This window comes from Epinephelus lanceolatus, chromosome 17 (genome assembly GCF_041903045.1).
Source record: "Epinephelus lanceolatus isolate andai-2023 chromosome 17, ASM4190304v1, whole genome shotgun sequence".
Classification (NCBI taxonomy): Eukaryota; Metazoa; Chordata; class Actinopteri; order Perciformes; family Serranidae; genus Epinephelus; species Epinephelus lanceolatus.
Window position 1 is genome coordinate 2,012,093 of NC_135750.1, and position 70,653 is coordinate 2,082,745.

Genomic DNA, 70,653 nt, shown 5'->3' on the forward strand with positions numbered 1-70,653 from the left:
CACATTTTGGACGACATGCTATACTATGACGTTTTTATCACATTTTGGACGACATACTATACTATGACGTTTTTATCACATTTTTGACTGCATACTATACTATGACGTTTTTATCACATTTTTGACGACATACTATACTATGACGTTTTTATCACATTTTGGACGACATGCTATACTATGACGTTTTTATCACATTTTTGACTGCATACTATACTATGACGTTTTATCACATTTTTGACGACATGCTATACTATGACGTTTTTATCACATTTTGGACGACATACTATACTATGACGTTTTATCACATTTTTGACTGCATACTATACTATGATGTTTTCATCACATTTTGGGCGACATGCTATACTATGACGTTTTTATCACATTTTGGATGACATGCTATACTATGACGTTTTTATCACATTTTGGACGACATACTATACTATGACGTTTTCATCACATTTTGGACGACATTCTATACTATGACGTTTTTATCACATTTTTGACGACATACTATACTATGACGTTTTCATCACATTTTGGACGACATGCTATACTATGACGTTTTTATCACATTTTGGACGACATACTATACTATAATGTTTTTATCACATTTTGGACGACATACTATACTATGACGTTTTTATCACATTTTGGATGACATACTATACTATGACGTTTTCATCACATTTTGGACGACATGCTATACTATGATGTTTTTATCACATTTTGGACGACATACTATACGATAATGTTTTTATCACATTTTGGACGACATACTATACTATGACGTTTTCATCACATTTTTGACTGCATACTATACTATGACGTTTTATCACATTTTTGACGACATACTATACTATGACGTTTTATCACATTTTTGACTGCATACTATACTATGACGTTTTTATCACATTTTGGACGACATACTATACTATGACGTTTTTATCACATTTTTGACTGCATACTATACTATGACGTTTTATCACATTTTTGACGACATACTATACTATGACGTTTTTATCACATTTTTGACGACATGCTATACTATGACGTTTTTATCACATTTTTGACTGCATACTATACTATGACGTTTTATCACATTTTTGACGACATACTATACTATGACGTTTTTATCACATTTTGGACGACATACTATACTATGACGTTTTTATCACATTTTTGACTGCATACTATACTATGATGTTTTATCACATTTTGGACGACATACTATACTATGATGTTTTCATCACATTTTGGACGACATACTATACTATGACGTTTTTATCACATTTTTGACTGCATACTATACTATGACGTTTTATCACATTTTTGACGACATACTACACTATGACGTTTTTATCACATTTTGGACGACATACTATACTATGACGTTTTCATCACATTTTGGACGACATGCTATACTATGACGTTTTTATCACATTTTGGACGACATACTATACTATGACGTTTTTATCACATTTTGGACGACATACTATACTATGACGTTTTTATCACATTTTTGACTGCATACTATACTATGACGTTTTATCACATTTTGGACGACATGCTATACTATGACGTTTTTATCACATTTTTGACGGCATACTATACTATGACGTTTTTATCACATTTTGGACGGCATACTATACTATGACGTTTTTATCACATTTTGGACGACATGCTATACTATGACGTTTTTATCACATTTTGGACGACATGCTATACTATGACGTTTTTATCACATTTTTGACGGCATACTATACTATGACGTTTTTATCACATTTTGGACGACATGCTATACCATGACGTTTTATCACATTTTTGACGACATACTATACTATGACGTTTTTATCACATTTTTGACGACATACTATACTATGACGTTTTTATCACATTTTGGACGACATGCTATACTATGACATTTTTACCACATTTTTGACTGCATACTATACTATGACGTTTTATCACATTTTTGACAACATACTATACTATGACGTTTTTATCACATTTTTGACTGCATACTATACTATGACGTTTTATCACATTTTGGACGACATACTATACTATGATGTTTTCATCACATTTTGGACGACATGCTATACTATGACATTTTTACCACATTTTTGACTGCATACTATACTATGACGTTTTATCACATTTTTGACGACATACTATACTATGACGTTTTATCACATTTTGGACGACATACTATACTATGACGTTTTTATCACATTTTGGATGACAATGTGATGACGTTTTCATCACATTTTGGACGACATGCTATACTATGATGTTTTTATCACATTTTGGACGACATACTATACGATAATGTTTTTATCACATTTTGGACGACATACTATACTATGACGTTTTCATCACATTTTTGACTGCATACTATACTATGACGTTTTATCACATTTTTGACGACATACTATACTATGACGTTTTATCACATTTTTGACTGCATACTATACTATGACGTTTTTATCACATTTTTGACGACATACTATACTATGACGTTTTTATCACATTTTTGACTGCATACTATACTATGACGTTTTATCACATTTTTGACGACATACTATACTATGACGTTTTTATCACATTTTTGACGACATGCTATACTATGACGTTTTTATCACATTTTTGACTGCATACTATACTATGACGTTTTATCACATTTTTGACGACATACTATACTATGACGTTTTTATCACATTTTGGACGACATACTATACTATGACGTTTTTATCACATTTTTGACTGCATACTATACTATGATGTTTTATCACATTTTGGACGACATACTATACTATGATGTTTTCATCACATTTTGGACGACATACTATACTATGACGTTTTTATCACATTTTTGACTGCATACTATACTATGACGTTTTATCACATTTTTGACGACATACTACACTATGACGTTTTTATCACATTTTGGACGACATACTATACTATGACGTTTTCATCACATTTTGGACGACATGCTATACTATGACGTTTTTATCACATTTTTGACTGCATACTATACTATGACGTTTTTATCACATTTTGGACGACATACTATACTATGACGTTTTTATCACATTTTTGACGGCATACTATACTATGACGTTTTTATCACATTTTGGACGACATGCTATACTATGACATTTTTACCACATTTTTGACTGCATACTATACTATGACGTTTTATCACATTTTTGACAACATACTATACTATGACGTTTTTATCACATTTTTGACTGCATACTATACTATGACGTTTTATCACATTTTGGACGACATACTATACTATGATGTTTTCATCACATTTTGGACGACATGCTATACTATGACGTTTTTATCACATTTTGGACGACATGCTATACTATGACGTTTTTATCACATTTTGGACGACATGCTATACCATGACGTTTTATCACATTTTTGACGACATACTATACTATGACGTTTTTATCACATTTTTGACGACATACTATACTATGACGTTTTCATCACATTTTGGACGACATGCTATACTATGACATTTTTACCACATTTTTGACTGCATACTATACTATGACGTTTTATCACATTTTTGACAACATACTATACTATGACGTTTTTATCACATTTTTGACTGCATACTATACTATGACGTTTTATCACATTTTGGACGACATACTATACTATGATGTTTTCATCACATTTTGGACGACATGCTATACTATGACGTTTTTATCACATTTTGGACGACATGCTATACTATGACGTTTTTATCACATTTTGGACGACATGCTATACTATGACGTTTTCATCACATTTTTGACGACATGCTATACTATGACGTTTTTTCATGATTTTTGACGGCATACTATACTATGACGTTTCATCACATTTTGGACAACATAACTTATTAGGACGTTTTTATCACATTTTTGACGACATACTATACCCTGACATTTTCACAACGTTACTTATTCATGTTTTCATCAGCAGTTACAAAGTGGCACAGTGATGTAGACTAATGTACTCTTATGACAGCACTGTCATGTGAATGTACGTTCATCACTAACAGACACACACAAATTATTTCAGTGTTTTTTTAATGGTACAACCAAATTACAGCATTATTCAATTCATCCATCCATCAGCTTTGCTGGCTGGCTGGGTGGATGGATGGATACTTTATTAATCCTGAGGGAAATTAAGACATCCAGCACCTTATTACACAACACATACAAAAACACATATACACATATGGATAGAGGATGTACCGTAAAACTTAAAAGCCTACTCCCAATAAAACGTCCAGTCTCTTTTACTAGCCCAGTGTGGCTACACATTTTGACAAAGAAAGGCCTGTCTCAATTAGAGGCCTGGTCTGGTTGCCTGGCTGACCATCTTGTTGGCTACCAGCTTGAGCTCACGTTAGTTAGCTGTTTAGATCACACATAAATATAAGTACTCAAACTTTTGTTCAGCTCAGTTCATTTCATTTTACTAAAACCATGAGCAGCAGAGAAGACTGTAATTTATTCAGATTAACTGGCGCAATGATCTTTGCTGAGCAACAGTTTTGTGTGAAAGGAATTAAAGGCCTGTCCCAAATATAGGCCTGTTCAGTTTAGTAATTTAAGCAAATAATAGCTCGGGCTATTAATTTTTTTAAAAGTTTTACGTTAAGTGTAAGAATAAAAATATAAGAATAAAAACCCACAGCAGTCAAATGATCACCTCGTCCCAGGACAACTACAGAGAGCTTTTACTACAGTAGATACGATGGTAGAGCAGATTTAGGTGGTTGTCAGTGCAGGTGTTGCAGCGTAAGGTGATTAATTAAAGTGTCAGAGCAGTGCAGGAGTAATAAATAAATACTTTGCTATGGATAATATAAACGCAGTCGAAGATAAATGGATCTAGAGAAATCAGTGCAAATACATTTTGTTGTTTTTGTTTTTTTCTTTGAAGAGTGAAGAGTACAAACTGTGTTAAATTAAACTGGGTCAGCCTAAATTTGTGCCACCACAGCAGCTCTGGCTACTCTGGTGTCTTGCCGTAGTTTGAAGGGTGAAAGTTTCACTGTGTCCCTTTGGCAAAGGGCGGCCCTGGTCCTCTGGGGCCCGTCCCTCAGGGTGTAAGGCGTGGCTGCAGAGGGGGCAGAGGTGAGGCAGTGGAAGATTCAGATCTCAAGGTGTTGACACGCTGAAGCTGAACTCTTCCTCTACAGTGGCCTGAAGACTGCCCTCTGATTCACCTGTGGCCAGGAAGGAGTCACTGTAGGATGGGTGCAGCACATGATCGTGATGATGATGGCAAATCAGTCAAGTTGTGGGGAAACTCACTTTTGTTCAATTCGTATGGATCACATTCAACATGGCTTACCTGCTTCATCCAGCTCTGTTGTGTTGCTGCTTTCCTGTATGTCTATTTCACACAGTGTACAGATTCATCACTTCCTGCACTCTGTCTGAATTTTGCCCGTCATAATAGTCACATGATCGCAAACAAGCATTTGTTTCAGACTGAAATTAAAAAGATGCAACATTCAGCAGAAATTACAGATTTTTTTATTTCATTACACCCCCCCTCCCCCAAAAAAAAAACTGCTTTGTGCACATGTTGGGTAAAATTAAACAAAAAAAAAACAAAAGAAAGAAAAGATTTTTAAAGATCTCGTCTCCCCTGAGCAGATTTGTCACTTTTTTTTTCTTAAACTTTTTTGGTCAAAGAGGAGAACAAAAATCCTGACATCAACACAAGGCCTTTAAAACCTAAAGCAACGTTTTCACAAACAAAAAATCTTTTTTTTACTTGCTCTGGTAAGACTGCCTCTGGACTGTGATGATCAAAAAAACTCTTGCACTTATTAATTTTTTGGCACTTTGCGTGTTCGTGATGTTCATGAAAGTCAACAGTGGAACCACCAAACTCAGAGCCACAGTTTCTAAAAATTAAAAAACAAAATGTGACACCACTGTAAAAATCCAGGACTTCACTCCACTGTCAGGCTACAATATGTGATGTGATATCCAAAATACTACGTATCAAGTTCATCAGAAACACCTCTGAATGAAACAGTGAATGACTCAGACCATCAGTGGAACCTGAATTTAGAGCAAACCACTAAGTTTTTATGTTTTTGATGAGAAGCTACAGTTTAAGACTATCCTCTACAGAGTCTCTGCAAAATACTGATTCAAAAAAAAAAAAAATACGATTTCAAACTGAAACAGTGAATCAGTTACACTGACAGAAACAGATATAAAGTGCATCAGCACGCTCAGTTAAAGGCCACAAAATTCACAGCAGCACGAGCAGCGATCGTCTCATCAGTATCCAAATGTAACACTCATGCAGAGTAACTTAATTTTTCCTTTGGGAGGTGAAAGGATCAGCTTCAGTTTGGGAGGCACGATAATATCGGCACGTCATCAGTATCAGCTGATATTGGCTTTAAAACCAACTCTCAGAATCAGCAAACATGGTTTTCTTGTTTTGCACAATGGATGAATATTACATACTGTGATGGCTTTTATATAAGTTCAGAATGAGCCGCCCACAGACGCCATAGCAGGAGATGTGATCAGCTCGCTGTCTTTGGTTTAATACTCACTTTGATCCAGTTGCTTCGGTTGGTTTAAGAGCTGATTGATTTGCAGGATGACGCTATGTCATTTTTAAGAACCAGCTATCATCCATATTGATTCATCACGACACCCTGAGCCTCGTCATATTTGTCTTTTGATAAAAGTTTTATTTGTATGTCCTCAACGTCAACTTTCCGTGTGGTATCCATAACAATATTGAATATCAATATTTTTCGGGATGCACCATAATGGATTTTTTTTTTTGCTGATATCCAATATGCCAACATATAACAACTTATATGGCCAATAACCAATATCAATATATTGGCTTTTTTGGTGATGATCAAGTCTCTTCTGTTGGGGATTTTTTTTTTCTTCATGAGTGTATGACAGGTGCTATAAATACAGTTTGATTTGATTTGCAAACATCGTATCATGCATGCTCTCATCATCACCAGCAGATGGAGACATGAAATACTGTTCACGTATGTAATATTCATTCATTGTGCAAAATAAGAAAAAGCACGTTGGCTGATTGTGACAGTTCACTTTAAAGCTGATGCCAACTACGTGCTGATATTACTGTGTATCACAGTCCAGTATCATGACACACCACCATGCATGTGAACATCCAACAGCATCTACACTGTAAAACCTGTTCAGTGATGAGGTGAGGTCATAAACTGACTCGTCTGTTTGCAGACCTGCAGAGGCCGACTGTAAAATCCAAGCGAATGAGTTGAGAGACTGTGTTGAGGCCGTGATGAGAGGATCACAGCTGACGTGCACAGAGCTCTAAAACCCATCTGTGAATACAGCGACAGCTACATTAAGACATGTTGAACCACATGGAGACAATCTTGAGACATTTAGAAGTCCAAATGTGCTAAAACATTTCTTGTCCATGCAATTCCTGGAACTGTAACAGCAGCAAAGTGAGTAAACATACGTGAGGAGAAGAGACATTATTGTGTAGCTGGTTGTCTGATCTCCGTGCTCTAAGTATATCCAGTGGGTTTAAGAACACATTTGTCCACAGCAGGGTCAGTGGAGCTTCCTGTGCAGCTCTACACTGTGTTTAGTGCACAGAGCAAATTACTTTTAAGGCTCTAGTAATATTGTGGCACAATGGAAACACACTGGACAGAAGGTCCAAATTTACAACTGCAGTCACAGTGGACTGAGCAAGAAATGCAGAAGTGTATTCAGTCAATTATGTCCAATCATCTCCTAAGCGTTGGCTCTGTGTGTGTTGGCACTGAGAGATCTCTGGGAAACTGAAACCTGGCGTAACACGACCTGAAGACGTTTCCAAACTTTCACAGCAGATCATACTTTAAGTATGACGAGCCTTTGCTGTGACCTTCCAGAAATCACAAGGCTGAAGTGCACAAAAGGTCACATGCCTCCCCGTGCAGAGAGGTCTCTTCAGTTTGTGTTTGGGAATCCCAAACCTGTCGATTCCTCTTTTACCCCAGAATCATCGTCTCTTCCGTTCCTGCTTGACGTCAGCCTGGCTGGGTCCGTTACTTTCCATGCCGTTCATCTTGAGGTGGGTTTTGCTGTAGTGTTTGATCAGCGCTCCGGGGAGCAGAGCCACGAGAGCGATGGCCAGGAGCTGAGCCAGCGTCCCCCAGGAGAAGATATCATCCATGGAGGAGATCTCTGAGAGCATGGAGCCCGTACGGACGCAGATGAAGTTGTAGGGGATCAAACCTGGAGGAGAAAGCAGCAGCTGAGTCATCACTGTTTGTGTTGCATGTGTGTGTGTTTCATCTGTGTGTGTGTGTGTGTGTGTGTGCGTGCAGTCTCACCTATGAACACAGAGAAGAAGAAAATGGGCAAAGGGATGTTGAGGAGGGGACAGGTGATGTTAAGGAACCAGTTTGGAGTCATAGGGAAGAAGCGAAGGAAAAGGAGGAAGAAGAACAAACTGCTGCGATTTTCTTCAGCCTGACAGAGGAGGAAGAGGGAGGAAGATGAGACGAGAGGACAAAGATGAGGAGAGAAAAAGTAGATGAAAGCAGTCACAGAGCGTCTCCACGTTCCTGAGAGAGGAACAGACTAAACTGCATACAAGTAGAACAAAAACCCCTCTATTACATATTGTTCATTATCATAAGTCCGTGCTGCAAAACGCAAAAACAAAAATCACCTCCAACTGTCAAACTTACACTAATAACCTTTTTCCGCTTTTGACCGCGGCGAGTCAAACCACGCTGTGCCAATTAGTCTTTCCATTATCAGTTAGGACGCACCGATCTCCTCCAGAGATGGACCATCTCTAGAGTGGAGCCAAAAGCGCTCTAGACCGCCTCCGAGCAGGTAGCAAGGCCGTCTCGCCGATCGCAGCCACCCCCAACGACCTCCCTTCTCCCCCTCGAACAAGCCGGGTGTGTTGCGAGACTCTCCTCGCCTCTGTCTGCAGGGGAGGAGAGTCAGTTTACTGTTTCATGTTCGCTATCAGCCGCACAGCAGTCTGTAAAGTTCCTGCTGATGAAAACTCAACATTTCCTTTATTTTGCTGCTTCACAATAAAAGCTTTGACACAACAAAAGAACAGGAGACTTTTCTTGTAAAGACTCTACAGGAAATGTGTTTAGCGCTGAATTAGCGGGACTGTTAGCGGATTTTCTTCAATAACACAAGTCTCCTAATCTGCAGCAGGGAGGTTTATTGTGTCAGTCTGACTAAAACTGGGCTTTAAAATCCCTGTAAACATGTTAGTGTGACTGAAATGGTCCTAATCAGACCCAATCTGGCCGAGGCGCTCTGAGCATGCTCCACAGTTTCCGCCCCGGGCTTTGACCCGGAAGTCCAATAGCATTAAATGTGTAAGAGAAGAAGAAGCCGGTAACAACATGGAGAAATCTACATCCAGAGCCGTGACTTTTTGGACGGAGCAGGAGACACAGGTCATGATGTGTCAGCTGAGAGAGTTAAATATTTTAACATACATGTTTGGAAGGAAAACACGGGATGGTGACCTGTTCAAAAAAGTAACTGAACAGCTGGACGACACGCGACTGTTTGGTCTGTGATGTTAAAGGTCTGACACTAATGTAACAGACTCTTCTATATTGTATGTCCCTCTTGAGTTGCCGTAGGGCAGAAAAAAGCTTTGGGGTGACATTCTGCTGTTTTAAGGGACTCATGCAAGTGTGAGAGTTTTTGTGTGAAGAAAAATAAATGGGCAGCTGTTGGTGGAGCTGTTACACCGTCTTCTGTCACGTTTATTGTTTAATTAATTATTCAGGTAGTGAGCCCAGGACACTCAGCTGCACGCTGATATGACTTTGTACAAAATTTATAATTAGTAGTTTTTCCAGTTATTTAATTTACTGTATATTACTGATTACTGACTGTATGATCTGTGAACACATCACTGCTTGTTTATAACTGTGTCTTCAGTCCTTCAGTGCTCTGAAAGGCGCCTCAGATAAAATGCATTATTATTTTTATTGTTATTATTATCAACACGGAGTCCGTGGACAGGTGCTGACATAAACTGCTTCCTGGCTACATCGCGACTTGACAGTGTGATTATTGAGAGGGCGAAAAGATGAACCTGCCTCCACATTGGAAACCTGCGTCAACAACACCTTCGTTGCAAACACTGCAGATATGCTGGTGATGTCTGGACACAGATCTGATCAGACAGTCTGTCTTAAAGATCTGATCTGAAAAACACATCTGCAGTGTGAGCGCAGCCTCAGTTGTTCAGCGGGTGGAGACGCCTACCTTGCTCTGCAGCAGCGCCACCTTCTCCGGGAAGAGCTGAACCACGTGCTGCTTTCCAAACGTCGAGGAGAGCAGGAAGCAGAACATGGAGCCAAACGCAGAGAGCATGCAGGCCAACAGCAGACCCTCCCAGGGCCCGAAGATCGCACCAGCTAACATGTTCTGAAGGAGGGAGGGAGGGACGCACTAAAGTTATTTGTGTCAAACTCTTTGTGTGAAACCAGCGTTAGTATCTTCAGGTTCTGTCAGGATCATTTAATCGTGTGAGTCTCACCAGGAAGGAGGAGCCAGGTATGGCGAAGGACTGTTTGTAGAGGTAGGCGCTGCAGTACAGCAGCAGGACGAAGCCGTAATGTTCTCTTTTATAAAACCTGAGCGTGTCTGCGAGGTCCCGCAGCTCGTCCAGGTCCGACGGGAACTTCAGCCTGGATGGAAAAACACAGCATAACAAAACTTGGTAGCTTCTGATCTTTCAGCTGATTCTTTTGCCTTGAGAAGCCGTCACACCTCAGTCTGTGGTGACTAATGCTCATTTGCTGTTTTGTGTTATAATGTACTTTGTGTTCTGTCGTCTTTCAGACGACCTGCTTCACCTGCTTCTCCTTCGGTCATTGATTTCCTACATTTCCCAGAGTGTCCCAGCCTTCTGTTACAGCCCGACCAATACTGGACTTTTGAGTTTTATACTGAAATAAACACTTTGGAGTAACAATATATCAGCCAATAGTCTTTAGAGTACGAACAGACTTCAAACTGTATTTTGCATCTCTGTCTCATTCTGCCTCTGTGTCCCCTCTCCAACCAGAAACCATTAAAGCCATTAACTGCCATCCCCAACCTGTCCACCAGACGCCCTCACACTTTGTCACCTGACTACCTCATTCCCCTGCTCACCTGTTCCCACCAGCCTTTCTACAGTATAACCGGACCCTACCCACTCCCACTCCATCTCGGAGTGTCACTCCATTTGTAGTCACCTTAACAGCTAAATGAGGCTCCCTACATCAGGGTGTAGGCTGTAAACACAGTGGCAAGCTCTGGGACACACTTAGATCTCTGCAGCAGACAAAGGAGCTGCCCTTATATTTGGGAACCATGGAATAAAATGACTCCCATTTTCTGTTTTTATATGTTTTTATATCACTTTCATTGGATTCATGCTGCTGGTTAACACTATTTTGGCAGCATATATTATCCCTCTGCTGCTAACAAACAAATGAAACAAATAAATAAACAAATACATAAAAGGGAATAAAACTTTGTTGATTGGTGACATTTCTTGTCTTTCACTCTTGTAAACATCTTGTTTTTCAGTCTGATGTTTATGAGCTGCTCAGTTTTGCAACAGTTCCTGTTACTTTTTATTGTAAAATAAACAACTATCATTTCACAGAGACTGGAGGGGTGTATGTTTGATCCCAAATACAATGTAGCATTTAAGATGTTAACATCTGTATGACAATATTAAATGTCTATCTTAGTTGGAACAGTTCACACTCTGCAGGATAGTCGCACAGCACTTTATTTGTACAGAGCTTCTTCCATGACGAACACAGTTCGGTCAGTGAGTTGGCATCGACACAGTCTCACTGTTGCAGGGTTTTATAACTCACTTCCACTCCTCACTAGTTGGTTTGGGACAGCACTTAATGTGGTGGAGCCTCCGTGTGAACGCAGAGACAGAGTGGAAGTGGATAGGGAGAGGGTGTAGGAGGCGGTTTGGGAAAGGCTCTCTCATTACAAACACCAGCACAGATTGAACTTGAGAGTAGGTTCATCCTGGTAGCCATGTTCTTTGTACTTTGGTTTTCAAGCCAGCTGAATCTGAACCTGGCTGAGATTCTGCCCCTTTACCTGGATCAGAACCTGCAGGAACGAGTCCTAAAACCCACAAATGAGTCGCCATGTTTGCACTTCCTGTTCCCTCGCCTCAGAGTCAACAGGTTTCTGGTGAGATGTCTGAAATAAGGTCTGTCTGTCAACACAAGCTGAAGAGACTTTCATCTTTTTTCCACAACATAAAATACGTTAGAAAATACCTCACTCATTTATTTAGAAGCTTTTATGTGTCTTTAAATAGACGGTTGCTAACAAGTGGCTAAATGAGACTAAATGATACTACAGAACATCATCACACTGAACACGACTTTGCAGCCTTGTTGTGGTGGAGACGTTAAAGTCATGTGGCCATGGTGTAGTTTGTTATTAGCCTAATGTTAGTTTTTTACTTCTGGTGACCACAGGAGGAGGAGGAGGAGGAGGGTAATAGGATACATTTGATTGAAGACAGAAATAGTGTTGCTGCCTGCAGACATGAGCAGAGGGTATGAAGACACACACTCACACACACACACACACACACACACACACTCACACACACACACACACACACACACACACACACACCAAAATCCCCCAGCTGAAACTCAAGACTTCCTCGACCACCTGCTCCAACGTTCAGCATTCCTCCCTCCTACTGGTCAGTGGGCGAACATTCTGTTCGGTCATTGGTCCGCAGGCTGATGATGCGTCAGCGCTCAGATACATGGAGCTGAGTGAACGTGTGTGCGGTGTTTAAGGAAATGTGTCATCGTGGGCACTTTTAATTTGAGAAACAGTCTGAGTGTGCACACGTGTTCATGTTCAAACTCTCAAGTCTTCATCACAGAGAAGAAGTGCGATGATGCTGACGCTGGATTGTGTCAGGTTTAATGCTGAGACAGTTTTTAAAGCAACTGTGGCTGCAGCTCATGATTGTTTTCACTGTCAGTTCATCTCTAAGTCACTGTTTGCTTCATTAATGAACTGTAAAATAGTGAAACCACAATCTCCCACAGCCCAAGATGACGTCTTGGTGCTTCCACCCAGCGGTCCTAACGATAAAGACATTTAAATTACAGAGATATAAAACAGAGAAACAGCAAATCCTCACATCTGAGAAGCTGCAGCCAACAGATATCTGTTACTGTGAATACGTATTTGTAATTTTAATTTTCTCCTGTTTTTGTTGAAGTATTTTGACCAAGTTCATTTGGTTTCAAACCTGCTTAACCCTTTAAACCTGACAGCAAACTGGCTTGATTGCTTTAAAAAAAATGTGAAGTAGACAGTGAGCAGCACAAGAAGAAATGAGTAGAATGAGGTCATTAAAACAAGAAAATCAGTTTAAAAAAAGGTAAAGTTAAAAACAAACAAACGAGGAAATGACCTGCAAAGAGTGCTTAAAATGTAGAATAATTCTGTAACATAACTTTAAACTAATATAAAATAAAATAAAAAATAAAATAACAATAATTGTAATTAATAAAGTTCCCCCTAGCTTTTTCCTTTTAAAAATAAATCAGTCCAAATCTATTCATTTTTTTTGCAATTTGTGGGACATTTCTTGCCAAGTTGCTCATTGTCTTTTTAAGGAATCGCACCAGTTTGCTCAGGGACTGCACAAAGGTTGAAATACTTGCGAAAGGCGTCTGAAAGCAGCACACGAAAAGTGATGTCACTCCAGGTTTCAAAGGGTTAAAGCGACTACAAGCAGCTTTCATTTAGCGTTGATTTTGGCGGCCCCTGTGGACAAAAGAGGTAGTGTTTCCACGAGCGCCACCGCCTCATGTCGTAAAGACATTAATCTGGCTTGTGTGCATTTATTCTTGGAGCGAGGAAAAGAAAGATGCAACTTACTTTTAATCTGATTTTTCTGTTTTTAAACACAGCTGTCTGCAGGTTGAACAGAAATGAGGTGATAGAATGACGGCGTTTCAGCCACCAAAGTAAATTCATTAATCGATGTAAACCATGTGTCATAATTTGTATCCTAAATAAAATACACATATTATGCACGTCTGGGAGGAAGAAGACTTCAAATCCTGCATACTGTACACTGACGTCCAGTCGCCAGAAGAAAATATTGTAAATGTATGTTTCTGCAAACCACAAATATGTTACATTTGTACATTTCATATGGATCACATCAACGTCTCATGGTGTGTCACCTGGGTGAAACATCTGCCGAGCAGCAGACCACTGCTGGAGACAAACAAGAAGAGCTGCTGTGTCTCCAGCTGCTTTTCAGCCCTCAGACAGGGGTGGTTGTCCTGCCACCACAATGTCCCCGAAAACCAGGTACATTAAGCTGAAATGTCATCTTTTCCAAACCATAACCAAGTGGATTTTGTGCCTGAACTGAACACATTACCCACAGCACTGTTCAAACGTAAAGAAATGTCAAGTTTTAATGTTTCATTACATTACAACGTACAAATGTAACGTATTTGTGGTTTGCAGAAACGTACATTTACAATATTTTCTTCTGGCGACTGGACGTCAGTCCTGCATACAATATGCAGGATCTGAATCCTGAATCAGTCTTCTTCCTCCTAGACATGTCCATAATATGTGTATTTTATTTAGGATACAAATTATGACACATGGTTTACATCGATTAATGAATTTACTTTGGTGGCTGAAACGCAGTCATTATATCACCTCATTTCTGTTCAACCTGCAAAAGAAAAATCAAATTAAAATAAGTTGAGTCTTTCTTTTCCTCGCTCCAAGAATAAATGCACACAAGCCAGATTAACGTCTTTACGACATGAGGCGGTGGCGCTCGTGGAAACACTACCTCTTTTGTCCACAGGGGCCGCTAAAATCAACACTAAATGAAAGCTGCTTGTAGTCGCTTTAAACCTGATTGGTTTGCAGAAACGTATCCTGACGACATTTATTAAGGTTAAAGATGGTTAACTGTGTTTTTGCCCGTGCTCTATCACTGTCTCTTTTAGTTGCTTTTTTTCCTCTATGCTGATCCTGCCGCAGTATCGGTCACAACCACAAAATATAACATCAAAAATAAAATTCTCTAAAGAAAAACCTCCTCCTGCTTCCTTTTGACTGGCTCACATGTTCACTGCCAAACTTTTCCTGGGAAGATGAAGCCTCTTTCTGTCTGTGTGACGTAAATCAGAATCTGACCTGGGACTGTTTCATAACCAGTTAAAAACTCTTTGTAGTTGCTTTAAGAAATAAAAACGGCCACACTGATACCTAGACACACACACACACACACACACACACACACACACTCACAGAAATACACACATATGACTGGGCAGACAGGATGCCAGCAAATGTCATTTCGTTGGTGAACTCATGCCACTACTTGATAAGTAACACTATGATATGAGTAAGTTAAATTTATTGGGCATACACACACACACACACACACACACACACATACACACACACACACACACTCAGGCGGGTCGTGCTCTTGGCTTCAGAGTGTCTTGGTCGGCGTTATTCTATCATCCCAAGACAACCTCACACTTGACTGTCTGGCACATTGCAACATACCAACTACACACACTCACACTTATGGTTAAAAACACACTATGACACACACACACACACACACACACACACACACTCTGAGGAGTAATGCGATCAGTCCGATATGTACTGGGAGGAGAGGAGATGTGCTACACTGACATTATTATTATAATTATTATCTGTGACGATCTGATGATCAACGAGGAGGAAAAGATGGAGTCTGTTTACTTTAGTGTGTAATCAGCTATGAGTGAGAGTCACTGTGTTGTTGTTACCTCAGAATGACACGTTTATATCTCCACAGGTTCTCAAAGTCAAGGACGGGTCCTTACATGTCTGAATGTCAAGGAGGCTACATCACTGAATCCCACCAAAGGACTGCTCCAATGTCAAGGATCTACCGAGGAAAGAGTCCTTCCTTCAGAGGATTTTCAAGGATGCATGCGTGTATCCTCAGCAGGCATTAAGTACCCACAATTCTCTGCCATAATTGAAGGTGAGGCCTCTTCAATATCACACACTTGGGTGCTCGTTATCTTGTTCCTGTGTGTGTTCATCAAAGGAGTCTTGCCTAGCCTCTGTAGGATCCTACCTGGAAGGACTCATCCTACCAAGGAAGCATCCTTGACTTTGAGAAGCACCAGGGTCCAGGAAAAAGTTTCACATTCATGGCTGTGAGCAATTCAGTTTCTGAGACAGCTGATGTTCACTTTACAGTCATGTATGGGGCAACACGTTCTCACTGCGACCTCCTGGTTGTTGACGTTCTGGGACGCCGTGTCAACTTCAGCCTGTTACATGCATTGTCTGTTTTCAAAATACACTTCTGTTTTCACAGGAAATGTACAGTTTGATACAGTCTCTTTCAAAATAAAAGCACTTTCAACAACAAACGCGTGGTTGGATTTCGGAAAAATGAACACGATGAAGGGACGGCTTTTTTTTATCTGTGTCTGATGCCACAAGTCACTGACCAACTGTCAGTAGGCTGTAGGTTTGCATAAAGACAGTAGGGACATGTCCCTAAGAATGTTTTGAGAACAGAATGTCCCAACTAATATTTGATCGAACTTGTTTACATAATCCTCATTCCAACAGTTCTGTGCATGAAAATCTGTGAAAAGTTGATTCAGTTTAGGGACAGTACATTTTATTTCTTAGTACAGGACGATCCTGCATGAAGCCTGATGAGAGGTGTTTACAGTTAGTTTTCCACCTCCGATGAAGAGTGGCACACAGTTGCAAAGAGAGTCCAAAAACTATGATGAAAATCTTTTGTCAACGTTTTTTCCATGACCAAAGCGAGACGATGAGGAGCTAAAAATAGATCTTGATAATAAAAGTTAAGACAAAATCTATGTTTCATTTATGTGGATGAAACGAGATGTGATGAAAATGTTAAAATGTTAAAGCTCAGAACAGCTGTGCTTGTAATTAATCTTTAAATGCTGCATTCAGGCTGGTAAACTCCAGTAAACAACTCGACAACTCACACCAACGGCTGACACTGCTCTGAGCTGTAATTCAGCAGTAAATAATCAGCCGTGTGTGTCTGACTGTGGATGGTGGAGCTGGAGGATAAAAATGACTCAAGACTAAGACTAAATCTCAAATAGCTGCCAAAACTAACACAGCAAAATAAGTTGTGTGTCTGTCAGATGGTCTGAAGGAGATACTGAGATACTGCGATGACATCACGCACAGCATTGGCAGGTAGATGTTTTTCTTTAAACATTACAACCTTATCCCTATTGAATTGTGAGTTTTTTTCTTAATATCGCAACTTTTTCTCAAATATTACTTTATTTTCGACGTCTCAGAGAATGTGGATATGTGGGATATGTTTTAAACATGAACAGAAATTTTGCTGAAACAAATATCAGCTATCAATGTCCATTAAAATGAATGTATCACTGATATGAGCAGGTGCCACGACCACATTTAACAAGGTAATTCCTCAAACAAAAGACACAAATGAGGACTTACACGTTTGCTGACTCAGCATAAATAACATTAAATGAAAGAAGTTGATCTACAGGGAGTACATGTTTTAAAGGAATAGTAAGAATTTATATTCCATTAAAGCCTATTTTTATTGAATGAGATTATTAAATGTTTAAGTTTAATAACTGTCCCTACCTGTGCTCCTGAAGAATATTAAATGTTAAAGTTTAATAACTGCCCCTACCTGTGCTCCTGAAGATTATTAAATGTTAAAGTTTAATAACTGCCCCTACCTGTGCTCCTGAAGATTATTAAATGTTAAAGTTTAATAACTGCCCCTACCTGTGCTCCTTAAGAAGATTATTAAATGTTAAAGTTTAATAAATGTCCCTACCTGTACTCCTGAAGAAGATGATTAAATGTTAAAGTTTAATAAATGTCCCTACCTGTACTCCTGAAGAAGATTATTAAATGTTAAAGTTTAATAAATGTCCCTACCTGTACTCCTGAAGAAGATTATTAAATTTTAAAGTCGAATAACTGTCCCTACCTGTACTCCTGAAGAAGATTATTAAATGTTAAAGTTTAATAAGTGTCCCTACCTGTACTCCTGAAGATTATTAAATGTTAAAGTTTAATAACTGTCCTTACCTGTACTCCTGAAGAAGATTATTAAATATTAAAGTAAGATTACTAAATGTTAAAGTTTAATAACTGCCCCTACCTGTGCTCCTGAAGAAGATTATTAAATGTTAAAGTTTAATAATTGTCCCTACCTGTGCTTCTGAAGATTATTAAATGTTAAAGTTTAATAATTGTCCCTACCTGTGCTCCTGAAGAAGAATATTAAATGTTAAAGTTTAATAACTGCCCCTACCTGTACTCCTGAAGAAGATTATTAAATGTTAAAGATTAATAACTGTGCCTACCTGTGCTCCTGAATAAGATTATTAAATGTTAAAGTTTAATAACTGTCCCTACCTGTACTCCTGAAGAAGAATATTAAATGTTAAAGTTTAATAACTGCCCCTACCTGTACTCCTGAAGAAGATTATTAAATGTTAAAGATTAATAACTGTGCCTACCTGTGCTCCTGAGTAAGATTATTAAATGTTAAAGTTTAATAATTGTCCCTACCTGTGCTTCTGAAGATTATTAAATGTTACAGTTTAATAACTGCCCCTACCTGTACTCCTGAAGAAGATTATTAAATGTTAAAGTTTAATAACTGTCTCTACCTGTGCTCCTGAATAAGATTATTAAATGTTAAAGTTCAATAACTGCCCCTACCTGTACACCTGAAGATTATAAAATGTTAAAGTTTAATAACTGTCCCTACCTGTACTCCTGAATAAGAATGTTAAATGTTAAAGTTTAATACCTGCCCCTACCTGTACTCCTGAAGATTATTAAATGTTAAAGTTTAATAACTGCCCCTACCTGTGCTCCTTACGAAGATTATTAAATGTTAAAGTTTAGTAACTGCCCCTACCTGTACTCCTGAAGAAGATTATAAAATGTTAAAGTTGAATAACTGTCCCTACCTGTACTCCTGAAGAAGATTAGAAAATGTTAAAGTTTAATAACTGCCCCTACCTGTACTCCTGAAGAAGAATATTAAATGTTAAAGTTTAATAACTGTCCCTACCTGTACTCCTGAATAAGAATGTTAAATGTTAAAGTTCAATAACTGCCCCTACCTGTACACCTGAAGATTATAAAATGTTAAAGTTTAATAACTGTCCCTACCTGTACTCCTGAATAAGAATGTTAAATGTTAAAGTTTAATAACTGCACCTACCTGTACTCCTGAAGATTATAAAATGTTAAAGTTCAATAACTGCCCCTATCTGTGCTCCTGAATAAGAATATTAAATGTTACAGTTTAATAACTGTCCCTACCTGTGCTCCTGAAGAAGATTAGAAAATGTTAAAGTTTAATAACTGCCCCTACCTGTACTCCTGAAGAATATTAAATGTTAAAGTTTAATAACTGTCCCTACCTGTACTCCTGAAGAAGAATATTAAATGTTAAAGTTTAATAACTGCCCCTACCTGTACTCCTGAATAAGATTATTAAATGTTAAAGTTCAATAACTGCCCCTACCTGTACACCTGAAGATTATAAAATGTTAAAGTTTAATAAATGTCCCTACCTGTACTCCTGAATAAGAATGTTAAATATTAAAGTTCAATAACTGCCCCTACCTGTGCTCCTGAATAAGAATATTAAATGTTAAAGTTTAATAACTGTCCCTACCTGTACTCCTGAAGAAGAATATTAAATGTTAAAGTTTAATAACTGCCCCTACCTGTACTCCTGAATAAGATTATTAAATGTTAAAGTTCAATAACTGCCCCTACCTGTGCTCCTGAATAAGAATATTAAATGTTACAGTTTAATAACTGTCCCTACCTGTACTCCTGAATAAGAATATTAAATGTTAAAGTTTAATAACTGCCCCTACCTGTACACCTGAAGATTATAAAATGTTAAAGTTTAATAACTGTCCCTACCTGTACTCCTGAATAAGAATATTAAATGTTAAAGTTTAATAACTGCCCCTACCTGTACTCCTGAAGATTATAAAATGTTAAAGTTTAATAACTGCCCCTACCTGTGCTCCTGAATAAGAATATTAAATGTTACAGTTTAATAACTGTCCCTACCTGTACTCCTGAATAAGAATATTAAATGTTAAAGTTTAATAGCTGTCCCTACCTGTACTCCTGAAGATTATAAAATGTTAAAGTTCAATAACTGCCCCTACCTGTGCTCCTGAATAAGAATATTAAATGTTACAGTTTAATAACTGTCCCTACCTGTGCTCCTGAATAAGAATATTAAATGTTAAAGTTTAATAACTGTCCCTACCTGTACTCCTGAATAAGATTATTAAATGTTAAAGTTTAATAACTGTCCCTACCTGTACTCCTGAATAAGAATATTAAATGTTAAAGTTTAATAACTGTCCCTACCTGTACTCCTGAATAAGAATATTAAATGTTAAAGTTTAATAACTGTCCCTACCTGTAGTCGCCGACCGCCTCGTCCTCCCCCTCGGAGCCCGGCTGGACGTGTGTCGGTACCCGGGGAAGGTGTGAGGACAGCAGGTAGAGGTAGACGGTGGCGGCCCCCATGATGGCAGCCAGTCCGGCCAAGGAGCGCATGTTGCTGCCTGCTGACGGCCCGTGTGTTCAGTCTGACCGGAGGAGCGAAGACCCGGCGGAGGAACAATGTCGACGTGTTGTGGTTCAGCTGGACGACACCGAGGGAGGGGGTGTCTGTGACCGGGCAGCAGGCTCCAGATGACGGATGACGGATCACATGGCAGCCGGCGACCAACAACTTGGTTGAGGCCGAGGGGGAAACACACTGATGACATGTGTGTAACCTGAACTCACCAACGCGTCAGACACGTTTCCTGTTTGTGTTTGCTCTGCTTTATCTCCCACAAACTGTCACATCATGTCTTCATTAATTTAATTTACTGAAGACACTGAAGAACAAGTTTCATGTGATTTAAGTCAACTTTGGAGAACAGCTGCAGACTGTGTGGACACCATGAGCCGCCAGGGGGCGACAGGTGTCAATGTGCAGCGGTAATATTTATAGATTTAATCCTCATTATGCAGCACTGCGTTACTGGGAAAATGAAGAAAAAAGAAAACAACTACAAAAAATAAATATAAATATAATAACTATTAAAATATGTACACTTATTATACATACATGCATGCTTTTTATAATACTACTGAATAAATAAAATAAAGGTCTAAAATAAAATAAAATAAAATAAAAATAAAAAAACTACAAAATACAAATAAAAAATATGAATAAAATAATTATTAAAATGTGTACACTTATTATATATATGTTTTTATAATATAACTGAATAAATACATAAAATATTATTAAAAATAAAAGGTCTAAAATAAATGGCAACACATATATTTTTCAAAATTAATCTTGTCTCTTACTTCTAGGCTAAAGACTTTCATTTATATTTCTGGATCTAGATCTTTATTTTGCAGCACTGGGTTACTTGGAAAATTAAAAAAAACAACAACTACGAAATATAAATAAAAAATAAACATAATTATGAAAATATATACATTTATTTTTATATCTATAATGTATAACTAAATAAATAAATAAAACATTGTCAAAGGAATAAATGTCTAAAATAAATGGCAACACATATTTTTGCAAATTAGTAATCTTGTCTTTTACTTCAAGGCTCTAGACTTTCGTTTTATTTTAATGGTTTCTATTTTTTCTTTTTAATTCTTTATTTGATGTATTTACATACAGGCATGTTTTCTGTAGAGGGGCAATAAGGTGATATAAAGTTAAATTAATCTCCAAATACAGTAACATCAGGTAGCAACATGGCGGAGAAGGCTTCAGACATGCCGGCCACTTTATTAGGTACACCTTGCTAGTGCCAGGTTGGACCCCATTACTGCTTATGTTGCTAATTTTCTTTCCAACATCACGGCACATAAATCTACATCAGACTCCATCAGGAGTGACAGTTAGAGAATTCAGTCCATGGTCCAGTTAATCTACTCAGCTGACTACACTTCATCAAAATGAGACCAAGCAGAGGAGCTCGTCTCTGTGTTGTCAGGTCAGCTCTGATCTACAGTACGTTACTGCCTGGTTAAAAGCTCATTAAGCCCCACACACCTGATCCACTGAAACCAAATTATAACTCTGCTGCAAATACATCACTGCAGAGCTGTTAGATTATAAACTGTGTTTGTCTCAGGTGACGTAGCAGCTTGAAGCAGATACACACTGAACATACAGTCAACAAGGTGCTGGAAACATTGCTCAGAGATGTTGGTCCATATTGACATGATGACATCACACAGTTGATCCATGATGAGAATCTCCCGTTCCAGCACATCCCAAAGGTGCTCTATTGGACTGAGATCTGGTGACTGTGGAGGCCATTGGAGTACAGTGAACTCATTGTCATGTTTGAGATGATGTGAGCTTTGTGACATGGTGCGTTATCCTGCTGGAAGTAGCCATCAGAAGATGGGTACACTGTGGTCATAAAGGGATGGACACGCTCAGCAACAATACTCAGGTAGGCTGTGGTGTTTAAACCATGCTCAGTTGGTACTAAGAAAATCTCCCCCACACCATTACACCAGCAGCAGCAGCCTGAAGCGTTGATACAAGGCAGGATGGATCCATGCTTCCATCTGAATGTGGTTTTTCCAATCTTCTATTGTCCAGTTTTGGTGAATTGTAGCCTCAGTTTCCTGTTGTTAGCTGACAGGAGTGGCACCTGGTGTGGTCTTCTGCTGCTGTAGCCCATCTGCTTCAAGGTTGGACAAGGTGTTGTTGCTTCAGAGATGCTCTTCTGCACACCTTGGTTGGAACCAGTGCTTATTTGACTTCCTGTTGCCTTTCTATCATCTTGAACCAGTCTGGCCATTCTCCTCTGACCTCTGGCATCAACAAGGCATTTTGGCTCACTGGATATTTGCTCTTTTTGGGACCATCCTCTGTAAACCCTAGAGATGGTTGTGCCGAAAATCCCAGTAGATCAGCAGTTTCTGAGAAAGGTTGAATCAGCCTGCAAAGAGTCTGCGTCTGATCTCCTGTTGCAAAGTTTATTCAGTCCTCAGGTGTGACGATGTTGCTGTTGAGAGCAGGTTTGACTCACCTGTAGCTGCAGGACTGAACTCCTTCACTCCACATGTTCCTGCTGCTGTCTCTCCTCCTCACAAAGGCACTCCAGGTTTTACTGGACCAAAGATTGAACCATCTGAGCCTGGCACCATCAAACATCTCCACCACTCCTCATTCAAATCTGTCACTCAAATCACTGACGTCAGTGATGACCCTCCAATCTTCTCCGCCATGGCCCCAACCTACCATACAAAAGGTTTTTTTAAGTAGAAGCTATGTGTGCTACTACTAAATAAAATGATACAGATGTAAAATGTATATTCACACTTTTCAATGTGACAGTTATTTTGTTTTGTTTTTTACAGCAAATTTGTTTAAAAAATACACAATAACAAAACAAAATTATATATTTCAAATTAAACACTTTAAAATGAAGGGGTTAAGTATTTAAAATAATACATTAAAATAATCTAATAAAATAATTAAAGGGGACTTCGTGTTAAAATAAATTGATTTTAAAAATGATATATATAATAATGTCTTTTGAATTGAATTAAAGTTAAATGAAGGAAAATTAAATCTCCTTAATTAGTGTATGTTAAATAATCCCTGGCGATTTGTAAGTGAATTAACCAATGATAAACAATTAACATGTGATATATCAGTAAACATAGCTGGCAAATAAATAAATAGAAATACAATAGTATTGAAAAAGGAGAATATTAAAAATATAAAATAAAATACAAAGAGATTAAAATAAAAGGTCTTTATACTTGCAAATATATACACATTAAATAAAATAAAACTATATTATCATATTAATTATTATTTTCATCTTTTATTAATATATAGAGAATTTAAAATAATAGATTAAAAACAAATAAAATGTTTTATTGTAGTGTCGCAGCTCTGCTTGTAGTTCCTGCTTCAGTCCAGCAGAGGGCGACATTACAGCGGAAACAGGTTAAACTCACTCAGTCAACTTTAAAGGTTTTTAACACGTTTTAAATTAAAACATTTTGTCCTTCAACACATCTCGTTATCATAGTTTACTACTACATCACATTCAGTTTGTTTGAACTGATCCATTATAGCCACGACAAATGAAACAAAAGTGTGGAGAATAAATAATAAACAATTCAATGAAACGTATAAAATAATAACCAAAATGGTGTCCTGCTGCTTTGAGGCTGAACCACAGTCACTGGAGTTAGTTATTTAATGTGGTCACTGATGATGAGTCAGGAAGAGTTACTGTCAGTAGGTGGGAGTTTGTGGAGCAGCCTGGAGGATGATCCCGCTGTGTTTACTGAGGGTGTGTGTGTGTGTGTGTGTGTGTGTGTGTCTATCTGTGGCCGGGTGCCTTGTTTATATGTCTTAATGCCTCTGGGCTCATTACGACTCACTGTGTACTCTCACAACAACACACAGGAAGGAGAAACGCTCCATCACCTGCGCGTGAATCCTCATTTACCTGAACAAACACAGGTCAGCACAACCTGACAGTCAGGCCGCTCCCTGGACCTGAGCTGAGGAGGACGTGAAGAGGACATGAAGAGGACGTGAAGAGGAGGACATGGAGCAGTGAGCAAGTACATTATATTTATACTACAGACTATATAGATTAGATATCAGACATTAGAACAGCGTAAGCTCATAGAACAGGCTGATGCTGTGAGGTTTCAGAGCTGCAGATAACGAGTCACTTCATCACTGATGAATTGTTTAATCTGTGAACGTCAAAATTAGTGAGAAACTTCCCATATTCCTGTGTGACATCTTTAAATCTTGTTTTCTTCAACCGAAACCAAATGATACTCAATATACAGATAAACAGAAAGACAAATTCTTCAGTTTCAGAAGCTGGAAACTGGAAAATATTTAAGATTTTTTCACCACAAATGATTAAAACCAAGAATAAATCATCAAAGTAGTTGCTGATTATTTTTCTGTTCATGGACTTGTTGTTATAAACATGTGGTGGATGAACATCGTGCACAGAATGTGTGTGATAATAACACAACATCTTTTAAGTATTAAATGTTTTTAAATAAATACAAAAAGTCTGAATTATAGTTATTATGATATGGAAATCAAACGTGACTGAGTCGGGTGGTGCAACGTGACATAATGCAGATTAATGTGAAACACGGTGGTGCTCATAGAAACATGTTTTACAGTAATGTAGAAATAAAACACAAAAACACCAGTATGATATTTTAATGCACGGCTTCAAGTCATACTTTGCACATTTTTTTGTTTTGTTTTATGTTTGTTTTTAAAACAGGGACCACGTAAGTTTATTAAAATGATCAGTACAGTGTTTTACACTCTGTCACTGTCAGTGTTGAGCACAAACATTTAATGGGCAGGTGCTCAAGTGGAAAAAAAGGTATTTCTTTCACAATTTAATTATTATTATTATCAGTTTATTTATTTAGCACACAGGAAATGCTGGTACAAAAAATTAATAAATAAATAAAAAATTGTGTGCACGCTGTGGGGAGGTTTCTATCTGTGCACATGACGAGTTTTACAATAAATAAAACTCCACTGAAAAAGTTAGAAGCTGACATTTAACAGCTGGTGTCTGAACCACTTCAGTTTATAACAATCACTAAATACTGATTTCTACTTCTGCAGTAAACTGAGATCAGTGTGAATACTGTCACTGAGTACGTGTCTCCTCTTTTCTGCCGTCTTGTGTTTTTGTTTGTTTCAGAGGTGAAAGTTTTTCTTACCTCTTCTCTTGCCGACAGATGAGCTGTTGCACAGACGGAGCGATGAGCACGGCAGCAGAGACGGAGCAGGTGGAGTCTGGAGGCTCGGCTGAGGACCAGAAGGAAGACAGTCCAAAGCAACCAAAGGTATAAATCTACACAGTGTGTCACAGTGTCTCTCCACTCAGCGTCTGCAGAGGCACAAAGAGAGAATCATACTGACAATTTAGACTTTTTACATTTTCCTTCTGTTTAACTGGAACTGTTAAAGAGAACTCATTTACTTAAATATAGAAACAGTAAACAAAAATCCATTGCTCAAAAAATGAAGGAAGGAGGAGCACTGCCAGAGCCCTACAACATGACCTCCAGCAGGCTACTGGTGTGCATGTTTCTGACCACACTGTCAGAAACAGACTCCATGAGGGTGGCATGAGGGCCCCACGTCCTCTAGTGGGACCTGTGCTCACAGCCCAGCACCGTGCAGCTCGACTGGCTCCCACAGATGAGAGCAGTTTCACTAAGCGTGTGGACAAATGGATGTCGTCAAAGAAATAAAACTTAGTGATGAAAACGCATCAACTCACTAACTACTGACAACATCCAAACAAAGAAACCGTTATGAGGTTTATTTTCCATACAGATACTGCACAAACATCAGCTGCAGCTCCTCTTCATCACCAGGAGTAACTGAACACAGGTGTGATGAAGCTGTGGGAGAGCTGTCGGAACGAACGAGCTCCAAACCCTCACAGTTATGTTGTGCAGTAGCTTCACCTGAGAGACCACACAGATCTGACCTCAGGGGTCGGTGTGGTTTCAGGTCGTAGCTGCAACGTCACATCTGAAAGAACTAAAAACAACAGCTTTGAACGAACTCCATGAACCGTGAGTGCCCCTCCCCCTCCCCTCCCCCCCTCCCCCGACAGCATGACATTAGTTTACTATCACACACTCCCTCAGGGAAGCAACCAGTCCTCCCAATTAGGGATAAAACACATCACTGGTCCACGCCCTCTAGGAACACACACTAGCCTGGGAGCGTAATGAATCTTTGAGCCTATGTTTTATTTGCTCTGGCAGATGCACCTGTACCCCCTCCTGTTCAAACATGTATCCTGACATGGCCCGGGCCAGGCTTATCACAACCGCTTATCTAATACGAGGCAGGTTTCAGATGATTGGTGCTTCTCAAAGTCCGGGAAGGATCCTGAAACGGCTACATTTCAAGGAGGCTACGTCACTGAATCCCACCGAAGGACTCCTCTAATGTCAAGGATCCTTCGAAACCTACCGAGGACTGAATCCTTTCTTCAGAGAATTTTCAGGGATGCATGTGTGTATCCTCAGCGGGCATGAAGTACCCACAATTCTTTGTGTACAATGTGCTGGAATTGAAGGAGGGGCCTCTTCACTGACGCAAACCTGTCACTGTCCTGTTCCAATGTGAAGAAGAACTCTTCCCCAATGAAGTATCCCTGACTTTGTGAATCACTGGATAACTGACAACTTGCAGAGCTTTCACACTTTCTGCAGACGTGTGATTTTTGGCTCAAGCACCCTCGCACCAGGCACGCTACAATGAGCGTGTTTACAAACACAAACCGACAATCCTGCAGAGTGCACCTTCAAGGTTTGGTTAAGGTGCGGACACACCAAACAGACATCAAAGAACTAGCGGCGACGAAAGCCAACTGTTGCGTCGTCTACGTCGCCTCACGTCGCCCTGTGTCAGTTGCATTTGAACACACTACACGGACTACATCCGACGGCCAAGTAGCACGTACGTTCTGCGCCTGCGTGAGAGAGAGCGGAGTGAGAGAGTGGTACATCCTGTCAGCTGAGGGGTTTCCTATCTGTGCAGCCGAGCACCGCAGCACCTCCACGGACTATTACATCCAGACGGTCCCGGTGTTTCCTCCGCAGGCTCCACTTCACTCAGCTGCCCGATAAACCCGCTGCTTCTTCCCACTTTAACCTGAATAACAAACCAGGGCTCGGTGCTCCGGTTGGATCCAAACGGAGAGCCGGGGCTAGCTCAGAGACTAGCGGAGGCTAACTGGCTGTGCTTCCCTCCGGTCATGCTGCGGCTAACGCTCCGCTAGCCGCTCCCAGCTAGCTCCGGTTTGTTATTCAGGTTAAAGTGTGAAGAAGCAGCGGGTCTGTGGGGCAGCTGAGTGAAGTGGAGCCTGAGGAGGAAGCACCGGTTAGCCCCGGTTTCACTACAGGCAGATTCACTCACTACAGGGGCGAGGAAATAAAACCTGAACAGCCAATCAGAGTGATCTTGCTCACCGACAAGCTCCGCCGCCGATTCAGCATGCTCAATCATCCGAAAAGCCACCGACACCGAAGTGCCGACAGTGCAGGACACACCACAAAAACTAGGGCGACAGACGCTCACCGACGGCCCGACTTTGGTCGACAGCCGACCGTCGGCTTGGTGTGTCAGGGCCTTTAGATTTACTGTACACACAAAAAATACTGTGTTGGTTTAAGTTTAAACTGCTTCTTCATCAAGGTCACTGGACCTTTGTCCTAAAGTTACGATAAAAACCACTTGTTAAAGTTCAGGCAGTGATGGTGGTCATGGTTCAAAGAAACCAACGATGTCAGTAGGAAACAGGAAACAAACAGTGTTTATAGGACACGGCTGTCCACTGTGACCACCTCCTCCATCTGAGGACTTTGTAAGTTTATAATAATGTCACACTTGTTCCTCTTTTGCTCCCGACAGACGTGGGTGTCTCTTAACTCTTAAAACAACATGTCTGTCAACTAAACAATGACCACAATCTTTTGAAGGTGTTTTTAAAGGTGCAGGTATTCTGCTGTTTTAGTACGAGGACTTGATGCAGGTCGGGACATCACCATGATGTACAGCCAGAGAAAAACAGCCATAAATAATTTACCAGATGACATTTCTTCACAACTAACTAACTAACTAACTAACCTCTGTTTCCCTCTCTGTCCAGTCCAGACCAGGCCCTGAATTCCTCAGTCTGACTCGCTGCGCCGCCTGCTACAACGAAAAGGCGAGCTCCATGCTTCGATGGGGGGACGAAGACGAGTCCAGCACCTCAGCTGAAGACTCCGGCCCAGAGGTGGACTGGGAGTCCAGCTCCAGCAGCAGCAGCAGCAGCAGTGAAGGCTGCTCTGAGATGGCTTTATCAGAAACACTTGGGAATCCGTCACCAGTTTCTGGAGACGCTGCTGAAGCGGAACGTGGAGGAAAAGATGGTGACGGAGAGGTGATGGAGAGCCAGGAGGATAAAAACAAGAATATGACTCAAAGAGCTCGACTCGTCAAGTCTTCCTCCCTGCCCCAATCCCCTGTTCCTCACCTCACCCCTCTGTCCCTCCTACCACGCCCTCATACAGTCGTCTCTACCCTCCAGCTGCAGGTGCTGTCCCAGAAACACGATGACGACGGCGACGACGACACCTTCCTCATCGTCAAACAGCAGCTGTCTGGGAGAGAGGAGGAGGAGGAGGAGGAGGAGGAGAAAACAGGGGGGAGTAAGAGAGGAAGGCAGGAAGGAATCAACAGCGTGAGGCCTCCACAACCGTTTCAGTGGCAGCAGACAGGGTTGCCGTGGCAACAGTGGTCACAACCAACACTGCAGCAACACCAGTTGTCATACCAGCAACAACGCCAACACTTTCCTCCCCTCTCAGCTCAGTGTCAAAGGATACCACCACCCTCGCACACACTTCCTGTCCCTCACCCGCCGATGCTCCACCCACCACGACAGGCCCTGAATGCACCCCACAGGAATCTGCATGCACCCACTCCACAGCCCTGCTGGTGCTGCCACAGCATGCACCTCCCTCACGTGTACCACAGTCAATAAATATGTGCAAATGTACGATAAAAGATGTGTTTAATTAAAATGTTTGTACAAGAACCTTATGTACACTCCAGTTTTGTAGCTTGAAGAAAATGTCATCATTTTTTCTTGTCATGTTTGTTTTGATTTACTGACGCTAAAGTGACAACAACCTGCACTGTAGCTGCACAGTGCTGTAACTAGCTGCAGCGAGCAAAGCTACAGAGCGCAGGTAAATTTAAACAACACTAACACATCAAGTGGCAGTGAGGCCAACACCTGCAGTTCTTTGAACGGCCACTTGAGGCTCCAGTAAATCTCCACAGACATGTTCAAATGCTAAATTCACAGCAGCCCACAGCTGATCACAAAATTCCTGACAACTGTCCGACAGGTGAATTTTCCATATAACTCACCTGTTTACATTTAATTAAGGCTTAGCCCTATGGGCCCTAGGTGTTTTTGGGGTATTTTTGTACTGCCTTTACTTTTAAGCTCATATAAAAAAAAGGCTAAAGGCTACATACACATGCTATATCTTGTTTTTTTCCAGGACAATCTGGGCTAACCAGATTTGCCAACATTTCATGTCCTATTATGTGCCTGTATTTTATATTAATTTTTATAGCAATGAAAAAAACAAATCTGTGTTACTAAATTCTTACATTTTTACATGTATCTCAGCATAGCAAGTTGGAAGTTGACATATTCTGCCATATATGAAGAGGGGAGACTCTCTGGAATCTGGCAATATAAGAACCATGATGGTGGGACATTCTGTCACTTCACAGTTGTCCAAAACATGTGGTTTGTGCCAGGCGGACATGATTGCCAGTATTTTTTCATTATTGCAAGAAATTCCATTGACTCATTCACAAGTCAAAAATGTGTTTTATCTGAAAGAAACATGCAATATTTACATCTAAGATCATAGAAAAATAGTCAACCAAGTGCAATGATGTCCTCCAAGACAATATTTGCCACTTTGTTTGCAGTTTGTTGTTGTTTTTCCATTTCAGTTATATATTGGGGGGACATTTTGGGCATTGGTGGGGGGGGGGGGGGGGGGGGGGGGGGGGGCACGTGTCCCCCTCAATGTATATGGTGACTACGGCCCTGTCATGCATGCATTAGGCTACAGTTGTCTGGGTGCGCAAAGGTGAAGTGGCTGGTCTTGTCATACAAAGTTTGATGGAGTGTCAACTGGACAATATGGAGATATTTGCATCTTGAAAGCTGGACTACAAATGTGGATAGACAGGGAGAAACACACACAAGCCTAAGACGTGGTAAGATACGATATTCCTCACTATATGAAGTGACTGATAACAAGATCTGTATAATGGATTGTAAAGAAATTCGTCAGGTTTTTATTTTGTAGACAATTGATCCGTATTTATAGCATCATGGGATGACAGCACAATGATGTGTGTGGTATCAGTGGAAAGCTCTGCTCCTGCGCTTTCATGTAATATGCGTGGCATTTCTGTGCGAGCCTGCGTTCGCGAGTAATCCATCCAAGAGTAATGTGTGTGCAGAGCTGTATGAAAGCTGCTTGGCCTTGTCGGAAAGCTATGATTCCGCTGTTTCACGTGATATGCATGGCTTCTCTCTATGACGCACGGTCGCGGAGAAAATCCACAGAGAAGAACAGGTGTGAATTTGGACGCACTATGCGTCATTCATAGGGTTAAGCTGACAACACACCAGCGCTGCCATGTGACGCGTGTCAAGTCCCACCCCTAGCACACACTGGACACACTGCAGCTCATCAACAGAGAACCACACAGAGTTCTCTTTATGAAGAGAGGAGTCTGCTCCCGTAGCAGCTTGACTCCTCTCCTCACCACTGATATGTAAAGAGAACAATGCAGCTGTTGCTGTGTCTCGTGTGTGATGAGGAGAGACTTGTTGACGTCGAGAAATATCCCGAGCAAAACGACCAACAATCCCGTCATCATAAAGACAGTGGGCAAAAAGATACTCCCAGGTGATTCATATCTCTGGAGATCGGCTCTTCAGGTGAGACATCAAGTTTAATTAGCTGCTGTCCACACATGATTTTAAGCTAACGCCGAGGAGGAAGAATCCAAACACGGCTAACATTCCTGATGAACTGAACTGTAGCAGACTTCAACAGCAAACTACTTCAAAACATCTGTTTACAAATGTTTACAACAACTTGTGCAGCATACACCACGTCTCATTTATCCAGTGTATGCTCTGTCCTTCCCACACACACACATCTTCTCTAAAACCTTAATATTTAAAACACTTCCGCATTCTGCATCGATTTTATTGGACCCTGAGTCGGCTTTTCAGACTTGGCTTAAAGCTGCTTGTTGGAAGTGTCGTATGGGTGAAGGTACAATGACACATGAGCTGTGGTCGTCTCCGAAGATTAATCAGTACTGGGTGAAGATTCACTGTTACGTTGTCAATGTCAATAAAAAGGCAGAGAGTGTAAACGGTCGTCTGCTTTTCCCCAACCACTGAAATATCGGTGTGTTGAATAGTAACATTTGAGTGAAAGTTGTTTGGGAAGTTATAAACAGGTGTTAAATATGGCTTCCCTTTTACTTAAGTTCATCAAGAATGTTCACTGTTTTTGGATTCTTCGTTCACTGTGGAGATGTGTGAGAAAAATAATTTTGTGGGTGAAGTATTCTTTTAAATATATGTTTAATGCTATCTGCCACTTCATCTTGCTCACAGCTGTTTTGTAATGAAAAAGTGAAAGGATACTGCCAACACTGAGCTGTCTGTCAAAGACTGTTTTCTTTCCTGTTGCTTCAACAGTCCACTGCAAAGATCAATCCATCAGGTATTTATGACAATCTTAGAAGAAATATTGTGGAACTTTCACTTCTATGTCCAAGAGAAACACTGCAGCCGCTGATGTGAGTGGAAAAAGCAGGTGACAACAGAGTTTTCTGTCTCACCTTCACCGAGCAGAGATGGACGGTTTCCAACCACATGGAAACAACAACAAAGAGGCTCTTTGTACGATGTGTGTGTGTGTGTGTGTGTGTGTGTGGTTTGTTCCCCCTACAGTAGCCACTAAGTCTCTCCAGATGTCTCCACTGAGACAAAGTGTTTCCACTACAACTGCCAACACACACGCACACACACATACACACACACTGATGTCATTGGTGGCAAAAGATGCAGATTTCTGAGTTAGAAAATGTAAATGGACGTGGCCGATATTCAGAGAGACGAACAGTAACAGGAGAACTTTCCTCGTTCCGTTTTTCTCTGTCTTTACTTTGTTAGCCTCTAATTTCTGTTTGCACGTCATTTATAGTCATTGTCACCTGGAAAATCTCTTTATCACCTGATTTATGTCACAGAACATAAACAATAACAACAATAACATTTCCTCTGAAGACAAAGAGATTTAAAGTTTGAAATAAACCCATCACACACGAACTGGTTTATTTTTTAACCAAAGTGATATGATGGTATTGATATGAAGCCATGTCCCCAAAGCCAGTCTGCAACACGAGGGGTGAACACGCCAATGCACCCGGCCCCGATGCCAGTCCCTGCAGGTGGTGGGCCCACAGGGCGGCTGCTCTATGACATTTATTTGGACTGAGCCCGACCCTTCCAGGGGCTGTTAGCCCCAGACAACACGGCTCCCAGGATCATGGCGACACACAAACACCTCCACCACTTCAGGTGGCGATTCTTGGTGGGGTTGGCTTCTGTTGGCTTCATCACACTGTGCACTCCAGCATGACCTGGGGTGGTTTGCAACTGAGTGTGAAGTGGTTGGGGATGACAGTCGGATGACGGTTCTCTGCTGGAGAACGGTGGATGTTCCTTCTGGGTTGGGAGAGAGTTACTGCCCCAAGCGAGGGAGTTTGAGTATCTCGGGGTCTTGTTTATGAGTGAGGGTAGAATGGAGCGTCAGATGGATTGGTGGTTTGGCGCAGCTTCTGCAGTGATGCAGGTGCTGTGCCGGACCATTGTGGTGAAGAGGGAGTTGAACCAGAAGGCGAAGCTTTCGATTTTCTGATCCATCTATGACTCAACCTTCTGGTCATGAGCTCTGGGTAGTGACCGAAAGAATGAGATCACTGATACAAGTGGTTGAATGAGTTTCCTTTGTAGGGTGTCTGGGCTCAGCCCACTGTTGCCAACTCCTCAGTAAGAAAAGTAGCTATTGGCTGTCCTAAAAGTCGCTAGAACTCGCTAAATGAAGTCATCGCCTAATTTGCATAATTGTCCATATGCATGTAATTGTAATGGCTGCTGTAGGAGAGAGGAATAACATCGTGGGAGAGACAAAAACTGAGTAAAAAAACACCCTGAATATGTTTAGAACTACAAATGAACCTTTTTTCAGTGATTTATATTAGACAAAGAAAATTTTACATTTACATCCCGCCCTGACTGTAAACCAGGTCGGGATCAGAGCGATAGATCAGCCAGCGGCGGTTCCGCGCATGTGCGATTCACTTGCAGTCTGGACGTGGAGGGGTTAACGTCTCCTGCTCTGACTGCAGCTGGGAGGGAGGACTGGGCCGTCTGTGAGTGCTTTGGGGCGAGAGAGGAGCTCACGGCAGCATCCGCTGCCCGTTGAGAAGACTAAGAATGATACGTGCTCTCACAACAGAGTCTCCAGAAGTCTTCAATAACATCAGAAAAAGTCGCTAGATTTGTCGCTAGTCGCTTTTTTGAAAAAGAGTCGCTAGAGGGGTCTGAAAAGTCGCTAAATATAGCGACAAAGTCGCTAAGTTGGCAACACTGGCTCAGCCTTAGAGACAGGGGGAGGAGTTAGACATCGTTGATACTTAGACTTGGATTCATGCTACGTTCTCATTTGTCATTTGTCCCCAGAGGATTTCAGTGCTGATTGGCTATTGCGGTGCAAATTGGTTGCTGAAGTTCAGATTTTTCAACCCCTCGCAAATAACCATACGACACGCAATTGCACTACTCACTTCAGTCATGTATTTTGACTCATTTACGTCGCATCCATCGTGTCCCCACGATGCCCGGCTGGAATTTGCATCTAATTGCATCTTTACATGTAACTAGTCCATAGCCATTGGTAGCTTTGTCACCTTCTACCTATGCCAATCCTCAATGCCTATGTGCAGTTTCACATAAATTGACCACGTCAGTGAGTAGAAAAACGTGGGACAGACAGAATGACTGACTGACAGAATGACACACTGACAGTTTCCGTGATTATGTACAGCATACCATACCATGACTTAGTCATACCAAACATTAGAAAACAACACCAACATTGGTCCACAGGGGGAGCCACAGCGATCGGTCGCATTTTAGCCATTTTGAAGCATTTTTCTGTTGTTATAGCGCCACCCAGTTGCCAATTAGAGTTAAATTTCTCCAGTCACCTTGAGGCGTCCTGTTCTACATATCTACCAAGTTTAGTAAAAATCCATATGGCGGTTAGGCCTAGATAAGAAATGAGCTCTCTAGCGCCCCCATTTTGTTTGATGGGGTCAATAATGGAGGGGTCCCCTCAGATTATGTGTGGTCATATGCCTACAAAGTTGCGTGGTGATGGGTGAAACCCTTGAGATGTTATACACCTTTATGTGATGAGCCACGCCCTCCGCAATATTCATTGCCTTATAGAAGCTCAGTTTTAGTAAGTTTTCCAACTTTTGCCAAGAGGGAACTTTAGATATTGGTCCCTAGATTATGTTCACCCAGTTTCATGCAGATCGCTCAAACTTCCTAGGAAGAGATCCATTTGAAGTGTTTTTCAAAAAATTCAAAATGGCGGAAAATCTATATAAGCGGAAGTTATGTGTTCTTGAGGCAAATGTGTTCCTCATGAGGAGAGGCATCTCTGTGCAAAGTTTCATGTCTCTACGACATACGGGGCATGAGATATGCCCATTCAAAGTTTGACATTTCAATGGGTTGCTATAGCGCCCCCCTTTGGCCAATTGATGTAATATTGCTTCATTGGCATCCTCCCATGACCCTCTACCACTGTGCCAAATTTCACATGGATTGACCAAGTCAGTGAGGAGAAAAACGTGGAACACACACACACACAGAGTTCGTCATTATATAGTAAGATAAGATTCACTTGCACAAATTGTTTTATTCCCACCTGGTGAGAACACAACACAGAATGGTGGCTCTGAAACCCACACATGTACACAGTGGGTCTCAGGGGGATGATATTGAGCTCCACTGGAATAAATAGGCACCATCTGGGGGTCCGGTATAAAGGTAAAATTATCTATATTCACAGCCCATCGTACTTCCCAGGGGGCCGGGATGATCAGCACTGTTTCCGCACTGTGTGGCCTAAAGAGCAGGCGCGTAAGAGACGTCTACAGGCTGAGCTGCCTACTTCCTGTTTAGCGCCGTGCTAACTTGAATAAATGATTCAATCATGGGTCTCTTCTTGACTTTCCAAATGTCATCAGACTGAATGAATCAAGTCTGGAGCTGTGACGCTCAAAATTTACAGGTGTCTCTTTTGCCATGTGCGTCAGTGGGAAAAAGTCTTTCTGGGCCACAGGGCATCACATGACAGGTGTAATTACACTGATTGGCCACTATGAATATTAGTGTCAAAGCCTGTGCACCTCTCAGAGGCCTTCTACCCTTTCATTATAACAGTCAGAGGTCCATACTGAAAGTTTCATGGCCCTTATGAATGTAGTTCTGCGGAGTATTCTTCCAAAACATTTTGTCACCTTTAAGTTTACAGGTTGTTAAATCCATACTCACTGTTTATCCTTGATCTCAGTTATTAATTTGTGTCCATGTCAGTACAGACATGTTTTATTTTTACCATGTGACTCTTGAAAGGCTCACATGTTAGAACTCATGGTAAACTTTGAAAAATGGTTTGTAGATAATGTTAAATATACGTCAGCTCGGGGCGGCAGCTGCCATTAGGAACACTGACATCATGTCCTCTGTCATTATTCTGGGAATGTGGTGGGTTTATTAATCCTGAGGGAGTTTACATTCTCCAAACATACACATGTGGTGGGTGCTTTATAGACTGATTCCAGTATTTATAGATTCAGTACATTTATTGGACTGTTAAATACAGAAGTTAAGACTTTGAAACAGCGTTTAAATCATGTTGGGAAATACACTGTGTCCTCACAGGGCACTGAGCTAACACACGCAACAAGAACAAAATTATAACAGAACAAACCATGATGGAGATTTTATGGTTGCAGTTAAACTATACTCTCAGCTTTTAAGGTTCTTGAGTAACTGTACTCTTCAAAAAAGTGGAAAAATTTCTGCACACCCGAACAACGGCAGGTGCGCAGGAGGAAGGCGCCACCCCAAAATATATTAATTAAAGAAGGCTCCCGCACACTGTCTCACTCACTGCTGAATGGTTTATTGAGTGTCACACAACGTTTCGGTCTGGACGACCTTCATCAGGTATAATTACCTGATCAGGTACCTACCTGATTTATTCGCGTTTAGAGGGAATTATTTTTACCGGCAATTACACAAATACAACATGCTAACGTTAAATTAGCCTAGCAGCTAGTAGAGATTTCCTCTCCTCATATGAAACCAGGGACAACAGCAACATTTAACAAAGGTAACGGAACAAAGTTCGGCTCCATTACAACTCATGAGGTTCACTGACAAAACAACTGTCTTATACTAAACACATTTTCCGAACATATACAACACGCTAACGTTATTAGCACAAGCCTATGGCATTTTACATTGTGTAAATAAACACAGGAGGTTTGCGTCGCCGCAACTTGTAGTTACATTTCTGGGGAGGTGCACGTCAGGCTACGATGTTGATTCAATGCAGAAGTATAAACTTCTGCCAATATGTCATCTGAATCCTACACACTGGAACTCTAGGCTTAAACTCGAGGTACTTGTACTTTACTTGGGTATTTCCTTTTTTTATATTTCTCCTCCACTTTATGACTCAGAGGTCAATATTGTACTTTTTACTTCACTACATTTGTCTGACAGCTGTAGTTACTTTTCAGATTAGAGTTTTTCATCTTCTTCTTGTCCAGTGAAAACCATGTATCTCCAGATGTGTTGATGTTGAATGTTTGTGATAAACTGAAGGATCAAATGTTCCTTTACGTGCTGAGAAAATTACCCTACTTCTTAAAATAAATAAACTCTTCGAAAACCCTCTTGGATCAGCTGGGAAGGTCACAAAGCAGAAAATACACTGTGTCTCTGACCTTTTACAGATACGTGGTTCTGACAGGACAGCCACGCCACAAACATATGATGGTCTTATAGAACATGATGCATCACTGTAGACTAAACTACCCAACAGGATATGAAGGGGTTAGAATGAGCACAACCTTAAACATGTACTATGGTGGCCCTGAGGATCAAAACACAACAACATGGGTTTTGTGAGATAGGCCTGTCCTGTCTCACAAAGAAAAATTGGTCCACGCTTTTGTTACCTCTAGGCTGGATTAGGGGTCATCCCTATGTTTCCCGGGTTCTGTGTTCCCCACTTAACCCTGCAAAAAAGGTTCTATGTTCCCCGCTTACACAAAAAAGGTTCTATGTTTCCTGTTTGGTTGAGCGGGAAACATAGAACCCTGGAAACATAGATACGCTCCCCTGGATTACTGTAACTCTCTATTATCAGGTAGCTCTAGTAAGTCCTTAAAAACTCTCCAGCTAATTCAGAATGCAGCAGCTCGTGTACTAACAGGAACTAAGAAACGAGATCATATTTCTCCTGTTTTAGCTTCTCTGCACTGGCTCCCTGTAAAATCCAGAATTGAATTTAAAATCCTACTGTTAACTTATAAAGCTCTAAATGGTCAAGCTCCGTCATATCTTAGAGAGCTCATAGTGCCATATTATCCCACCAGAACACTGCGCTCTGAGAACGCAGGGTTACTCGTGGTCCCTAAAGTCTCCAAAAGTAGATCAGGAGCCAGAGCCTTCAGCTATCAGGCTCCTCTCCTGTGGAATCATCTTCCTGTTATGGTCCGGGAGGCAGACACCGTCTCCACATTTAAGACTAGACTTAAGACTTTCCTCTTTGATAAAGCTTATAGTTAGGGCTGGCTCAGGCTTGCCCTGTACCAGCCCCTAGTTAGGCTGACTTAGGCCTAGTCTGCTGGAGGGCCCCCCTATAATACACTGGGCACCTTCTCTCCTTCTCTCTCTCTCTCTCTCTGTCTCTCTCTCTCTGTCTCATTGTGTCACATGGATTACTGTTAATTTATCATGTTGATCTGTTCTGAACGACGAGTTTTTCCTGATCAGCTGTGAGGGTCCTAAGGACAGAGGGATGTCGTATGCTGTAAAGCCTCTGAGGCAAACTGTGATTTGTAATGTTGGGCTTTATAAATAAAATTGATTTTTTTTGTTTTTTGAAATGATGCAGCAGAAATATTAATCCAAAAAATAAAAACACAATGCGTATTCTTACATGTGAAACTTTACATTCTGCTGATGATACCTACACAAGGACTTTTCCTCTCATCAGAGTATTTTCACAGTGTTCTTCATGATTTAAAGGATCTAAATTCTTCCTCCACCTCTGTTTTTCGGTTGTTATGACGCAGAATAAGATCACAACATTTCAAAGACACATTCAGACATTATTAAATTCATTCTGCATCAGAGAGTGTGTTTTGGAAAATGCTGCAATGACTCGGCTCCTATTCTTTCTCTCTCTCTCTCTTTAAGTCTGTCAATTAGTGATAATGGACCCCATCGGCCGAGAGGAGACCACTCCCTCCATCTGTACTCCCTCCCTCCTGAACACACACACACACACACACATACACACACATAAACACACACACTCTCTCTCTTTCTGTCTGTCTTTCTTTCTATCTCTCAGTCAGTAATAATGGAGCCCAGCAGTCCGAAGAAGATCCAGTTTGCCGTACCCCCGCTGCAGGGACAGCTGGACCCGCAGGCCGCCGAACATGTGAGTGTGTGTGAGTGGGGTGCATGCATGTGACGGCTGAATGGGGCTTCTATGTGTTATCCTGTAAGTCTTGTCTGGAATTTTCTGTGTGTGGGTGCAGAGCAGCATGTGTGCACAAGTGGCTCTTATGAAAACTGCTGCTTGTGTATCTGAGTGACAGCATGTGTATTTAATGGGTCCGTCGTATTTGAGTGGCTTGTGCGTGTGACACATGGGAGTTTTTTTGGCAAAGGTTTAAAAGGTTTGTGTGAGCAGATGGTTGTGGAGAGTTAAAGGGTAAACCCACCTTAAAATACTCTTTAAAACTATTCAACACTAAAAATAAACACGTCTAATGTTGATTTATTTTGTATTCCTGAAGAGACGCGTTTAATTCAACTTTTCTTTATGTCACAAATGTTCCCGATGATGTAAATGTGAACACACAGAAAGTTCAAGCGACTAAATACGAGTTAAATTTAACCCCGTCACGGCAGATCTGCAGCTGACTGCAACAAGTTCACGCCCGTTCTCTCAGGCAGGGGGGTGGAGGAGTGCTGAAAGGCATTCTGGGAAACATTGTATATCAACACATGATCTTTCTTAACTTAAAGAGGGTTGTAGAGAGGCCAATTTAACGCTTGAAATGTACAAAATACTCGAGTACTTTAGGTGTAATCTGATTCTGAATGGCACCTCCAGTAGAGGAAACAGAAGCAGGTCTTTCACAACATTAAACGTTGCAGCAGGAGTTACGGCTGCTCTCTGAGAGGCCTCTGCTCTTTGCTTTACTGACGTCTTTATGAACTGTTTGCTCGTTGGAAACAGGAAGTTGCTGGCGATGAACAGTGACAGATTAGGGCCCCTCTGTGGCTGTTTGGGGAGCCCCTGCGTTGGTAACCGTCAGCATTCAGACTAAGTTCAGCGATGGTTTTATGAGATACCATGTTGTAAAACGAGTCTCTCCTCCAGAGTGACCATGAACATTTACATTCCTGCAGTGCGACATTGTTGTTTGCTTCTACAGTTTTCTTTAAGGATCAGCAGGATAAAGTCAGTCGTTACTTTATCTGTCTTGATATATCTTGTTATTCTGGCCCAACCTGTAAATCTCTGAGAACACACGTCATGTTCCTCATGTTAATGTCAGGAAGATTGCGTTAAATGTCCTTTGATAGCCACGGGCACATTACGACACAGCAGGCCCTGAGCACAGATATGCAAAAGGCCCCACCACCTCCTCTACCAAGGAGCAGGACACACACACACACACACACACACTTTGTGGTGGTTTTGCGTCTCTTTGCAGTTGTTATGCAACTTTTTGTGGTCATTTTGTTTGTCTTAGAGATAACTTTGCTCTGTAAAGTCATTTTGTGTCATTTGTAGTCGTTATGCAACTTTTTGTGGTCATTTTGTGTCTCCTTGTGGTCGTTTTGTTTCTTTTTGGCTGTTTTGCCTTTGATCTGTGGTTATTTTGTGTTTTTTGAAATCATTTTTTGTTGCTGTCCTTGTTTTGCATCTCTTTATAGTCATTATTCAACTTTTTGTGGTTGTTCGGTGTCTCTTTGAAGCCATTTTGTGTGTCCTTGTAGTTGTGTTTTTGTCTCTTTGTAGTCCTTATGTTACTTTTTGTGGTTGTTTTGTCTGTTTCTAGTCGTTATGCAACTTTTGTTGTCTCTTAGAAGCCATTTTCTTTCTGTTCGAGGTCATTTTGTGTCTCCTTGTGGTTGTTTTGTGTCTCTTATTGGCTGTTTTGCTAGTTTTTGTGGTTATGTTGCATCTCTCTGCAGTTTCTTTGAATCTCTTTGTGGTCATTTTGAGTCTTAAACTAGTTGACACACGTTAAGGTCCAGACACACCAAACCGACTTCAGAGAGCTGGTGGCACCGAGGGCCCTCTGCTGCGTTGCCTGATATTGGCCAAAAAGTCTACAGCTGACATCCAACCAGCGCGTACATTCTGCACCCGCATGACGGGAAATAACATCTGCTGGTGTGGAAGACCATCTTGATGCTAGTTAGCCAGTTAGCACATTAAGAACACAACAGTGTGTAAAGAACAGAGCATATTTACTGTGTGACAGCAAACAGTAACACAAACCATCAGGAAACGTTTCTGCCAAAGAGAAAAATAATCTCCTCTGGACTTTAGCTCCACGTTCACTAAATTCACTTCTCTTCCTGTGCGCTGAGCTGAACTGACAATCAGAGTGATGTCATTCGCCGATGGGCTCCACCGTCACCGATTTAACATGCTGACTCAGCCAAAAAAGTGATGGGGGCCCATGAGGGGCAACGATGTCGGACACACCACACATACGAGGGCGACACACATTCAGCAATGGCTCAACACTGACCAGCAGCCAACCGTCAGTGAGGTGTGTCAGGGCCTTAAATTTGGGTGACGCTTTACAGACGAAGGCCGGGGGGGTCGCTAACACTTTGGGCCCCAGTGGGTTTGTTCACCAGTCCATCCATGCTTACAGCGTGTATTTTAAAACAATGGGTTAGAAGAATAAAAATTAATAGGCAGGGACGCCCAGTAGCTCAGTATGTAGAGTACAAAGGCACCGTCCTCACTGCAGCGACCCCAGGTTCAATTCCAGCTTGCAGCCCCGTGCTGCTACTGCAACACGCCCAAAAAAACACCCAAAAAATAATCTTTGAAATTAAACAGGAGGTTGATACCAGTTGTTCGGAGTACAGTAACTGCTGGCCGTGCTGTTCTCACCACTTGATACGGAGCAGCTTGTGGGAAACTTTTAAAAACAAAATTAAGTTGTCTCTAAAACTTTAAGTGGATTGTTATATTTTTAAGAGGCATTCAGGATATTAAACCAACGCCTGGCGTGTTCAGGCAGCTAATGAGATGCTCAGGAGTGTGTGTTTTTTACAGTGTAAGAACAGGCACAGTTAGCTCCAGCTGGTTTTTCTAATTAACTGATTTTTGTGTTTTTAAAGCCTCATTACGGCGACAGCTCAGGCAAGTAGTCAGGAGTGTCTCGTTACACAAACAGTACAGCTGATAGATCAGGAGGAAGAAATTAAACGAGTAGAGATGAAACATGAGAACAACGGCAATAAAACTGCAGCGAGATCATTACGACAAACAAACAGAGGTGATGTGGGACGAAGGACACAGGTGAGTTTATCATATGTGGCCTTAAAGGTTTGAAGGACTGTCACACCTGTGTTGGATCACAGGGCCGAGGGGAGGCCTGTCAGGATATGTAAAGGAGTAACAATGGAAATATGTGTGTGTGTTTACCTCAGATCCGCCGCAGAAGACCAACTCCTGCCACTCTGCAGATCTACAGACAACCTGGCACAGGTGAGACAGAGGGGGAGGGGAGGGGAAGAGGGGGAGGGCGAGAGACAAAGAGGGAGAGCTGAGCAGCTATAATGGAAACTTTATTAGATTTGTGCTGCAGCTTTTGGTAAGTGATCTCAGCGTTCAGACCGGACTGATGGATGCCTACAGTGTGTGTGTGTGTGTGTGTGTGTGCTGGCTCTCAGCTCCCATAAATCCCTCTACTCAGGAACTGACTGATTGAATCATCGGCCTGATTCCATTTTGTGAGCTCAGCTCATCGAGGCTGGTTCCAATACAGTCGTACGAAGCTCCAGAGGTGCAGGAGATGTTTTCAAGACGCCATTATACAACACATACTTCCAACCATGCGATCCGATTGGTCAACAAGACATTTAGAGTTTGCTTAAATCAGCATAACAGCACACCTGCCTCATCACTAAGAATCTTACTCCGCCATTTCAGTGACGACGTCGTAACTGCCACAGCAAGAACCAGAACACTGCTCATGGATCCACTTTGTTTTTGTATTTTGATTTATAGGTCGGACTTAGTTTTGTCACAAGCGTTTAATCAGCCGGAGAGATAGTTAAAAAATTTTAAACTAATGAACGAATGAACTCTGGTGCGGTTGGTTTGTGGTGAGAAGGTGTTCCGACCTGGATGTGAAGCAACTGCAGTCACATGACACATTGTTTGGGTTAAACATGAGCATGTTACAGTCCTGGAGGATTATTAATGTGCACCTCCTCCTGTACTGCCTTAATATGCACATTCAGCACATCCAATGCATCAAAACATTGTTTTCTAGTTGGAGCCGCGCCTCGTTTTCAAACTGTATGCTTTGACTAAAATGAACAATGACAGCAATATAGTCCACGATGAGCAGCGCTAAAATCAACCTGCGTAGTTGTCCCTCCATTGTGACATTAGAAAGTGTCACATTTATCTTGCAAGTGTACTCTTCTTCAACGTTTGCTTTACTTCCTGGATTTTTCCCACATGGAAATTCTGACCAATCAAGAGCAGCTTTCTCACACAAGGCATTTGATCTGGTCCTCTTGTAAATGCTGCCGTGAGAACACGAACCAACTCTAGGCAATTATACAACTTTGGAACAACATGAGTCCCTGATTCAGACCAGAGGAGACCACTCTAGGGCTGACAGCAGCCTTATTTTGCACAGTTAATGATATCTATTGAAAAGGATTGTAACCAAACAGGGCAGGTGTGAAAGCAGAGAACAAACCATACGCTCAGGCTGAGAGACAGAAACATCTAAACATGGACAAACACTGTATCTTCAGTTTTAAGACAGAAGTCGATCTCTAGAATAAGACGTGTACTGATGGTTACAGCCTCAAAGGTTATCTTTGCACTGAAGAGATTTACATACATTTCATTTTTCGGCAGTACAGCGCTGACAGGAAACCAGCCGGCAGCTGTAAAAACAAGAAGTGACCGCACACGTGTGGCCTCGAAACAAATAATAACATCAGGATAAAAAGTGCAGATGTCGAAGTTGTTGAATTAGTTTGCTGAAATAAAGTTTTACCAATAAATACTGATGTTTTCTCAAAGTATCAAATAAAGGTACACTGAGTAATGAGTGACTACAAACCTCTGGGTAGATGTTTTTTCTCTTTCTTAAGGATACACTCCCTGATTTTGTTTTATTCACCGCACAGCCAAAAATCTTCCAGCTCCCAGCTGCTGTTTTGAAACTGAGCTGGAGGGAGTTTTGAAATCTGGGAGTTTTTTCCTTCATCACTATGAACACACACACTGTCGTGTATGTTCTGTGTTAATGTTGCTGACCTCAGTGCAGCGTTTGACACCACTGACCTTTCCATTCCTATAGAGAGACTGAAACAGTGGGCGAGTGTGACTGGAACTGCTCTGGACTGGTTTTCTTCATGCGCTCATGAGCCACTTTATTAGGTACAGCTGTTCAACTGCTTGTTATTGCAAATAGCTTATCAGCCAGAAAGGTGATTGAAGTGACTTTGAACGTGGCATGGTTGTTGGTGCCAGACGGGCTGCTCTGAGTATTTACTGGGATTTTCAGCACAACCATCTCTAGGGTTTACAGAGGATGGTCCCAAAAAGAGCAAATATCCAGTGAGCCAAAATGCCTTGTTGATGCCAGAGGTCAGAGGAGAATGGCCAGACTGGTTCAAGATGATAGAAAGGCAACAGGAAGTCAAATAAGCACTGGTTCCAACCAAGGTGTGCAGAAGAGCATCTCTGAAGCAACAACACCTTGTCCAACCTTGAAGCAGATGGGCTACAGCAGCAGAAGACCACACCAGGTGCCACTCCTGTCAGCTAACAACAGGAAACTGAGGCTACAATTCACCAAAACTGGACAATAGAAGATTGGAAAAACCACATTCAGATGGAAGCATGGATCCATCCTGCCTTGTATCAACGCTTCAGGCTGCTGCTGGTGGTGTAATGGTGTGGGGGAGATTTTCTTAGTACCAACTGAGCATGGTTTAAACACCACAGCCTACCTGAGTATCGTTGCTGAGCGTGTCCATCCCTTTATGACCACAGTGTACCCATCTTCTGATGGCTACTTATATGGACCAACATCTCTGAGGAATGTTTCCAGCACCTTGTTGAATCTGTGACACCAGGAATAAAGAAGGGGGTCCAACCTGGTACCAGCAAGGTGTACCTAATAAAGTGGCCGCTGAGCGTATATAACCAACAGGACACTTTTTGTCTCCATTGGGGTATTTTCCTCAAGAACTGCTCGGTCAAAACTTGGAATACCACAAGGATCAGTTTTGGGACCTGTTCTGGTCACAATGTACATGCTCCCCCTGGGACAGATAATACGTCGTCATATGTCTTTGCATAGCTACATGGATGATACAAAGCTCCACCTGACTTTTAAACCCTCTGACACCAGTAAATTAACTTCTCCTCATAGTTGCCTGTATGACATAAAAGCTGGATGTCCCAAAACTTCTTAAAATTCAACTCTGAAAAGACAGAAGTTCTCATCATCGGCCCTGAACACATCTCAAAACAAATTCAACCACTCCTCGGCCCCCTCACTCCCAACGTAGAATCAGCTGCAAAAAGTCTGGGTGTTATTCTGGACGGTAATTTGAGCCTGGAGCAACATGTGAAGAACGTAGTCCAGTCCTGTTTGCACCAGCTGAGGAACATCTCCAAATGTAGGTCACTTCTGTTCTTTGGTAACACAGAGAACATTATATGTGTTCTAATATCCTCCCGCCTTGATCACTGTAATGCCTCGTCCAGCTGCCTAAACAGTTGAGTTACTCATCAGCTCCAAACCGTTCAAAATTCAGCAGCTAATGATCCTCACACATCACACTTATTTTAGCGTCCAGTCTCTGTTAGAATCCATTTTAAAGTGCTTTAATCACATACAAGGCTCTCACTGATCTGAGCTTCTCACACCCTGGTGTCCAAACAGGCCCCTCAGGTCTGCTGGTCTGGGTCTTCTAACTGTTCCAGAGTCCAGGTTAAAGACAAAGGGTAATCAAGCCTTTTCAAGGCTCTGGAACTGCCTCCCACTGAGCATTGGATCAGCTGACTCTGTTCACGCCTTTAAATCTCGTCTCAAGCAGGATCTCTGCTCAATGAAACAGACAAACAGACCTGCAGCTTGTATCCATAGAGCAGAGGAAAGAGACAGAGACTGTTTATGTAGAGACCAAGCTTCGGGCTTGGTTGATGGCTTCACATCACCACCTATAGTTTGACGGTATACACATACCTATACAATACGATATCCTTTATTGTTCCCTTGGGGAAATTTGTCCGAACGTCCCAAACAAACCAAACAAGATGGAAAATAAGAAAATACAGGCAGAGGGCAGGTCTCTGCAGATACAGACACTGCCACACATGGCTCGTGGGTCATAAGTGATAATTGAGAGGAATTACTTTTGTGTGAGTCTATATATTGTTATTTGTTTGTTTTGTTTTCACTTTAAGGAAAATCCTGCACAGTATGCCTTTAACACGCTGTTGTTCCAGAACAAAATGTACTCTCAAAGTAAGAAATCGCAGCAACTAACTAAGTGTGCTCAACAGGAAGGACGAAACAAGACTATGAAAGCCCACAGCCCAACTTCATCGACGTGGTTTGACCTATCAGATCCAGTGACACTGTTTGATCCCAGAGCTTGTGTTTGTTTGGGTTTAAAAAATCCGTCGTGCAGATTCAGAAACAGCGATGTGCCATCAAGTTAGAAATATTCAAATGTCAAATTGATAAAAGCAGAAAGAGCTCACTGCTGCCGTCTCATCTCTCTCTGCAGATGGTGGAGATCAACACAACGCCAGCGGAGAGGCGCAGGTTTGTATTCATGTTGTTTATACGTACAGATGCAGGTGAACAGTAGACCTGCAGACCTCACAACAATTTTGTTCGTTCCTACAGTCACTATGTCACATAAGGTGATGGTGGAGTCATAAAATCTGTCCATGACTTGGCCAGCAGACATGACAGATGACACGTTGGTCCATGACCAATCATCTCTGGTCATCTTTCACCGACATTTTCTGTCATCGAGTTATCTTTGTCCTATTTGTATTATTATTATAAGATACGATAAGAAAGTCCCAGTGTCCTCAAATGAGACGATGATACTAGCTATCTGGGATCAGTAGGACCCAATAAGTATAAAAAACAAACCTCAATGATAAGAAAGTCCCAGTGTCCTCAAACAAGTACTTCCTAATAAACAAGTTTCAGCCACAAACTGTGATCAGGTTTTGGACCTTCTCTACTTTTGTGTCGGGGTCGGCACTGACTTGGCAGAGTGGCTGCCATCTTGTTTTTACATGGATCCGTGTATTGTGCTCTTACTACCACTAGATGTCCCTGTCCACGAATGAGGACAACAGGTCTAGGTTAAGTCGAATGAAGTATAAGGTCAAGTAAACCCATATGAGGACACAGGGTCTCAGGAGGATATTACAAGCGTTACAGTAGAGCAGGCATGTCCAAAGTCTGGCCCGGGGGCCAATTTTAATTGGCCCTCGGCTTGACTTTCAAAATATACCATATGTGGCCCTTTACACAATAATGGTTAATCGCATTTTTACCCTTCATCTCACAATCAGTACGTTTACATGCACAGCTTAATCGAGCTATGCTCAAAATTCGATTCTGGCGTCTGATCGGACTTCTGTCCTTGTCCCAGTTTACAAGCAACTGAGAAAATTGAATTACTGACGGGAACGTGTCCTCCTCGTAAACACTAGGTGGTGATATGCATCGTTTCAGCGGGTTAATACGGCCCCCTTTCCGGTTGACCTATTACGTCACTTAATAATAAACAACTGGAGTAAGCGGCAGACCGGCATTTTCGAACAACAGCAAGATGGATAATCGTACAGCTTTGTTCATCTCGTACGTAATGTACACGTTACTGAGTTGAAGAACTCCGATATTAGTTGGAGTAACGTGTTTACATGCACTGCAGTTCTCCAGCTATAGTCGGATTAAGGCAATAATTTGTTTTTTTTCAAGTGTCATGTAAACATACTGAATGAAAGGACTATCATAGAGTTTGTAGACAGGCATCAAGTAGTAATGGTTCATTAAAAGATTAAAATGGTTGCAATTGATGCGAGAATCATTTGGCCCCTAGGTATTTTCAAGTTGTTTTATCTGGCCCCCATTCAAAAAAGTTTGGACACCCCTGCAGTAGAGGGTTTGTAATTTGGATGTATTCTTAATGTTTCACAACTGTTTGGTTGAGGCCTTCACTTCAAAAATAGGGAGTCTGTTAAAAAACAAAACATTGCTTGTTATTATTGCAGAGAAAACTGCTTTGTCTTAGTGAGGACATTAAAGAGTTAAAAGGTCACAGCAGAGACTCAGGGGACAATCTGCCAGATCAGTGATGGCTGGTCTGAAAAGTCAATATGGTTTCACTATAATAAGATCAGGAAGACACTGTTGTTTATCCTGTCTCCTGTTGGATATTTGTTTTTATTTACAAGCAACGTTACATAACTGTTGTGTTCACATTATAGCTCTAAGTACACTGGATTAGAATATTTTTAAATCATCCTTTACTGAACCTTTTTTTTTAATAATATGTAAATCAGCATGGTGTGGGGAAACTGTTCGAGGGTCAGATTATAACAAGTTTTTTCCCCTCTGTTGTGCAGGCTTCAGATTCCTCTCAGAGGAAGCAGAGCACCTACGCCCCGCCCACCATGAAAGGTAATCACAGAACAGTTTTCAGCCTGGTCTCACGAGACTTAGCAAAATGTGCACGATATCCGAGAGTGTAGAGAACACGCTCTGTGCAAGGAGTGACATGAATCCATTTCCCCTTGAGGATCATGTGGAGGATCCAGAGTACCTGCAGCAAATAATGTCAGAGACAACAAAGACACTGCTACAAGAATTTAAAACTTGGGGTTCCCACCAGCTCACCTGGTAGAGTGGGCACCCCAAGTACAGGCTGTGTCCTTGCTGCAGTGGCCATGGGTTACATTCCAACCTACAGCCCCTTTGATGCATGTCTACCCCCGTCACACTGTACCTGTCCTATCTAATGAAGACAAGTTTGCAATGCAATCCTAAAACGTGGCAGCACTGATAGAAAAGTTTCTACTTGGCTGACAAGCTGCATTTAAAGCTCCGTCTCCACCAAACCCTTTCAGTCCAGCACCTGTGGAACCAGCAGTAAGCCTTCAGACATGGTACCTAGACCCTCGGTGTGTTCAGACAGTCCTCTTAAATGTGGGCGGGGTTGTTGTCACTCACTGCTCCGTCCAGCACTCGCTGTATTTCCTCATCAGCGGTGACACAGATGGAAGTCTGCACCTGGTTTATCGTCCACAGAACGAGGCTGCACGCCCACATTTTCACAACAAAATAGAACAGGCTGCAGTGAGAGTCTCTCTCCATGGGATATTTAAAAATAGCAGCTTTGTGCATTTAGTCCTTCTCAGGCAAGCTCAGGGGTTTAGTGTTGCTGTAGCCCACAGGAAGTGAGGATTAGAATATATGACCTTCACATAATCCGCTCCAAATTAATCTATATTTTTAAAGTCATTACTAAAAGTGTGTGTCATATAAAAACTAAAGTGATGGTCAAAGTTGTCACAGTGAAATTTAAGGTGTGCTGATGGATTCACGTCATCAACTCATGCATTGAGTAACATTACAAGTTAACGTTCCACCTTAAAAGTTGCCGGCAGTCGGCCCAGTGAATGAAGTTATTTTTTTCTCTTTCATTTTATAGTTGTAGTTTACTGATGTATGAACAGAGGTTACATAAAACCAGAGTGAGCGTCCTCTACTGACCAATCAGACTGCAGGGTTTCTAGCTCCACCTTTTAGTACCAGATCTGTGTGCTAGGTACCCCAACAGAGGGGGGACCAAACATGGGGACGCTAAGGAACGCTTCTGTTGGTACGATCCACAACTTTTCACTGTGGGAACAGAAACAATGTGAACTGAACTGAACTGAACTGAACTGAACTGCTTGGTGGAAACAGGGCTGAAATGTCAGTGAGTGCAGAAAGACTCAGTCCACTGTTGATGTTTTTTATTTCTTTCATTAAAGTCACAGCATATCTTTCACGCTAAAAGTCTTTAATTCTGGATCATTAGGAACGGACACGTCTTGTGTCCGTTAGAAACGAGGTGCGGTCAGTCTAATTTAAGGCGTGACGGGGCCAACAGTCTGAACACTGTTGGAAAACATGATCTAATCAGCTAAATATCAAATAAATGAGAATAAAGAAGGTTTTTCTTTTTAACAGATGCCCTCTGCAGCTGCTTTATCACTCAGTATATGTATGTGGATTTATGTGATTTGTTCAGAGCTATAGATGTGATGAATAGCTCAGTAAGAACTTGCTCTGACTCTGTGCTTCAGGGTCTGTCATGTCATGCGCTGGTGGTTTTGTTGCAGCTGTGTACACACCTGATTCCTCAGACTTCTATATGTTTGCTTTTCTTATTGAATTTCTGTTTGTTTGGTTTCATTTGAAGTCTTTCTGTTGTCTGACACTATTTCCAGCTTCACCCTTCACTTGTGTTTCTTCAAGTCTTCAGTATCTGTCAGTGTCAGAGCTGTCAGGGTGACGGGGGGAGGGTGGTGTTTGTACAGCGATTACTTCTGATGGGTTGTTTTTTAACTATGGGGCCCCTAGTTGCCTCCCAGGCTTCCTCTTTTACTTCTGTTATCTTTTATTTCCCAGGATTTGCTCACAGGTTTGAGAAATTACATTAGAAACTGACAGCAGCGTCTCTGTTCAGAGTGAGCATCCTTGTTGGATGATCCATAAAACAGACTGTGGACAGAACTCAATGGAAACTAATTATGAGATACACTTTTGTTTTCTGATGTTGTTCTTTACATCTGTAAATAGTAGTAAACAGGTTTGTATTTTCAGTGATCGATACTCTATATGTGAGTGTGATATTCTGATGTGACTCACATAGTTAAGAGTGACAAAAGAGAGTAAATATGACCTCTGAAATTTATCATCTGAACCGGTTCCGGGATTTTACGAAAGAAGTGTTTGGTGACTTTGTCTGAAACTGTGTTGCTGGTTGCTGAACATCACCTGACACGTGTTTGTGTATTAATTCAATATTTAAGCTTTAATATGTTTTTGTGAACCACGACATAAATGACGGTCTGTTCACAAAGGAGGTTCCTTATAACCTGGAAATCCAGATGCCCCGCCCCTAGGAAATTCAAATTTGCTCTGCACGGGGATCTGGCCCCGACGAGCAGAGCCTGATGAATCGCCATCGGACCAATCAGATCAGTCTATCTGACAGAGGCGGGCTCTGGGTGGGCGTAACACGATGAGGACAGCGCTGCACCGTAGGAGTCGAAAAGTAAACAGCCAAGATGGCAACTGCCGAAGGACCGCGTCCATTCAGTTTAGCTTTGGAAGAAACGCTAAGCCAACTACACACGAGAGGAACAGAAGACTGCCCTAGAAGCCTTCGCTTCCAGGAAGGATGTTTTTGCCGTTTTGACGATGCGATATGGCAAAAGCATAATATATCAATTAGCCCCACTGGTCGGCAAATAAATGGGGCTTAGTGCAATGAATACGTCACCTTGTTTTTAGCTCTGACTGGATCAGACGTTGTGCTAGACTTTTTCGTCGCCGGTCATTTTGACCGACAGGGTCATAAAAATCTGGTCATAATCTATTTTTACCGGTCATTTTAATTTTCGTTTTTAAATGATAATAAAGATATTCAAAGACATTTAGTTTTCATTCGTTCGCTTTTAATAAATCCAACAAGCAAGTTAGAAAGTGTGCATTAATAAGGACATAACGAAAAGATGAACAGACATCCACACACCCGTGCCATTAGGCTTCGCCCTGGACACACCGGATGGCACTAACGCGTCCGGTGTGTCCAGGGCGTTATGTAGTTATGTCTGTAGGCTCGGTGACACAAAATTAAAATTGGAATGAAGTGATTATGGTATTGAAAAATGTGTTCGGTTATGCACTGTTGTGTTATTTTAAATTATAAACACGGTATTTTCTCCTCACGTTCCTCAGTGCGTGCTGCTGTTATTTTATTTTCGTCTTTTCTGTGTCCGACTTCCTGTTTGGTACGATCCGCTCTATCCAGCTTGACAGAAGCGCTCGCGGCTCCCGTGAAAAATAGACCAGACGCCGAACTGAAGCGCTGCCTCTACTCCGTGGGCGCTCCGCTCTGCTCAGCGGCCTGTGTGGACAGTCAGATAGGTTAACATGGGCGCCAATTGAAAACTGCCTCTGCTGCTGGGCACTGTGCTTCGGTTCCACGTCCGGTGTGTCCAGGGTGTTATGTCAACAACGCTACATGAAGCAGATGAATGACTTTTTCTCTGCAGTGTGAAAACGGCAGCCACTTAAACCACTGACTGTGCACTCCGCCGCCAAGTGGGCAGGGGTGGTAATTGCAACCGGTCAAAATGACCAACGGCCTTCAGATTTTCTGGTCATTGTTGTAAAAAACGGTCAATGACCAAGAATATCCGGTTAACGCGACCCCTGGACTGGATATCGATCTATCCAATTGCGTGCGGCGGCATTTAATATGCCTCAGTTAGTGCGGCCTCTTGGGTAGGAAGGGTGTATCACTGAGGGCCAGACTCAAAATCTTTCTAGATTTGAGTCTAGATTTCCAGGCTAGGTTCCTTACTTTCCTCTATTGCAGTTCATACTGGTTTAAATAAAAAAATAGACTGTATTTCCTGATCTTTGCTGAGCAACAGTTTTGTGTGAGAGGAATCAAAGGCCTGTCCCAAATATGGGCCTGTTGAGTTCAGGGATTGAAGCAAATAATAGCCGGTGCTACTAATTGAAGTTTTATGTTAAATAAAAACATCAATAAATAAATTAATAATTAATAATAATAATGATAACTGTCTACAAGTATACTTTTTGCTCTCTTCACCTGGACAGTCTGAAACTTTAAAATTCTACACGTAGCTTCAATGTGATAAAACTGCTGATTCGTGCTGATACAAAGTGCGACAGAAGCAAAGACACCTCCCTCTGATAACTCTGGAGACAGTCGGATTCATGATATTAAAATTAGTTATTGTAATAACCTACTGTTCATTTATTTGTTAATATTTTATTGGCAGCAATGTGTGTGTGTGTGTGTGTGTGTGTGTTTGTTGACTGTTGCAGGTTTTATATAAGTTGCGTTCTGTTTTGTCTCTGCACTACTGAACACTGTTGTGATGTTTTGAGGAGCGTCTTCATGTCAGTGCATCTGTCTGACGGCTTTTATCTCTAAAAGACTTTGTTGTTGTTGTTGTTGTCATTTTGTTATCATCGCCTGCTCTGAATAATTTATACAAGTGTTACAGAGGAAGCAGCTCTGCTACAGCAACACTTTACAGAGGCTGACGTAACACAACCTTCATCTCAGATCATTCAGATCTGTGTGTGTGTGTGTGTGTGTGTCTGTGTGTGGGGCAGAGAAGTCTTTCTAATCAGTCTGTAGGTGTTTTTGTTTTTTATTTATTTTGTTTTTTTGTTTTTTTTTGGGGGGGGGGGGGGGCGTTAAAGGAAAGGAGGACAGATAGGAAGAAAAACATGCTCTGTATCAGTGTGTGTGTGTGTGTGTGTGTGTGTGTGTGTGTGTGTGTGCAGAGGTCTCCACCAGTGAGTGCAGTGCTGAGTTCCGGGAAGTGGAGACAGTAAAAGCTTTTCTTTTATTGATCCCGTCTGAGAGTGTGTGTGTGTGTGTGTGTGTGTATGTAGGCCAGTTATCTAATAGCCTCGTGAGTAACTGCCTATGCACCAAATGCTTCCAGCTACATACTGCAGAACCAGACAAAAATGTTTTATTAATGTAATTAGCTTTTATTCTCACAATATCTTTTATGATCAGGGTGACATGCAGTTTCTATTCAAACTGTTATTTTATTTTTAAACATGCCTCAATCAATTCAATTTTATTTATAAAGCCCAATATCACAAATCACAGTTTGCCTCACAGGGCTTTACAGCATACGACATCCCTCTGTCCTTATGACCCTCACAGCTGATCAGGAAAAACTCCCCAAAAAACCCTTTAACAGGGGAAAAGTGGTAGAAAGCTCAGGAAGAGCAACTGAGGAGGGATCCCTCTCCCTGATAAGAAGGAAATGCGGTAATCCAGTTTAGAGGTATCGAACGTGTGGATCAAATTTTCTGCGTCTTCTTCAGACAGGACTGACCTAATTTTTGCAATATTGCGCAAATGAAAGAACGCAGTCTGTGAGGTTTGTTTTAAATGGGAGTTAAGAAGCCATCCAGAGAAACAATACCTCCAGATAGACAGTTTCTGACACTGTCAGAATTTTATCTCAGGTTATCTTTGGTCGCAAGACGTTGACAACGGCTGTCCTTGAACCTGTCTCACAGTGCGACGTAAGACCACCGTTTTAGAGCCACGACCAAAGATATCGCCACGTTTCTCCCACGATGGTCATGTTTCGTCTGGGACAGCCCAAAATCGCACAGTGTGTACCGGCCATAAGGCATGTTTGAAGTTTAGTTAATTGATCAGGTTCTGGCTTTATTGATAGATATGTGTCCAGAGTGCGCTCTGCCACTCTGAGAGTGCACTGCTCTGGATAACACAACGCTACATTCAGTTTTATTTATTTATTTCTTTTATTTATCAACGCACCACTCATATCATCTTCCTCCATCGTCTAAAACAAGACAACAGAACCTGTTAGCTAGCGTTAGCTAATGTCTGTGGACAGCAGGAGATTTTGTACACTGACTCAGCGACCTTCTGTCCTAAACATACGATTAAACACCGCCACGTTTTTTTTTTTTGTTGTTTTTTTTTTACAAGATGTCGTTGAGGGGAAGCTGCTCATCTGTTTTGTTAATCTTCGTTTGGATTTTTTTTTGTCTTTTCGTCCATTTTAAGTTTGAATTCAGTTTTTTTTATAACAAATTTCATTACTCAGGATTTTTCCCATCGTGTGTGTCTACGTGTGTGTAGTTGAAGCGTCTCTCCACTAGAGGTGCTCTTCTCTCCTCAGAGCTTCAGCTGGGGGTGGAGCAGCACCTTCTGGGGGCGGGGCTCTGTGACACAGACGACCAGCTGAGTCCAATCACAGCACAGCTCTATGCCACCGCCTCCCTGTGGGCCAATCACAATGGGCCAGAGGAAGCCAATGGGAATGAGGCGAGTCTGCTGTTAGCCAATCAGGAGAGAGGAGTGGCAGAGAGCAACAGCTCAGGGGGTAAAGACGGAAAAACGTGCACGCTGTGGCCGACAATATACTGCACAATAAATCTGATGTTCCTCAAGTTTACAGTGGTGCTGCAACTACAGATCTGACTGAAGGAAACTAGAGTCATTAAAAGGAAGTGAGACGAGCAGCCGGTAACGTGACGCTGTTTGTCAGTGGTGTGTTTTAGAGGGAATTTTACTGTTTGTGGTGACGAACACCAAACACAGTGCTCCTGTTTGGCTGTGAGCCCGAAACACTGCGCAAACATTTCATTTTCAACGTCATCTGGAGTATACTGTCGGCCTTACACACACACACTTACATTAATATAATTGGCAAACTTAAATACACTAAATCTCAACCACTGTATTATTTCACTCAACTTCATCTCAATAAACCCTGATTGAGAACAAGTTTATATCTCAGTAAAGCTTCAATCTTCAAATGAATTAAAATGTAATGCTAAAATTAAAAGTTTGTATTTTGTCACACAACAGAGACAGACCCTTCTGTTGAAGAGTAAGATCCTTTTTGTTTAACCAGAAATGGCCCCAAATTGCCGTCACAAATCCACCAGACTCTGTTTAAATTAAATTAAAGGGAAATTTCGGTTTATTTCAACCTGTCTCCTATCGTCCTAAATTTGTTTCAAGTGACTAAAATAATAGTTAGCATGTTAGCCGTTAGCCTAGATACAGCCGGGGCGCATAGTAGCGTCAGACCTGTTAAAACGTAAGTGAACGGGCAACCTTCAAGTGCAAAGTTAGTCCACTAAACAAGCTTTTTTTCCACAAAGACCGCCTCATATCGTTAGGATAAATGTCAGAGAACATATAGAAAACGACATGTAAACGTGTTGTCTTACCTTACCGGTGTGCTGCCATGTTTGTTTACCATCTAGCTCTGCTTTCCAAAGCATCACAGGTCTGACGCTACTATGCGCCCCGGCTGTATCTAGGCTAACGGCTAACATGCTAACTATTATTTTTATGTGACTAGTCACTTGAAACAAATTTAGGACGACAGGAGACAGGTTGAAATAAACCGAAATTTCCCTTTAAGATTAATTTAGGGTATATAGAGTCAGCATGCTTTCTCATCGACCTGGCTGAATTAAACTGGAAGTTACACACTTTGCTTTTCACACAGCTGCTGTGTTTATGCCATATAAACATGCTGCACATCAGTTAGTGTGGCGGCATGGCTGAAAAATCATTGATTATGTGATAAAAGCACCAAATGTGTTACAAATCAACAAAGACATCTGGATTACAAATTCTAATGCTTAAAAATATGAAATTGACATCAAGTTTGCCAGAAGAGTTTTAAAGAAAAACAAAACTTATTTTAGGTAGCCGCCATATTGGAAATATGCAAATTAAGGATCCAGATGCATCGAATCATAAAAATAAGCGTTCCAATGTGTTTGTTTTGGTCAATAACTATTAAGGAGACACCAAGCTTGTATTTGCAGCTCATCTGGTCTAAAAGTTATAGCTGAAATAATTTTTAGGTGGCAGCTATATTGGATTTTGCCACCATGGAATGCCAGACTGGGATGCTCCGATATCCAGATGTCGTCTGCATGTATTAAGCTATATATGCACCAGATTCAGTGTGTTTACTATTAAATGAATGATTATCTTGATTTTGTGAGATGTGCTGCCCCACCATTTGGAAAGCTAAGATTTTTGTTATAAAATTTGGAGTCTCCAAAATGTCCTTTTTGAAATCGCCTAGAAAAACACGTAAAATCGTCATTTTTTACAGTATTGTTATGAAATTTGAGCTCGGACTAGAGAAGCTCTCATACTTTGGTTCAATGGTGTTTACCAGCCAGTACCTCCCAGTTACAGTCACCTGCAGCAGCTTTTTCCAAGGAAAAATTCAGGTGAAAAAAAACTTTTAATCTCAGTGTGTTGAAACCTGTGTAACTCAATGACAGAAGCACTTACAGTGATTCTGACTGTCAAGGGAAAACGTCAGCGTGTTGGCTTTTAAATGAGACCATGCATGTACACGCTCTAAATATGGATCAAGAACAGCTTTGAATTTTCTGTGGGAATGACTTGGATAGGCGTTTTTGGTAAATCATACAGGGTCCATGGTTTATATCAACCAAACCAGAGCTGGTGATTGTTGGAACAGTTGAAAATCAAACCAAAAATACTTTTGTGAGTTTTATTTTTGCCTCTGTCGACTTTAGAAGAAGTGCATTTCATTATGACGACCTTTTGTGGTCGAACCAAAAAGGATTTTAATCTTCAACATAAAGGTCAAGTTCTGCAGGGATCACACATAGAATAAAACGGTGAGCTCTTTAATACAACTTAAAACTGCATTAATCAATGTTTTTATATTAATATTGACTCAAATTTTATATAAAAAGGAGTCGTTTTTAGCACCTGTATCAGGTTTAAATTAAAATTCTGCAGCGTTGAGGACATTTCTGACCTCTCTGGGGTCTTAACTACGCCTGAGCTGCTCTTTTTAACCTCTGATAAATCCACTGTACACTACCTGTCCAGCACCAAACCATAGACGGATGAAGTTGGAAGCTAAAGCTACATATTTGTCTCAGGACATGAAATCACTGGATTCTGTTTTCTGCTTTCTAGTTACCAAAGTTGACGATTCCAGCTTTAAGGTTGTGTAAAATATTGGCGTAGATTCAACAAGACTATGTATAATTAAACCAAAAATATGGCATTGAAATTTGATTACTGAAAAATAAACACACACACACACACACTCAGTCTGTTACTAATATGTTGACATTTCCATAACAACAGTCTGATTTCTGTGAACCTCATCACTGCTAACAGCACTAACTCTTCTCTCTCTTTCTTGTGGCTTTGCACCATCTTTCCATTTTCTTCCCTTTTTCAACACCCCCCCCCCCCCCCCCCCCCCCCCTTTCTCAGATTTGTCATGTGACCACAAAAAGGACGCATCCAGTCCCGACTCCGTCTCCCGATAGCCTTCTTCGCCTACCTTCATCTCTTTGTCTCTCAGTAACCAACCTTTCCTCCTCTTCCTCACTGCTGCCCATCTGATCCCACTAACACAATGCTTCTTCACTCTCCTGCTGCTCACATTAATAATTAATACTGTATGTTTTCATTTGGCAACCTCTGTCTCTTTCATGCACACAAACAGACACAGAGAAATTTTAGTTGAATGTACTGAATCACTCTAAATTCAAATTACTGTAGGTGACACTGATGGTTTTGCTTGTGTAGAAACGGCTGTGAATAAAGATGTAATATATTGAAACATTTACTGAATGTCTGAGTATTCTTTATCTAGAGACCAGAGAGAAAATAGTTACCATCTGTATCACTGGTGCTGCTCTTGACTGGTTTAAATGATGTCTCCTTGGCCGCAGATCCAACTCTTTTCCAGTTACTAGTGGTGTTCCTCAGGGCTTCATCTTAGGTCCCCTTTTATTTATTATCTACGGTCTACCTCTTGGCCATATCTTCAGAAAATCTGACTTTCAATTCCACTGCTATGCTGATGACACCCAGCTCTATCGTCCATCAAGCCTACTTCCACCCACTTCCCTTTCTGACTGTTTATTGGATAATAAATGTTGGCTTTCGTACAACTTCCTCAAACATAACAGTGATAAAACTGAGCTTCTTCTTGTGGGTACTAAATCAACTTTGGCTAAACTGCATAGTTTCTCTGACCACTGATAACCCCAAAGTCCATCCTTCCCCCCAGGTTAAGAGACATTGTGTCATCCTGGACAGTTCATTGTCCTCTGAGGCCCACATCAATAATCACTTACTTGGTCCCCATACTTTCATCTAAGTACTAAAATTACTTTTTCCAGCATCGTGTAGTGTAAAAAATTACTAATAAAACTTCAGTAATAATATCACAGTTACCCCAAAACCAAACGACTTGTTACAATGTTACTTTTCTTATCACATCACTACAGACTTGAAATACAACATCACATCAGCGGACTCATTTTCGCTCACGCTGCACAGGCACATCACAAAGCAACAAGCTAATTATGAAGATGGAAACACTTATCTAAGCAGCTGGAAATATTCCCATTACTTTGATTTTGTCAGAAGGAAAGATGACAAGAATGCTGTTGCTGCAGGTAGTTGAACTAAGACTTTGTCCACTGTGAAAAACACGTCCTCTGAAACACCTACTACAACTGAAAGCACAACAATTTGAAGCTCGAGGAAATACGCCCCACCAAAGGTGAGCCCTCCTCCGCCGCCACGTGAGACTAAAATGGAGACTAGAATGGGGCCAAAAATCCTAGAAAACATTATGTCAGGAAGAATTACAGGCATGAGAACTGTGTTCAACCCTTTGAAACCATATTGGCTTGATTTCTTTCACAAACATGGGAAGAAGGTACTGAGCAATGAAAGAAGAAATGATGCAAAAAAATGCAAGAAATTAGTGAAAAGAGAAAATTAAAAACAAGGAAATTATTATTAAAAAAAAAAAAGAAAGTTAAAAACCTGGAAAAGTGCTTAAAAATTAATAATTCTGTACCATAACTTTAAATATGTAATAATAATTATAATTATACTTTTTCACCAGTTTTTAAAAAATATTTTCTAAATCTATTAATTTTTGCTATTTGTGGGAGATTTCTTACTACGCTGCCCATTGTCTGTTTTCCCATGTTTTTGAAATAAATTGCACCGATCAGCTCAGGGTTCAAAGGTTTGAGCACAAGAAAAGTGATGTTGCTCCAGGTTTCAAAGGGTTAACATATTTAATGTCTGAATGAAGTTTCTATGTTGAAGAATGTGGAACCGGTTCAGTGCCAAAAAGTAGCAGAACAATAAAAAGTTGTCCGGTCTCACTCTGAAATCATCAACATCTGGCGCTTGGGCAGTGACTTTAAGTGTCAGACATCAATGAAAAAGCCCTCCTTTGACATTTGGTGTGATGTGCAGCCAGTCCCTGTTATTTGCAATGTTGCCTGGGAGTGTCGGAGGGAAAACAATGAAAGTTAAGGCGGCGAAAGTCCGAATAGGGTGAGCGTACGAAGTGGTGGATGGGTCCAACAACCACCGACTTTCACCTGGGAGGTCAGTGTTATCTTCCTGTGAGATTCTTAAGCTAAACCTTGTTCTTTTTCCTAAATCCAAACACATGTTTGCAAACTGTACATTTCCTGTGAAAACAGAAGTGTATTTTTAAAACAGACAATGCATGTAACAGGCTGAACACACCCAGGGCACCTTGCCGACGTGGAAAGTCCATGACCAAACGTGTACATGTGACGAGGTCGCAGTGAGGATGAGTTGCAAAAAGCAAGAAAATTCCATGCGTCTAAATCTGAGAAAACTTTCTCTTTCTAGTTCAGAAAATATTAAAAGTTATGAACACTGAACCTAGCAGCGACAACTTCTAATTGTGTTAAACATTTTGATGTTTCAATGAAGTTTATGTTGAAGAATTCGGAGCTAAAATGCCAAAAAAAGCAGTGTACGGATAATAAGTGAAAAGATTATAGGACAATATGGAGAAGTCGAATGAAGTGTAGTAAAAAGTCTGATAGCTACCCTGGGCCAGCACCTGATCCAGCTCCACCAGTGGTACAAACACCCTAACATGGGCCATCCGGGGCCTTTGGACGGGGTCATCTGTACCCTCTGACCTAAAAAATGTAACATGAAAACCAAATGAGTGGCAGCACAGATGAAAAGAGGAGTGGGACAAGCATTAAGAGATTAAAACATTACAGAGTAGAAGATTAAAGTAAGGACACGATGTTTTGTTTGTGTGCAGCATTTATACAGCAATTAATAAACATTACAGGCTGCCTCCCTCACATCTGTGTGACCCTACTGTTTGGAGATCAGCCTCCCCCGTCACTGCATTAACAGCTGAACGTCTCTGTGTTTGTGAATGAGTGTGTGCTTTATGCAACATGTTTTCATCACATGGCCCTGAGAGGTAAACCATCCACAGATGGGATGAGCTGCACCAAGAACAAAAGGGAAGGAAAGAGAGAATGGGATCGACTGTAATGCACAATCTTCTGGTTCGACTTCAGACCCTCAGTCTCATTATGCATGTGTTTGCAATTTCAGCACCTGGGCTTAAATTACTTGAAAGTGATTGATTACACTTCTGCCTGCTTCGTGCTCTTCTTCGAGGATTTAGCAGGTATTTCCTGTTGATGCTGCGTCTGACGTGCAGCTGGAAACAGGATTTATTAGAGGGATTTTGTGCTGCTCACCCTCTACTGCTAACAGCTCCTTTTATTTTGTGAATGTCTTGAACAGTTTAGTTAGAACAAAATGACGAAACAACAGTCAGTGGGAACAAAAATCATCAACACACTGAGGGCTGGATTCAAAATCACTCCGAAAATCAAAGTAAGAAATTGCAGGTCAGGTGGACTGGCTCTCTTAACCCATTTAAGCCCACTGGCAACAATAGTTGCCAAAGTGTATGCTTGTCATTTTCCACTTAAAAATACATTTCTAAATACTACACGTTTTATATATCAATTATATGTGAGTAGACACCTTAGAAAATCATATTAAGAAAAAAAATTAAGTTTCCACATACTTCCTGTCACATGGCGTTGTTGAGTTCCTGACCCATCTTACTGAGGGCATGGCGATGACAAACCCCCACAAATAAAGGTGATTTTCATATTATAATAATATTTTTTTTGTTGACATATATATATCTACTTAATCATGGAAGTCTCTAGAATCATCCAAACAACAAAAATATTACATTGGATGTATAGTTTTTTCTGTATGCAATCATTTGTCCAAGCAGCAACTATTGTTGCCGGTGGGCACATACCTTGTCAGTAGATAATAATGTTAGCTAACATTACCAACATTACAAAAGGCTAATATTTGGTAACAATACAGTTTTTGATAGTGTTAGCTTTAACATTTGGTAACCAACATTACTAGTGTTTGGTAGCTAGCGCTAGCTAACTACCTAGCTAACTAACTACCTAGCTAACTAACTAGCTAGCTATTAGCGCTGCCAATGTTAGCACTGACTGTGTTGCACTGTGTGGTAGATTAGAAGGACTGAATGATGTCAAATACAGGGAGAACATCTTTAACACTATTGTACATGAAGAGGGATATAGAATTGGAATTGTTTGGTAAAAAAAATATCCATTTCAAATTGCGTTAATTTTACAAAATGGTGGCCCCCAGTGGCCATGGGAGCAAACTCTTTCGTGTTTTCCACAGAGATAAACCAGGAGGATTAGAGAGGTATACTTTGGCAGAGGTTTTGGACACCCTTGATGCAGATGATCCCTCTGCAAAAATCACAAGCATTTCAGTTGTGCCAGGGTCTGAGAATAATGCCCACGAAACAGACTGTGACAGCGATTTTTCTGATGATGATGATGATGTGACCTGTGATCCCAAACGCCTACCATCTAGGCTGCTCAAAGGAGACTGCTTTGTGTCTGATGGTGACATGCAACTACCCATCACTGATGATGGACAAGAACCTGAGTAGCTATGTTTCCATCCAAAAGTGATTTGAATCATTGGGAAATGTGCATTAAAAGAAATACGAATCCTGTGTGTTTCCATTAAATGTACGGACTTTGGTGAAAACTATGAACTCACGCGAGTTTTCCGCAGAACTGGAAACAAAACAAGTCTTGCATTCTTCTTCTTCTACGCTTTCTGGCGGTTGGCAACCAGCTTGTAAATGCATTACCGCCTTTTTAAGGCTAGAAATGTTCTTATTTTGTCCTCTGTCCACACAAGTCTTGTGTTGTTGTGTTCCGCAATGTTTTTGCCTTGTGAGTGAACCAGAAACACCGGAAGCAGTTGGGGTGAAAGTGCGCTACGTCATACTTAATTCCAACATAACTGTTTCCATCCCCCGTTTTGCGAATCAAAAATGTTTTCTCATCAACCAAAACCCGGCTAAAGCGAGTGTATTTTAGTTTGTGTGAATCAGGGGATCTTAATTCAAATTTTGGCGTTTCCAAGTTTTTTGATGACAAAATTCATGAATTAAATTGTTCTCACACTTGTTTTAAATAATAAAAGTCTTTCTCAATAAAGACAGCTGAATTACATGTTGCTTTTTGTGCTCTAATTCACTTTTCACCATTAGAGGGGTAGATACAAGGTATGTGCCCACCGGCAACTATAGTTGCCGAACATTCAAATGAGATTTTCTAGAACAGAGAGCACAAAATGGAGGAAATAACTTTAGATCATGTTCATATGGGACTCAGTTAACATGATTATATGCATAAAAACATTGAGAAAAAATTTGGGCATAAATGGGTTAACAGGCTGGGTTGGTTTCTCTGTGGAAATAGTAAATAGTAATTTTAAATAGGAAGGTTTTGGCAAAACTGCATGTGATGAATCTGCCATTTAATCTGGAGGAACATCACAGTCAAGTTTTAACCACTGTTTTTTTTACCTTATTGTATCCTCCCTGTTTATTTACTTTCTTTTTATTCTGTGGATTTTTAATCATGTTTTTTTGTTTGTTAGTTTTGTTTGGTTTGGTTTTTTAATACTTCATCGACTTGTAATTTTCTCGTCTCAGAAAAACTTAATGTTCAGTTCTTTGCGTTTTCCTTTAAATTCTGTCTGTCATTCCAGTTTTTCCATTGAAGCGCTTCGGGCTGCATGTTTGTCTGAAAGGTGCTGTGTCAATAAAGTTGAGTGACCAAATTTGAGATGGATCTGGTCACCGCTCTGGGAGTATTATGTTTAAGTATAAAACATGTAATTTCCTGTTAATTATCCTGCCAGTACCCCAACAGGCGTGAAGTTGTGAGGGCCCGCTCATCGCTACTCTGGGTTTTTAAGGAATTGAAGGAGTATCTTGGAACCAATAATCAATCCATTCAATATTGCTAATTTGAGTCACTTCTGTGTTTGTAGGTAAGCTGAAAGGCTCTGTACCTGAGGAGGACGAGGAGGAAGCCAACGCGCAGGACGACTGATCCAGATCCAGGAAATCTGAGCACTAAAGAGGCCGCCATTTTATCTTTGATACAAACCAACAGACAGACTCTGGCGTCCATCTCAAGCGTAGCACCTACAAGACAAGACATCGATCAGCGGCAGAGTTTATGGAGCGACGGCGGTTTAATTAGAGCAGGTGAAGAGAACGAGTCAAACCAGCTTCACTTCTAACGAACTGGCCTTGAAACGGCTCACACAGCACAATCACCTCCACACAGACTGACTCTACTGTCTAACCTCTGAGTGACACATTTACAAAAATTAACACCTGTGTTTGCCCTGTTTAGTTCACATGTGGTGGAATTTCCCCTTTAACCAAAGCAGCAGACTGATAACCGCTCACTGCCATCACAACAGTTCACCTCAAACAGCCGACATTTGAAGACTTTTGGCGGGAAACTCGTGAACCTTGGAGTAACTTGTTCTAAAGCTGTGAAACAACAAACATCAGCATCATAAATGTTGCCTTTTAAATACAGTGAAAAGTTATTCAAAAGAATCTATAAAAGTTCGTTTATATTTGGTTTTCCTGCTAGCTACGACAGTGCAGCCAAAATAGCTTCCCTGCTAGCTAGCTAGCTAAAACAAGCTTTAGCTAATTAATTAACAGTACAGTAAATGTGTTGTACAACAGATCCGGCCTGAAACTGGTCCAGTGCTGATCCTAGTGTAAAATTTGAAACACATCTGTGCCAGAGCCGGGCCAGTTTCAGCCCAAAGTCAGCACTGACCCATAAGTTAGATCTGTGTGGGTTGCCTGTTGTGCAAAACCACATAAATGTTGCAGATCTACACCGGATGATTTGATGAATCCAGCTCAGGTCTGCCTCAGTTTCATTTTGCAGTCTGGGCGAGCTACTTGGTCGTCACTTCGAAGTGTTGGTTTACTGAAAACCAAATTAAAATCATGCAATAAACTCTTGATAACAACAGTTTTAAAAACATGAAAGTAGTGAAGTGCTTGCTACACGACTGTGACTGTTACGGCTCACCTGTTGAAATAACAGCTTCTGTCCTAAGAGCGCTCCAGGAATGAGTCCTAAAACCTGGAAACAAGTTTGTATTTTTGCACTCTTAAAGGGATAGTGCACCCAAAAATGAAAATGCAGCCATTATCTACTCACCCATATGCCGAGGGAGGCTCAGGTGAAGTTTTAGAGTCCTCACATCACTTGCAGAGATCCAAGGGGAGAGGAGGTAGCAACACAACTCCACCTAATGGAGGCTGACGGCGCCCCAGATTAAAACATCCAAAAACACATAATTGAAACCACAAAATATCTCCATACTGCTCGTCCATAGTGATCCAAGTGTCCTGAAGCCCCGACATAAAAAGCTGTTTGGAAAAACCTCATTTGAACTCTGTTTTTAGCCTCATTGTAGCCTGTAGCTCTGACTGCCTCTCTGGGCACTGTACAACAACAACAACAACAACAACAACATTTTATGTCGGGGCTTCAGGACACTTGGATCACTACGGACGAGCAGTATGGAGATATTTTGTGGTTTCAATGATGTGTTTTTGGACGTTTGAATCTGGGGCGCCGTCAGCCTCCATTAGGTGGAGTTGTGCTGCTACCTCCTCTCCCCTTGGATCTCTGCAAGTGATGTGAGGACTCTAAGGCTCAATCCCAATACACCCCTTAACCCTACCACTTGCCCCTACCCCTCCATTTTGCGCGTTCACGCATAAAGGTAGGGATGTCCCCATTCTCATTGAGGCAGAGAGGAAACAGAGTTTTTTCAGAGGCACACTTCAAAGCGAGTGCTATGAGAAATCTCCCAGAATGCCTTGTGAATCATCGGCAAGATGGCAGGGAAGGCTTCAGAGGCAATGAAAGAAAACCGTAAATATAAGTATTTTCTTCGTAACTAAAGATTTAAAGACTATGAAAACCATCGGAAATGTTGTTTCAATGTATTTGTTCCAACAAACAAAACAAAACAAAAATCGCTAGTTGTGAGGTTTCCCCGGCAACATACTCGTCACGTCTTTTTATGATGTCACTGACGACTAATGATGACGTTTCTGGGTATGAAGGGTTGTCCCATTTCATAGGGGAATATTTCAACCAAGGGGCACTTGAAAAAGAGGGGTAGGGGCGAAAATGAGAGATGGGATTGGGCCTAAAACTTCACCTGAGCCTCCCTCAGCATATGGGTGAGTAGATAATGGCTGAATTTTCATTTTTTGGGTGCACTATACCTTTAAGGCCTGCACTGCTGCTGGATTTGGGGTTAGCGAGGTAACTTCAGGGTTAACTCTGGGTTTTCAGGACTATGAAGCTGGTTCTCTTTTTACCGGGATAAATCACCGTGGTAACTGAGGCTGAACAGCTGACCTGCTCCGGATCAAATTAACTTCAGGGTATCAGATAACAGCCTGTCAACAGCCTGACCTCTGACCAATCAGATCACTGAAGAAAAAATTATCCATGAATGAAAGTCGGGAGTCTCAGGTAGAAAAGAGGAGCCTATGTTGTAACAGGTCGGTAGGATCATTTAATATTTCCAGTGGTTTTAAAACAGAGCTTCTAACAGACAGAGATCATTTACACACCTAACACATGATGTTAGCAGGATTTGAAATGATCAGATTTATTTTAGTCGCAGTGAGTGTTGATACTTTACTCTCTGATTCATCACTGCAGCTCAGAATAACAAGAGACACCTTATTATAATTGACAATGTTTATTGTGTCCTGCTGATGCCAAATAACTTGAAGGAATCAACAATGCATACCAAACAAAAGAGCAGGTGTCAGGAAGATACAGCCAGTGATACCTACACTTAATGTACGTCTGTGTTTTTAATGTTTCTGCACTTTAAGATTACAGATCGTCCTTTGCATCCTGCATCATTAAGACTTCACTGTCTCACAGTAGCAGACACTTTTGCCACCGTTTCATATGATATGAAGCAGCCTCCTTCATTCAGGGTTCTGATGATGTCATTCGTAATCAATAGGAAAACCCAGAGTTAACTGTACCAGCTTTTTAGTGCCGGTTATCCAGACAGACAATGTGACGGGTTAGTGAAGCCAGATATGAAAAGATATCCTGGGTAAGTTGAACTGGCTTCGTAGTTCAGGCCTCTGGTTCCCTCTTCTCAAAGTCAGTGGGTTTTTGGTGAGATGCCTGAAATCAGCTCTGTGGTCACCACAAGCTGAAGATGCTTTGTTTTGTCCTCATTAAATACCCCACACCTCCATTCTGAAGCTTTTATGCGTCTTAAAAAAGGCGGTTGCTAACAGGTGGCTAAACAAGGCTACAGAATGTCAAAACACTGAACACGGCTTTGTAAGTCATGTGACCATGGCGTACTTCCTTTATAGCCTAACGTTAGCTTTTACCTCTGCTGACAGCATTTAGGTTTCAGTGATCATAAAAGTTGAGCTCATTTTCTACAATAATCTAAAATGCAATCGTAAAATCTCATTGAGGTTTTGACGAGGGAACCAGGGCGATGCTAACTTCCTTGTTGGCCTACAGGAGCTCATTCATGGGGCGCTCTAGTCAGGACCACCATGCTGCCTGTGAGGTGCTGAGCATGAGCAGATAATCCTCTGGGTTGTTTCATTCCCAAACTTTTCAAAATGTCCTGTGTGACGAGAAATTCGAGGTGGTTTGATACAAGTTTTAAAACATACTGTAGCTACTGGAACACAATAGAAATGTAATAAAGCCAACCTGAAGTGTTAAGTTCATTTTGACAGTGCACAAAGTGAAATCTCTCTTTACAGCTGACCAGCACAGGTTTTGACTCATTTTTAAATAAACTCAGTTTTGGGTGATAAAGCAGACGACTGCAGTGTGTTTTTGTTGGGTCAATGATGGACCGACTGATTTATGTTTCATCTGTTCTTCCTCTATGAATCTGTACATGCAGCGTGTTTCCTTGTGTCATTTGAAAACTTTATTCACCTTTAACGTGACTTATAACCTGAACAATTCAGCTGATAAACAAACAAATCCTTTCTGTGGGAAAACAAAAAAAAAATTAAAACTTATAATAACCTGGTTGTGTAAATACATTTAGACTTTACTGAATTGCATCTCACAGCAGAAGCTGCAAAGAGTATCTCATCATTCAAAGGTACAAAAACACTCCACGGCAAAATATGGAGCAACAGTGACGTTACCAAGAACTGGATGTCCCTTCAAAACTGATGAAAAGATGAGACGAAAACTGGTCATGAAGGGCGCCGAGAGGCCGACAACAACACTGAAGCAGCTGCAGGGATTCCTGGCATGTACTGTGCATGTGCTACATCAACAACAGACGTCCCGTGTTCTTCATATGTCTGGACTCTGGGGCAGGGTCACAAGATGGAAGCCTTTTCCTACAAAGAAAAAAACACCCAAGCCCGCCTAAATTTTGCAAAAAAAATAAATAAAAATAAACGAAACCAAATGTGTTCTGGTCTGATGAAACCAAGAACGTTTTGGCAATAATTCCAAAACGTATTTCTAGCACAAAAACCCTGGTGGTGGTGACAGCATCAGGCTTTGGGGTTGGTTTTCTCAGCTGGCACTGGGGCTTTAGTGGAGGTGGAGGGAACTACGAACAGTTCCAGTGTCTGCTAGAAAGCTGAATATGGAGAGGAATCTAACCTTTAGGCGCACAATGACCCAAAACATACGTCCTTCGAACAGAAGATTAACATTTTGGAGCCCAGAACTAAAGCTAAGTGAAAATCTGTGGAGGTGACCTGAAGTTTGTGCTCTAGAGAAAGGATCAGCACTCAGTGAATAACCTCCTGAGCTCTATGATAAGCTGTTATGTAATAATATACAATAATACAATAATTCCATTACCTAAAGATGGCAGACTAGCACTTACTGGGAAGAACAGCAGACCCATCGCTATTCTTCCAGTACTCAGTAAACTGATGGAGTGAATAATCCACTCACAAATACAGGAGTACTTTGACTGTAATGGTTTGAATACAAGATCTCAACACGCTTATAGACGTAATTACTCCACTTGTTCTGCCCTTACAGAAATGACAGATGACTGGTTTAAGGAGATGGATAATTCTAAGATGACTGGTGCAGTATTACTGGATTTTAGTGCAGCATTTGATGTCATAGATCACGATCTTCTAATTGGGAAATTAAAATGTTATGGACTTAGTCCAACCGCCGTCTTATTTATGAAGAGTTATCTCTCAAATAGGACACAGAGGGTTTGTAACAGCAGCAGCTGGTCCGACTCCAAAGGGCTGGACTGTGGGGTCCCACAGGGGAGCTGCCTCGGACCACTCTTATATTCCATCTTCACAAACGACCTGCCATCTGTTGTGTGTAAAGCTACTGTACAAATGTATGCGGATGACTCTACATTGTATTATGCTGCAAAGACCACTGGAGAACTAAATGATGTTCTATCTGCGGAGCTAAATGTGGTCTTTGATTGGATAAAACAAAATAAGTTGGTGTTGAACATCTCAAAGACTAAATCAGTTGTTCTGGGATCACGTCATAAACTGTCATCTGCACCTATAATGAGTTTAAACTTGTGTGGGGAAACTATAGAACAGATGGATAAAGTCAAATTACTGGGGGTAATTATAGATAGCCAACTGTCATGGGCTGAGCACATTGATGCAATAGTTAAAAAGATGGGCAATGGTATCTCCACGGTGAGAAAATGTCTTCCTTACGTCCCTGCACATACTGTGGAGCAGGTAGTGAAATCCTTAGTCTTGAGTCACCTGGACTATTGCGCACCTGTATGGTCATCTGCATCAAAAAGTGCACTCAAGAAATTACAAATTGCCCAGAACAGAGCCGCCAGACTGGTTTTACATCGCCCCATAAGAACAAACATCAACTGCATGCATCGTAAACTCTCCTGGTTAATGGTAGAAAAAAAGCTTGCTTTAAACACAGTTACATTCTTTAGCAACAATATTTACTCGACCA

General features: G+C 41.1%; 3 protein-coding genes across 5 annotated transcripts; 2 read left to right on the forward strand and 1 right to left on the reverse strand.

Moving 5' to 3' along the window:
- Positions 1 to 4,080: 4,080 nt before the first annotated feature.
- LOC117248568 (transmembrane protein 41A-B-like) lies at positions 4,081 to 21,056 on the reverse strand. Its single transcript, XM_078160805.1, has 5 exons — positions 20,626 to 21,056; positions 10,597 to 10,747; positions 10,323 to 10,484; positions 8,396 to 8,534; positions 4,081 to 8,297 (listed from the first exon to the last, which is right to left on the reverse strand). Exons 1-5 carry the CDS (start codon positions 20,763 to 20,765, stop codon positions 8,062 to 8,064), a joined length of 828 nt encoding a protein of 275 aa, XP_078016931.1. The 5' UTR covers positions 20,766 to 21,056; the 3' UTR covers positions 4,081 to 8,061.
- Positions 21,057 to 24,664: 3,608 nt separating this feature from the next.
- LOC117248204 (uncharacterized) lies at positions 24,665 to 30,319 on the forward strand. 2 transcript variants are annotated; one of them, XM_033613022.2, is made up of 3 exons: positions 24,665 to 24,831; positions 26,007 to 26,114; positions 28,943 to 30,319. In XM_033613022.2, the coding sequence occupies exons 2-3, from the start codon at positions 26,007 to 26,009 to the stop codon at positions 29,819 to 29,821; spliced, it is 987 nt and encodes a 328-aa protein (XP_033468913.1). In that variant the 5' UTR covers positions 24,665 to 24,831; the 3' UTR covers positions 29,822 to 30,319. The 2 variants fall into 2 exon arrangements, with proteins under 2 accessions (XP_033468913.1, XP_033468911.1); XM_033613020.2 differs by having other exon boundaries at positions 24,666 to 24,839.
- Positions 30,320 to 39,554: 9,235 nt separating this feature from the next.
- LOC117248210 (protein phosphatase 1 regulatory subunit 1A-like) lies at positions 39,555 to 59,027 on the forward strand. 2 transcript variants are annotated; one of them, XM_033613031.2, is made up of 6 exons: positions 39,555 to 39,722; positions 42,977 to 43,034; positions 47,321 to 47,358; positions 49,185 to 49,239; positions 55,551 to 55,754; positions 58,670 to 59,027. In XM_033613031.2, exons 1-6 carry the CDS (start codon positions 39,642 to 39,644, stop codon positions 58,723 to 58,725), a joined length of 492 nt encoding a protein of 163 aa, XP_033468922.1. In that variant the 5' UTR covers positions 39,555 to 39,641; the 3' UTR covers positions 58,726 to 59,027. The 2 variants fall into 2 exon arrangements, with proteins under 2 accessions (XP_033468922.1, XP_078016933.1); XM_078160807.1 differs by lacking the exon at positions 58,670 to 59,027 and having other exon boundaries at positions 55,551 to 56,335.
- Positions 59,028 to 70,653: the final 11,626 nt, after the last annotated feature.

Coding starts and splice junctions, on each gene's coding strand:
- LOC117248568 (XM_078160805.1), bottom strand. CDS start 20,765: ATGCGCTCCTTGGCCGGACTGGCTGCCATCATGGGGGCCGCCACCGTC. Junction 10,748..20,625: donor GAGGCGGTCGGCGACTACAG/GTAGGGACAGTT, acceptor TTTTCCATCCAG/GCTGAAGTTCCCGTCGGACC. Junction 8,535..10,322: donor TGGCGCTGCTGCAGAGCAAG/GTAGGCGTCTCC, acceptor CTCCTCTGTCAG/GCTGAAGAAAATCGCAGCAG.
- LOC117248204 (XM_033613022.2), top strand. CDS start 26,007: ATGAGCTGTTGCACAGACGGAGCGATGAGCACGGCAGCAGAGACGGAG. Junction 26,115..28,942: donor ACAGTCCAAAGCAACCAAAG/GTATAAATCTAC, acceptor CTCTCTGTCCAG/TCCAGACCAGGCCCTGAATT.
- LOC117248210 (XM_078160807.1), top strand. CDS start 39,642: ATGGAGCCCAGCAGTCCGAAGAAGATCCAGTTTGCCGTACCCCCGCTG. Junction 43,035..47,320: donor CTACAGACAACCTGGCACAG/GTGAGACAGAGG, acceptor CTCTCTCTGCAG/ATGGTGGAGATCAACACAAC. Junction 47,359..49,184: donor ACGCCAGCGGAGAGGCGCAG/GTTTGTATTCAT, acceptor TCTGTTGTGCAG/GCTTCAGATTCCTCTCAGAG.